A 71790-nucleotide genomic window follows, 5' to 3' on the forward strand; every position below is an offset into this window, starting at 1 on the left:
ATCTGTTTGGTGAAAACGTACTACCATCTGTTTGGTGAAAACGTACTACCATCTGTTTGGTGAAAACGTACTACCATCTGTCTGGTGAAAACGTACTACCATCTGTTTGGTGAAAACGTACTACCATCTGTTTGGTGAAAACGTACTACCATCTGTTTGGTGTAAACGTACTACCATCTGTTTGGTGTAAACGTACTACCATCTGTCTGGTGAAAACGTACTACCATCAGTTTGGTGTAAACGTACTACCATCAGTTTGGTGAAAACGTACTACCATCTGTTTGGTGTAAACGTACTACCATCTGTTTGGTGTAAACGTACTACCATCTGTTTGGTGTAAACGTACTACCATCTGTTTGGTGTAAACGTACTACCATCTGTTTGGTGAAAACGTACTACCATCTGTTTGGTGTAAACGTACTACCATCTGTTTGGTGTAAACGTACTACCATCTGTTTGGTGAAAACGTACTACCATCTGTCTGGTGAAAACGTACTACCATCTGTCTGGTGTAAACGTACTACCATCTGTTTGGTGAAAACGTACTACCATCTGTTTGGTGAAAACGTACTACCATCTGTTTGGTGTAAACGTACTACCATCTGTTTGGTGTAAACGTACTACCATCTGTTTGGTGTAAACGTACTACCATCTGTTTGGTGTAAACGTACTACCATCTGTTTGGTGTAAACGTACTACCATCTGTTTGGTGTAAACGTACTACCATCTGTCTGGTGAAAACGTACTACCATCAGTTTGGTGTAAACGTACTACCATCAGTTTGGTGAAAACGTACTACCATCTGTTTGGTGTAAACGTACTACCATCTGTTTGGTGTAAACGTACTACCATCTGTTTGGTGTAAACGTACTACCATCTGTTTGGTGTAAACGTACTACCATCTGTTTGGTGAAAACGTACTACCATCTGTTTGGTGTAAACGTACTACCATCTGTTTGGTGTAAACGCATCTACCATCTGTTTGGTGTAAACGTGCTACCATCTGTCTGGTGAAAACGTACTACCATCTGTCTGGTGTAAACGTACTACCATCTGTTTGGTGTAAACGTACTACCATCTGTTTGGTGTAAACGTACTACCATCTGTTTGGTGTAAACGTACTACCATCTGTTTGGTGTAAACGTACTACCATCTGTTTGGTGTAAACGTACTACCATCTGTTTGGTGAAAACGTACTACCATCTGTTTGGTGTAAACGTACTTCCATCTGTTTGGTGAAAACGTACTTCCATCTGTTTGGTGTAAACGTACTTCCATCTGTTTGGTGTAAACGTACTACCATCTGTTTGGTGTAAACGTACTTCCGTATCTGGTCATTTTTACACAGAATTATTATTTGGCGATCAGTGCACTTCAAAAGTAAAAATACAATTTTGACCGAGGGCCAATCGTTTCAGCTTATGTACCTCTCGGGTGATTACAGACAGGTGCATTGAAGAAACCACTGTCTGTCCCTCTGTCTGCCTGTCTTCTTACTCAGTGGTAGTAAAAGTCTCTCCTCTCTTTCTCCTCCCAGTAAACTAAGGCACCAGGCTCGGCGAGAGAGGTTTGGATACAAAGCGGTAAGTCACGTCACAACACCACGAAAAAGTCACCTTCCTGAAGTCTGTCTTCTATAAGTCAGTCATGTTCAACACACTGCACGTATAACATAATTACTGCATGACACGTTTGTGTACAAACTCAGGGTGCCTTCCAGGTCACCTTTTTTGCAGTCGTGCTGTCCATATAATCAGAAGCACAGTGCCTGGAGAGTTGTTTAAAATCTCAGGAATACATTACAGAAATATATTGTAACTGCAATGAAGACCGTCCCACATCCATCCTCACAGTGTCTCCGGCCCCCTGGTGTTGAGAGCAAAACCATCAAACCTCACAGTGTCTCCGGGCCCCTAGTGTTGAGAGCAAAACCATCAATCCTCACAGTGTCTCCGGCCCCCTGGTGTTGAGAGCAAAACCATCAAGCCTCACAGTGTCTCCGGCCCCCTGGTGTTGAGAGCAAAACCATCAATCCTCACAGTGTCTCCGGCCCCCTGGTGTTGAGAGCAAAACCATCAAGCCTCACAGTGTCTCCGGCCCCCTAGTGTTGAGAGCAAAACCATCAATCCTCACAGTGTCTCCGGCCCCCTGGTGTTGAGAGCAAAACCATCAAACCTCACAGTGTCTCCGGGCCCCTAGTGTTGAGAGCAAAACCATCAATCCTCACAGTGTCTCCGGCCCCCTGGTGTTGAGAGCAAAACCATCAAGCCTCACAGTGTCTCCGGCCCCCTGGTGTTGAGAGCAAAACCATCAATCCTCACAGTGTCTCCGGCCCCCTGGTGTTGAGAGCAAAACCATCAATCCTCTCAGTGTCTCCGGCCCCCTAGTGTTGAGAGCAAAACCATCAAACCTCACAGTGTCTCCGGCCCCCTGGTGTTGAGAGCAAAACCATCAAACCTCACAGTGTCTCCGGCCCCCTGGTGTTGAGAGCAAAACCATCAAGCCTCACAGTGTCTCCGGCCCCCTAGTGTTGAGAGCAAAACCATCATCCTCACAGTGTCTCCGGCCCCCTAGTGTTGAGAGCAAAACCATCAAACCTCAGTGTCTCCGGCCCCCTAGTGTTGAGAGCAAAACCATCAACCCTCACAGTGTCTCCGGCCCCCTAGTGTTGAGAGCAAAACCATCAAATCTCACAGTGTCTCCGGCCCCCTAGTGTTGAGAGCAAAACCATCAAACCTCAGTGTCTCCGGCCCCCTGGTGTTGAGAGCAAAACCATCATCCTCACAGTGTCTCCGGCCCCCTGGTGTTGAGAGCAAAACCATCAACCCTCACAGTGTCTCCGCCCCCCTAGTGTTGAGAGCAAAACCATCAAACCTCACAGTGTCTCCGGGCCCCCTGGTGTTGAGAGCAAAACAATCAACCCTCACAGTGTCTCCGGCCCCCTGGTGTTGAGAGCAAAACCATTCCAATGATCTTTTAAACACGCCTTCATCTTGTGAATAGAAAACCTGTTTCATTCCATGTTTGTCTCACAACTCTAGCGGTAATCACTGATGCTTTTTCACAGGTGGTATTCAAAGGGGATACAAAGAAACTGAATCTGCACGGGGTAAGCTTGTTATTCTTCTTTCCATTATGCTTCTGTTTAGTGCACTCTGCACTCTGCACTCTGTCTAACCACCTTCTAACCACTCTGCACTCTGCACACTGCACACTGCACACTGCACACTGCACACTGCACTCTGCACTCTGTCTAACCACCTTCTAACCACTCTGCACTCTGCACTCTGCACACTGCACACTGCACACTGCACACTGCACACTGCACTCTGCACACTGTCTAACCACCTTCTCTCTCTCCCATGGTTTCTCTCTCTCGCTCTCTCCCCTGGTTTCTCTCTCTCCCCTGGTTTCTCTCTCTCGCTCTCTCCCCTGGTTTCTCTCTCTTGCTCGTTCTCCCCTGGTTTCTCTTTCTTTCTCTCCCCTGGTTTCTCTCTCTTTCTCTCTCCATTGCTCTTCCTCTACTTCTCTCCATCACAGCAGACATGTGCAGTGTGCTTGGAGGACTTCAGAGTGAAAGATGAGCTAGGAGTGTTGCCATGCCAACATGCCTTTCACCGGAGGCAAGTGTCACCTCACCTCACACCAAGCAGATGGAATTTATGTGCCAGATGTGTGTGTCTGTGTGTGCGTGTGTATCTGTACGTGCATATGTGTGTGTGTGTGTGTGTATATGCGTGCATATATGTGTCACTGAATTGTTGTTTGCTCCTGCAGTTGCCTGGTGAAGTGGCTGGAGGTGCGCTGTGTGTGTCCCATGTGTAACAAGCCCATCACTGGACCACCTGAACATCACCACAGCCTGGGCACACTACTGGATGAACTGGTGTAGCGTGTTGTCATGGCGATACCGTTGGAACGGAGTGGTGTGACGTGTTGATATGACAACACAGTTGGAATAGACTGGTCTAACAGACTATGCGTTGTTAAAGTGAATTTACCGGACAAACTGTTCTTAAGGTCCAGGTAGAAAACTACAACAATGGAGAAAAAAAGATTCAGATTTCAGACCCTCATGTATTGATAATGAGACGGGACACAGAGCATTATGGGTACTGTAGTATATCATACTACACCTTATCAAGTGGAGTCAGTCATTTAATGCCCAAACCTCTACAGTGCTCACTCAACCAGTTTCAGGAATGAGGGCAGGATTCCCAAACCAAACTCTGGGACTAAAATGTCCCCCTCAACCCTCAGTCACTGTCTGGACGAGGGCTTACCTGTTGAGGGAGAACTTCAGGTAACTCATGGGCCACATTGCCGAACGCCCAGATAAAAAAATATGATGTAGAACAGACATGCCTCTCTGAAATGTAGGGTGAGGAATCACGTCAACTCTATTTGTGCCATTTCTATCTGCAACATCCAGTATGTTGCAACCCTGGGGATGATGACATACATTTATTATTACTGTGACACGTTTCCTGCTGACTACACTGTGTGTGTGTGTGTGTGTGTGTGTGTGTGTGTGTGTGTGTGTGTGTGTGTATCCTGCTTATATTAAGTGGGTGTGACACACTCCTGTTTTGACCTGTAGGAGGAACCGACAACGACAATGCATTTATTCCGACCAGTAGTTCCTATAGATTTGCCAAACAAGCTTTTGCAGTTTATTGTATTTAGAATGAAGAGCGATTCAGACTCATTCCCTTCTGAACGGTAAACTGAAGTACTGCCCAATAGCTAAGTCGACATTCCCTACGCGAACAGCGCAAAGATTTTTCTATTGAAATGGAAATCATAAGACAATATCTGCTTTAGTAAATATGAGAAAAGGTCTATGGGTCCGGATTTGTTCTATGTCCTATCATGTTTGTGGTGTGTGAACGAACAGTCCTCTACTGTGTAGAGCCAGGAGGAATAGAAACACACCTCATCTACCTTAAACCCCCTCTCACCTCTGGGTCCTCTCACCTCTGGGTCCTCTCACCTCTGGGTCCTCTCACCTCTGGGTCCTCTCACCTCTGGGTCCTCTCACCTCTGGGTCTGAGATACGACATGGCCCAATACTTCAACCATTCCCCTCCCTCCCTTCCGCAAAGTACTCACTGACTTACTGGATGGGTAGAAGACGTTCCACCACATGGCTTCCGTCAATACAGTCAGGTCAGATGTGTGAATATTTAGTAAAAGAGGTTTTTTTAAGTATTGCAACAGGCCCATGGATTTTATAGTCTTGTTTCAGTTGCCATGTTTGTGCTTCTGTGAATGTTTCAGGGGTCACTTCTCAACACCATCCATCTCTTCATCACAGAGTGTTATTATGGACTGCCCTCATAACAGCAGTTACACCATGAAGCCTGGAAGGGTCACTAGGACTATAGTCACTCGAGGGCCAGTCTGTCTCTGCTTTTACCATACTTGACATTAATATTTCAAAGGAGTTGGCTGAAGCAGGCACCCAAGCTACTAAGTGGCCAGGCTAGATCGAACAAGTGACACTATTTAAATGAGAACTGACAAAACAAATGTGTGCCATCTGTTAGGGGTTAACCCTTCACACTCCGACCCGTATACCGGTTGAAAAGTGAGTATTTGGACACTGATAAACGGCTAAATTGGAACGCAGTGGCTGTACAGTAACTTCCTGTACATGACATCGGAGCTCAGGGTCTCCACTTCACAGCGCTGTACGAGTTTTGACTGACAAGAGGTTTGTCACGTGCTTCGAAAACGTTTACATTTGAGTCTTTAATCCAGAGCGACTTGCAGTAGTGAGTGCATACATGTTCATACAGGTGTAGACTAACAGAGAAATGGTTACTTATGGATTCCAACCATGCGGATTTGAGATAAAGATTTTATGAAATAGTGACATGAGGAATAAATACACACTGAATAACGAATAATGAGTAAAAAAGTAACATGGATTTATCCAGGGAGTACCAGTACCAGTACCAGGTCGATGTGCAGGGGTACAAGGTAATTGAGGTAGCTGTGTACATACACAGAGTGTACAAAGCATTAGGAACACCTGCTCTTCCCATTGACATTGACTGACCAGGTGAATCCAGGTGGAAGCTATGAGCCCTTCTTGATGTCACTTGTTAAATCCACTTCAATCAGTGTAGATGAAGGGGAGGAGACAGGTTAAAGAAGGATTTTTAAGCGTTGAGACATAGATTGTGAAGAAGTGCCATTCAGAGGGTGAATGGGCAAGACACATGATTTTGCCTTTGAACGAGGTATGGTAGTAGGTGCCAGGCACACCGGTTTGAGTGTATCAAGAACTGCAACGCTGCAGGGTTTTTCACCTCAACAGTTTCCACTGTGTATCAAGAATGGTCCACCACCCAAAGGACAGCCAGCCAACTTGACACAGCCGTATATATTATGGATCCCCATTCGCCAACGCAGTAGATGCTCTTCCTGGGGTCCAGCAAAATTGAACTGTGGGAAGCATTGGAGTCAACATGGGCCAGCATCCCTGTGGAACGCCTTCGACACCTTGTAAAGTCCATGCCCTGATGAATTGAGGCTGTTCTGAGGGTCAAAGGGCAACTCAATATTAGGAAGGTGTTCCTAATGTTTGGAACATTCAGTAAAGTGACGAGGCAACAGGATAGATAACACACAGCAGCAGCAGCGTATGTGGTGAGTGTAAATGTGTGTGTGTGCTGTCAGTATTCATGTGTGTGTGTGGTGTCAGTATTCATGTGTGTGTGTGCTGTCAGTATTCATGTGTGTGTATGGGCTTATGTAGCACGTGGGTAGAGTCCAGTGTGTGCAGAGTGCAAGAGTTAGGAGGATCTGAGGGCCCATGACAATTCTTTTCTGCTTCCTGAGGCGGGAAGAGACGCTGATGGGCCATCTTCATGCTAATTCCTATTTCCTTGACACCAAGGAACTTGAAGCTCTCGATCCGCTCCACTACAGCACCATTGATGTGGATGGGGGCGTACTCGCCCCTTTGTTTCCTGTAGTCCACAATCAAGTCCTTTGTCTTGCTGAAGTTGAGGGAGAGGTTGTTGTCCTGGCACCCCTTACCAGATCTCTGACCTCATCCCTATAGGCTTCCAGTCTGTGCGAAACAGTCCTGTTTGAGTTTTTGTTTGGGTACTTCCTGTTTTGAGTTGCCCCCATCCCTCCCACCATTTGGCAATTTAGTTATTTTTTTGTTGTCGGAGTGAGGGAAATGCTGTAAATTATGAGGTCTATGTGTAAATACCGCTTTGATGCCTATGTTTGTTGTATTATGAAGAAAGATTGCCGAGCACCTTGCATCCGAACGCACTCATGATTCCATTCTTTGCGCACAAAAATCATGTTCTGCTTCTTTGAATTGCCTTGTGAAAGCCTAACACTATGTTCATATTTGATCATTTAGCTAGTCATTTTTGCAATAGAACAAGCTTTCAAATTATGCCCAGCTGAACCAGATTTGGATTTATAATGCACCGTTTTTTTGAATTGCATAAACAACAACAGTCGTTGTGTAAAGGTGGGGGCGCAGGGTTGTGTTCCAAACAAAATAACTGCTTGCTCCAGTTCCTCAACGGCACAGCTAGGAAAGAGGGGGAAAAAAGCACCTTACAGTTGAAGAATCTTCTTTGAGTCTTAAAAGTGAATTTGAATGAATTAAGAATATTCTGGAAAGTGCGCACAGTTCCTATGTTACTGAACGTATCCATCGTATTTTCAGGTGTCATTACATTAAAACAGTAAATGCAAAATGACCATAAAAACAACAGTGTAATGTCTGGGTTCAGGCTTGTGTCAGGTGAACTGTCGTGTCCTCACCTTTAGTCTAATCATTTACAGATAATCTCCAACCTGTTCCTTTTAATTGGTTATGGTTATGGGAAGAATATCAAAAGCCTTGTCCCCAGAGCTTATGCTAAATTGAGGGGAGCCATTTCTGGGGACACTCTATGTCCATAGATGATATTAAAGAACATGTGAAGGGAGGCAGAGTGATTGAGGCCAAACGGGTGATCAGTAGGAAAGAGGGTCAAAGAAATGAAAGATTCCACTCCAACACATCATTATTCGTTCCCTTCCTTCACACTCTACACGAGAAGCGCCACTGCTTTCAGTAGCATCATGATCTCTTTTTCCTATTACTTTCCACTACAGACCATTCATGTCCTCCTCGCCCATATCATCAGCACAATCAACCATGTTGATCGCATTCCAGCGCAGCTGCTGCTACTCCAAATCACACTATTCGCCGCCATCACCACCCGCTGCCAGACTTGCACAGGCACAGACGCCCATTTCTAGACACTAAATGCACTCACACTAAATAGTAACTCTATAGTTAAGACGATGCTGACCTCTGCTGGTGAAAGGTGTGAATTGCTACAAAGTTGCACACAAAAAGTAATGTCAATGATGCCCATCTCATCTCGTTCAGCCTATAGATTCTTGTAATGTATTAATCTAGACAACGGTACGTCACCAAGTAAAAACATTTGCATAACTCTGCATCATTGGGAAGGGCTCGTAAAGCAAGCATTTCACAGTAAAGTCAACACAATTTGATTTGCCTGCCTTGATAGCAGTGCATTGAAATGAGTTGTTACATTTGTACTGTATTATTTAGGGATCCCCATTCGCTACTCTTCCTTGGGTCCAAACGCATTAAAGCACACATTTTTTGTAAATAATTGTACATCATATAACATTTCAACAACAAAATGTATTATAAACTGTGTGGTTCGAACCCTGAATGCTGATTGGCTGACAGCTGTGGCATATTGGACCATATACCAAGGGTATGACAAAACACCTGGGGGGGGGGGGGGCTGTGTTATATTGCCAATATACCACAGCTAAGGGCTGCGTCCAGGCACTCCGTGATGCGTCGTGCCTAAGAACAGCCCTTAGACGTGGCATATTGGCCATATACCACACCCCTCGTGTCTCATTGCTTAAATACCACCATACAACAATGTTACAGTGTGTGTATAGAGGGCATGTGCTAGCGTGTCTCTTCAGTGCGCTTTGTTCCATAAGGTTTCGTTTTGTGTTTTCTTTCTGATTATACTGGTTCAACGAGTTGCTTGATGTGAAATAGTTCCACGTAGTCTGTGTAGCACTGTGCGTTTCCCCGAGTGTTGTGGACTGTGAAGAGACCCCTGATGGACTTGGACTGTGAAGAGACCCCTGATGGACTTGGACTGTGAAGAGACCCCTGATGGCATGTCTTGTGGGGTATGCATGGGTGTCGGAGCTGTGTGCACAGACAGCGCAGTGCTTTCAACATGACAATACCTCTCACTAAGACGAGTCATGATGAAGTCACTTTTCCCCAACTTTAAACCAGGACAGATTGACATGCATGCCATTGATGTTAGCTATCTGTGTACATTTAAGGGTCAACTGTAATTTGCCTGTGTCTTTGTGGCACTGCTGCCCAGGCAACAGTCTTTCTATGTTCTTAATATACAAAGTGAACAATAATGGACCCAAAATCAAACCCGAGCAACACCTTTTTGAACCTCAAGAAATTCTGATTTAACCCCATCTATCAAGATGGCCTAAGTTCTGTCGCTAAGATATGACTGGACAGTAGTCCAGGTGCGACAAAACTAAGGACTGTAAAGACTGGTTATGTTGATAGCAATGTCAAGAAAGCCGAGCAGTGCTTTATTACGGACAAATCTCTCCATCATAGCTACCATTGCAGCAATATGTTGACCATGACCGGTTACAATCCAGGGTTATACTAAGCAGTTTAGACTCAACTTGCACATTACAAGATTTAGTTTAAACAATTTGTCCCCAATACAAATGCGGTTCATTTTTGAAATACTTAAATATCTTGCCACCCATTCTAAAACTTACTGCAGCTATTTGTTAAGCATTGCTGTGATTTTAATTGCTGAGGCCCAATCCAGTAGATGCAGGTCACCTAAACATGTGTAGACCACGAGGTAGTAAGAGGACGTCTTTATTGCAGTCCTGCTGTGCATCAGTTACTGAGAAGTGAAATCTTTAACATCTGATCACCCAAAAAACCCAGGTTACCATAGTCAGCCAATGTACCATCAGATAAAGCTCTTGAACTCATGGTTAGAGACAAACCTCTTGGTCACTGGGAGGGTCAAATCATTAATACATGTTCTATTTGGTGGAACCATTTACAAATACTTGGGAGAAGTTCACTGGGGAACCAGGGAAGCATGCAACAGTAACATGCTTTGTCGAGACCTAAGTTGGGTCGTTGAATAACTTCACATTACCAGAACAAAACCCACTGCCCCAGCAGTCACCATTTGTATGCAGTGCCATACTTTACTAGGCAAGTCAGTTAAGAACAAATTATTTTCAATGACGGCCTAGGAACAGTGGGTTAACTGCCTGTTCAGGGGCAGAACAGATTTTTACCTTGTCAGCTCGGGGGTTAGAACTTGCAACCTTCCGGTTACGAGTCCAACACTCTAACCACTAGGCTACCCTGCCATATAGACGGGTTGTTTAAGTTCACATGCAGTGAAATACCTTCCTTGCCCTTCCAACAATGCAGTAATCAATATCAGTAGTACTAACCCCCCACCCCCAAAATATATAAAGGGTCAGTGCCAATAGCATCTTTACAATGTGGAGGGATACTGTTGTGGTAGTTATGTATAGGGGTATGGTGACTAGGCATCAGGGTATATGATAAAGAGTAGCAACAGCTACTATGATGATGGTATCAGTGTGTGTATGCACAAATTAAGTGTGTGTGTAGTGTGCATAGTCAGTGCAAAAAGACAATGTCAAGGAATATAGCATAACGCCATTTTGTTAGCAACTTAGCAGTCTTATGGGTTAGGGATAGCAGCTGTTCAGGGGCCTGTTAGTGGCAGACATGCTCCGGTAGCGTTTGCCATATAAAAAGTCTACGGCTTAGGTGGCCGGAGACCAACAAGTCCAGGCCTTCCATTCACGCCACCTGATAAGAGGTCCTGGATGGCAGGGAAGTGATGTACTAGGCTGTCCTCACCACCCTCTGTAGCGCCAAGCGATTGATGGTGGTGCAGTTGACATACCAAGCAGTGAGGAAGTCAGTCATGAAGAGCTCAATGGTACAGCTGTAGAACTGAGGATTTGAGGGCCCATGCCAAATCTTTAACTCTGAGTGGGAAGAAGCACTGTTGCACATTGTTCACGACTGTTTGCATGTGGACCACTGAGTCCTTAATGATTTGGACACAGGAACTTAAAGCACTTGGCCCACGCCACTGCTACCCTGTCAACGTAGATGTACCCCAACCAAAACCTGGCAGCAAGAAGATATAACTAGCCACCTAAAATTCCCCACATGGCACCTGAATTGTTGCTAACCATCCAGAGTCACAACACAGCCTTCTGCCCTATTGCAGTGTGTGCATCATTTGTGACCTCAGCTCACTGGTCTATACAGGGGAAAAAGGGCACAAAAGACAACACTTAAAGGTACACATTTGATCCACTCTTACTCAATGACACACAGTTAAGGAATCTTTTACCACTTTATTCAGAATTTGCTAAACAAATGTGGTCCTGATGGAACAATCCAAAAAAATAAATTAAAAAAAAGCCAAATGAAAGTAGTTCAGACAGGACAACCCGTTTGGAGAGGGAGAGGAATGGTTAAACAAACAAATCTCACTTAAAGGGAATGTTTCTGATTATGGGGGAGGGGAGAGCTTAAGGGAGGGGGAGAACGAAGGAGAGGTTGATGCTTAGAGCTGTGTGGAGGGAGGGATGGAAATCTGAAAGCTGGGTGAAAGGAGGCAGGGCGGGAAGGAGGGATGAAAGCGGAAAGCGCGAGCGGGAGGCTGCTCAGAGCTCTCCACAGTCAGCGATGACGACCTTGGCGGAGCACTTCCCACTGCTTGAGCCCTTCTTCTCCATGTTAGCGACAACGCTGAGCCCCTCCACGACCTTGCCGAACACAACGTGCTTTCCGTTCAGCCTACAGAGGGAGAGAGCAAGATCAGTGGCTCAGGAGGAGTTCCTAACAGACAGACGTAACCCTGAGGCTTAGGGCAACCAGGAACACAAAAAAATATGTTTGTAGTCACAGGTTGTGACAATCATGGACTTATGGGTAAGGATTATTTGTTAGTCAAATGACGGGCATCGCTATAACCGTTCAAAATACACTTTCTCCTGTCCTTCTGCCTGCCACGAGCAGTCGGCACTGCAGCGGGGCCATTGGGTGAAGTATGCTGAACAAAAATATTTTAAAAAGCAGCATGCAACAATTTCAAAGACATTACTACGTTACAGTTCATAAGGAAATCATTCAATTGAAATCGATAGATGTGGGCCTAAAGTAATCTATTTCACATGACTGGGAATACAGATGCATCTGTTGGACAGATAGCTTAAATAATTAAAAAGTGGTGAGGCTAAGAAAAGCAGTCAGCCTCTGGTGTGACCATTTGCCTCATACAGCCCGACACATCTCCTTCGCATCGAGTTGATCAGGCTGGTGATCGTTGCCTGTGGAATGTTGTCCTACTCCTCTTCAACGGCTGCTGCATGTTGGGTACTGGAACACGACGATCCAGAGCCTCCCAGACATGCACAATGGGTGACATGTCTGGTGAGTAGGCAGGCCATGTACTAACAGGGACATCTACAGCTTCCAGGGATTGCGTACAGATCCTTGCAACATGAGGTGACAGCGACAGATGAAATCCACAACAATGGGTCTCGTCACCATCTTTATCGATGGTAATTGTGCTCATTGTCCGTAGCTTTTGCCTGCCCATAACACAAGCCCACCGCCACTATGGGGCACAACGTTGACAAACTGTTAGCCCACAACGCCATACACGTGGTCTGCAGTTGAGGCGTAAAAACTACGCTGAAGCAGCTTACAGTATATAAATTAACATTAAATTATCTGGCAACAGCTCTGGAGGACATTACTGCAGTTAGCATGCCAATAACATGCTCCCTCAACTGGAGAGCTCTGTGGCATTATGTTAACAAAACTGTACATTTTATAGTGGCCTTTTGTCCCCAGCACAAGGTGCACCTGTGTAACGATCACACGGTTTAAATCCGCTTCTTGATATGCCAAACCCGTCATGTGGATGGATTAGCCTGCAAAGGAGAAATGCTCACTAACATTTTAATGACATTGGAGAGAAGCTTTGTGCATATTGCATTTCTGGGATATTTTATTTCAGCTCACGAGACCAACATTTTACATGTTGCATTTATATTTTACATTTACATTTAAGTCATTTAGCAGACGCTCTTATCCAGAGCGACTTACAAATTTTTGTTCAGAGTATATCTACTTAAAGTAGATTTTTATTTTCTTATCAGTCTTCAGCCATGATCAGCTACACAATTACTGTACCAGACCCACCATTGGTAAGAACAGTCACAGACCAGTGGTGTACTGCCCTGAAGGGCACTACTTTACAGTTGTTGGCCACATCACTAGTGAGGATGAGTCTTAGTTTCCGCAGTTGGTGTGCGCACGTATCAGAGAGAAACCGTTGAAGGGTCTGAGGCGTGTTGGGAAAGGTGGACAGCATCGGTTGTTTTACCACGAGGCAGTGTCGGCACAACCACAAGGTTAGGAAGACCAGATAAATATCACTTGCAGAGTATGCATGTAAATTATTCACTAGATTTCAAATGAACCAGTCTCACCAATTAGTGTCAACTTTGTGTGTGTGTGTGTTCGCCCCTCACCAGTCGGTGTTAGCAGTGCAGATGAAGAACTGGGATCCATTGGTGTTGGGGCCAGCGTTGGCCATGGACAGACAGCCCATGCCTGTGTGCTTCAGGGTAAAGTTCTCGTCAGGAAACTTGTTGCCATAGATGGACTTGCCCCCGGTTCCATTGTGGTTGGTGAAGTCACCACCCTAGGGGAAGGCAAAGCATAAGGGATATCTTTTATTTGGTATAGCTTTCCCCTTTCTCGAACAAGGCGGCGGTGTTCTACAAGAACCCCCAACGTTGAGGCAGGTTGGGGACTGCTTCAGTGTTGTCGCCATTAGCCAGTGTCATCACAACCACAAGGCTCAGAAGACATTGAGAGAAAAACATCACCTTGCGTGTAAATTACTCACTCATTGAATAATATGGCTGGTAGGGGCCCAGCATTGGGCCTGGTTACACCAGTCAGATGGAAATCAGATCAGGGCCCATATTCAGAAAGTCTCAGGGGATAACTGCCAATCTAGGTCCCCCCCCCCCCCCCCATGTAATTCATTATTCTCTAAAAGGCAACAACTGATTCTAAATCAGCACTCCTTGTCTGAGACACTATGAATATCTGTGCAGATTGAGGAGCAGAAGCACTCTGAGTTTAGCACTATTGAGTTGAGTCTGGAAACAGTGACCCAGATTCTGATGCGCGCCCCCCCCCCCCACTCACCTGGCACATGAAACCGGGGATGATGCGATGGAAGCTGGAGCCCTTGTAGCCGAACCCCTTGTCCCCGGTGCACAGGACACGAAAGTTTTCTGGGGGGGGGGGGGGGGCGACACAGGTTATCTTATTATCAGCGATGTGTGCATAGCTGCTTAAAGGGATATTTCCAAAATGTTGCCATTGAGGCCCTTTAGCAACTTCCCCAGAGTCAGATGAACTTGGATACATCTTTATGTTTTTTATATATCTTAGTGTGCACTATGACTAGCATTATGACTAGCATTAGCGCAATGACTGGAAGTCTATAGGTATAAATGCTAGCATGCCGATACCGCGAACTTCCTTCATACTGGACAGAGACAAAACTGGTTCAGCCAACTCTGGGGAAGTAGTTTAAGGGCCTCATTGGGATTTTGGCAAAGTATCCCTTTAAAGGCTGCATGAAGTCAAAATAGTGGTTCTGTGCCTGATCACTGATATCTATCAAGACTGACCAGGGCCACTCAATGCTACTTAATTACAAACAGGAAGCAGCCTTGCATCAGCTGCTGCATTGTATATGATATCTGATCATGCAGCGATGCGTTTGTCATGTAACGTAGATGGATCTAAATGCATGTTGCTGGCCTTTGGGGACCAGGGCTCACAGATAAGGTGCCATTGAAGGGGGTGAGGAGTGTGGCGAAGGTTGGACAGCATCAGTTGCTGCCATTAGTAGGTGTCATTCCAATCACAAGGCTTGGAAGACTAATCGTGAGATAATCACTTGTAGAGAGTTTGTGTTTGTTAATTATTCAGGAATTGTCAATCATTGAAGCTGTCTTACCTGCAGTCTTGGGGACCACATCAGCAAAAAGCTGAAAGACGAGAAGGGTTTTTCATTAATATACTCAATGAAGGGGAAACAGCATGCAGATCAATGGAATTGGAGCTCAAGTTGTCACTAATGAATAACGTGATTATAAAATCAGGGTAATAAAAGACTACCGCTAAGGTACTGACCACAGGACCCAAAGCAGACAGAGTCTAACCCTCTTCGGTTCTAGGTGTCGCTTCTAGACCTGTTCTGTTCCAATCTAGAACAACTCCCATGTGAGAACCCCGAGACAGTAGGCAGGTTTCCATTGACTACGGTTAATTCGACAAACGCAACAAATTGTGACTTGTGTAATGGAATCTAGCAGATGGAAACTCTAACGAGCAACCATTTCTCTGTTCAACAGGGATGGATCTTTTGACCAACATAATTCTGACAAATGAAAGTGTTCTTCCAATAGATGATTGCTATCACGTAACCATAAACTACTTCACATTCATTCTAAATGCCTCCTGCTTGAAAAATCCATCTATAAAAATAGTTATCTGCAGGATGAGGATTGTCCCGACTTTCTCAAGAATGACTGAATTGCTTACTTTTCTGGTAAGCTGGCAAGTTTAAACCATTTATTTCAGCTCTACAGGCGTCACCATAGCACAGACCTTGATTACATTCTATGCTGGCTTTCTCAGGCTACCAGAGGTATGAAACACAGATGGCAGGGCATACAGGCTACCAGAGGTATGAAACACAGATGGCAGGGCATACAGGCTACCAGAGGTATGAAACACAGATGGCAGGGCATACAGGCTACCAGAGGTATGAAACACAGATGGCAGGGCATACAGGCTACCAGAGGTATGAAACACAGATGGCAGGGCATACAGGCTACCAGAGGTATGAAACACAGATGGCAGGGCATACAGGCTACCAGAGGTATAAAACACAGATGGCAGGGCATACAGGCTACCAGAGGTATGAAACACAGATGGCAGGGCATACAGAGGTATGAAACACAGATGGCAGGGCATACAGGCTACCAGAGGTATGAAACAGATGGCAGGGCACACAGGCTACCAGAGGTATGAAACAGATGGCAGGGCATACAGGCTACCACCAATTTATTATGGCACTCTTCCCTTAAGGCACTGATTCAGGATCAGATCACACTTTTAAATGCATTAGGAGGGATGGGATTATGTTAGATCAATGTCTAGAGCCAATTGGGCTATATTCTATTCCTGCCAAGTGTCAACCACCTGTGAAACGTGCATGTTGCCATAGGCCATTTACAACATGCCTTTCCCTCCACCAGGTTCCTGCTGTCACAGCCCCTAGTCTCACTTCCCTCCACCAGGTTCCTGCTGTCACAGCCCCTAGTCTCACTTCCCTCCTCCAGCCTGACACACCCCAGTACTTTTCCACTCCTTAGATGAGGAACAACTTAAGGGAAAAAAAAGTCACCACTGCTGTCATTGGGCCAACGCTGTAGAGGCTGGTCTGAGGTCAGTTTGGAGTCTCTCATGCCCTAATGTGGAAGGTAAAGATTTAGGGAGCATAGACTTCTCCTGGATCTGTGATTTTGCCCAACCTCTGTACTACACTAGGCTGGATAGGCTTACAATGTGTATCTTAGCAAGCAGTACCAGAGCTACTGGCATCATGGCCTGTGGGTCATAAACAATGGAATCTGCACGGCCACGTGCTCCCTCCCACGTGATGACAAAAGGCTTTAAGATCAAATTGTCAAAAAGGAATCAAAAGGAAATGCGACAATAAATCACCAAGTACTACAGTTAATTTTGCTATTTGGAAGCTACTGTGTAATGTTTAATCTTAAAAAAGGGAAAGGCAGATAAGGCCGGCGGGAAATCCAGGATGATCAAACGCTTAAATTATTTTCGTGTGCGCCACAGCACCTAGTCGAACAAAATCTGAGATTAGTACCATTCACAATATCCTTATTATTTAGGAGGGAACGGGCATCCTGGCTCTCTAGTGCCACATGCTGTTTGAATGGAAAACATGATTGCAGCAGTTAACAGCAGCAAGGTTTTACCGCATAGAGAGACATGCCAGGCAGCTGAAAATGTATGACCTTTACAGCATATTTCATAACAATAAACAGTTAGCATAACGTTACACCGCAGTACATTTGGTTTGCAGAGGGACCATGGTCCACATTCTCCCTGGTGCCTTAGAATGCTAATGGAGATGGGTGAATTACCAGATTAATCCATTCATTGATCGAAGCCAATACTTTGATTTGGTGCAATGTGCTTTTGAGGTACATTGGCTCTTGGCCTCCCAACCCCACATCCCTTCTTTCTCAAAATGGCATCTGGCGCGATGGAAAAAAAATATGCTGAAAATGGCGACTGGTTAAAAATGGCATGTCCGGAAGACGTCAGTGAAACAGAAACTAACGTTATCTAGCCATGTTAATATAAACAACGCAATTGACCATTAACGCGCGCATTTTTGGAGTTCCAAGATCGCAGTAATTATCGAAAACTTTGGACAAGACCGTTTTACCTCACGATTTAGATACCGATAAGAAAACAATGCCAAAGTAAAACGTAAGAACAGCAACAAAAAAAAATCAATCATTGTGGAATTTTTTTGCAGATCAACTGAGGTTGGAGCAAAATTGGGGAGCTTTCAATGAAACGAAATATTTCAAGCTCGTTAATCAACATGTCAAAGATGAAAGCACGTGGACCCGAGTCTGACAGCATCCCGGTTTCATGCAACTACCGGGCAGCTAGTTAAAGCTGACCCTAACGACAATTATAAGCAATCATTTTAAAGTTAAAAAATAAAACCACCTTTACTCCCAAACAAGACGAGTTGCTCTACTCCTTACCTCAATTTCAATCCTGCCGGCGGCGGAATCGCCGATAGTGATATCGAAGAAAACTCTGGGGTTAGGCATGATTGGGATTAAAGGTTTTTTTAATTTCGTGACAATACGCGTACAGGCCAAGTTTACTGGACCGTGCCGCAGCTGACTCGGAACAGAAACACTGCTGTGTACACAAAATATATATGCGCACCCCAGGGAAGCTTCAGGAGCCAATGCAAACCAATTAGAAGACTGGGACCACTGAGTGACATGAGTTTAAACCAATTAGATGTCTCGGGGGGAATAAATTAGAACAATGGTCCCTTCCCTGCACACCGGTTTGATCAGCGAGTTTTGGGGACGTACTCGTGATTGGCTCATTATGGTGCATACAAATGACGATAACACATACTGCCCAATGTTCTGCCAGGGAAAGTCTAGGCGTGTACTGTCGCTGGCTGGATTGCACAGGGCGTCTCCCGCGGAATAAAATCGCCACTATGGCTCAAATATAAAACTGAGTTACAAATGGCATCGTATGGCGCAATGTATACGAACTGGCAAGTGTTTGTCTTTCACCACTGGACAAAGCGCTCGTGGAATGTATGCGGCACGATCACGAATTATTGCAGGTTTAATAAAATACACCGCTATTTTGTACTAGCAAGTGTTGTATGTGTGTCTGGGTAAACTACCGTGTGTGTGTGTGTGGTGGGGTGGGGCTAAAATGTTGCGGTTGTAGCGTGTTGGTAATATCTAGATGGGATGCAGTTGATCAAATTTACGCTCAAGTTTTGTTTATTTGCATTTTAGCTAACCTTAACCTGCCGCTTAAATTCTAAACCTGCAGTAGAAATTAAATTATGACAAAAGCTGGATCCTTTCTAGCCATGACCGTTATATTGGCTAGAAGGGTTTTGTTTACTTTTGTGAAACGGATGTCGCTGGCAATTCATGTGTAGTTATTTGTATTTTTTTTTTTTTTTGCTTCATTTATGTTATGCTTGATAAGAACATATATTTGTAGCGATGTCCAGTTTTGTGTTGTAATATATAAAAAAGGGATGCTGCTAATGTCAAAGTAACAGGTTCGAGTCGCGTCAGAGTACATTTTTGCATTTTAGCAAACCCCAAACCGTTTCCTATAGCATCATTTTCCTAACCTGCAACATAAATTCTCATAACCCGCTACGAAGTGTCATTGCTGCATCCTATCTAGACAAAACCTGGTTTCTGCACTCTGGTTCTGCTTGCACATGGGATAAGTAAGGCTGTTCTTTCCTGTAGCCTGCACCTGCTCGCTCGGGGACCAAATACAGTAAAGAACTAGGGAAACATGATCAGAAGTGACATTTTTTACTTATAAAACATAATGGAAATATTTCACATTTTTAGAAAAACTGGTGTGCAGTTAATAGGACAATTTAACAGTGTATTAATTGTATTCACTGACATGGGCCTCTTAAGCATCATCATCTAGACAATAAAACATGAACAATTGTTACCTAGCAGATGCTGGTGTTGCCTCTGAAATCCCTTGTACAGTCTCGTATAGTAACCAGGGCCTGTATTCACAAAGCATCTCAGAATAGGAGCCCCCCCCCCCCCATATAATTATATTAATTATGGTCTGAAAAGGGAAACTGATCCTAGATCAGGACCTTGAGACATTTTGTGAATGCAGGCCCCCATAAGTCGACTGACATCATGAATTTGACATATGACCTCTGCTAGTTTAAACAAATATAGGACAGATGTGCACAGCTTCACCACCTCTGGAGATACCCTAATAACAATATGGTCATGATTATAAAACAATTTATATCGTACAGATTAAAAAATAAAAAAGACATTGCACATCCAACTTCTGGTGCCATGAACAGTAAGGCCTATCATACAAACACTTTACAAACCAATGACAACCTCGGAAAGGAGTGGGGACAGGTAGATAAAAACCAAGAGAGAGGAAGCAGAAAGGTCGTTTAAACCGTGGTATAGTTTCTAATGTGTGTTACGGGGCTGGGAAGAGATGGGCTGGAGAGGAGGAAGAGAGAGAATACACATTCAGGGAAACAACTTCTCCCCCTCTCCATCAACGCACAGGACTTTACTGGGGATCCCTTCTTGAAAGTGTATGTGTGTACAATTGTGCATGTTTAAATGTCTCAGCAGTATAGTTGTTATCTTGAAGGAGGGAGAGAAAGAGAGAAGGGATGATTACCAGAGACAGGGTGTGAATGGAGGTGAGAGTTCCCCATCTGGCTTCGGACTCATCCGACTAACCCTCTCCCCCCTCCTTTCCTTCGCTTTGTGCCCTACCCAGTACAAAAATAACACCTCTCTCTGTATCTCTTGCTCTACAAGTCTAGATCAGTGTAAGTAAGTATAGATACAGGTGTGAGGCTGCCTATCCTAATTTCAGCATTTATAACCTTTAGGATGAACACCACCTTACTTTCTTTATGCCTTTCTTTATGCCATACTTTCTTTATGCCAAGTCATGTCAACAGAGATCCACAATCATAAATACACAATGGAAAGTCAACATTACGCTTTCTTTTTCTCGTTTCTAAAAATATCCTTTAAAAAAAAAGTTAAATCCTTCGGCTTGTGATTTTTTGAGAACATTGAATTACAATTATAGTGGCTGGCCTGTGCAGGCAGTCCCATGTGTCAGACAGTCATTCTCTTTCTCAGAATTTTTAAAAGCGTACTTGATGGATCCAGAGTGCAATGGGACGCTTTACATTAAGTCTAAAAACACTATAGTCTTGACAGAGTTCCCAGACAGAAACAGTCATGTCTCTCTCACTACCTACACCTTCCCTTGGAAAGCCTGTTGGTCCGTTCCACAGAGAGTATACAAACATGGATCCCTCGGTCTGTACCCGCTCTCTTCTTTTTGCCCCCCCTCTCCTCTGCTCTTCCCCCTCTAGAAGGATGAAGCTGTCCCTTAACGAGAAGGGAGTCTTCAGTTGTTTTCGAACAGAGAGAGCAGGTCATCGTTGTTGTTGCTAGGTAGATCTGGAGGACCTAGGTAGGACAACAGCTCATCTGGATTGGTCAGCTCAGGGAGAAGCTGGAAAGGGCAAAGAGAAGAGGGAGAGAACGTGTTATTGTTGTCATTGTTTGCTTTGACATGTTCCTTCGCTTTTCATGCCAATAAAGCCTCTAGAATTGAAATGAATTCATTTTAGAAAAGCAGAGAAAGGGGTAGAGAGGGAGAACAAGAGAGGAAGGTTTGTTTGTGGCACATGGATGTGGCAAAAAACAAGCTCTTTCCAAGAGTGAAGGTAGCTTCAGATAGCTTCAGTTCCACATGCCCAATATCACTCAATCCACATTATCGCTGAACGAGCAGCTAGCTGGCTCTGTGGGGTTGCCTTACAGTTGTCTAACGGTTGTCTTATGGTTGTCTTACGGTTGTCGTAGTAGATTGATCTGTGGAAGTTCCTCCCCTGCACCCGGTTCGCCCCGTCCCCAGTAAAAGAGGGAGGGTGGGGGTTAGTATAAGACCACCCACATGGGCACAGGGCCACAGTCCAATATCCACACTAGTAATATCACTTAGGATGCATGCCCAATATAGGACTTCAGTCTAAGTGATATTGCTAGAGTGGATATTGGAACAGAGCCCACGGCTAAAAATCATAATGGCATCGTATGCATCATATGTACACTCTTAACTCACACCTGCATGAATTATCACCACTTCGTCATTGGTGTTGAATCTTCAAACTGTTTGTGTAAGTTTGCAAAAAAAGTGACTGTTTGCTATCGCGGCTGTTGCCCGAATATCACAAGGAAAAAACGTGGTTGTGCCATATCTGTATTAGCTACCATGGTCAAGAACATATCAGTATCGGACCGCATTTCCATATGAGTGTGTCTAGACAGGGCTGAGGTGGTGACTTACATCCAAGGCGTGATCCGCTCCTTCTCCTCCTCCCGCTACCCCCGTTCCTCCTGGACCCCCCTGGCTGAACGAGCCCTCCGCCTGTAGCCGGGCATTCTGGGTATTGGAGTTCCGCTGCTGCATCTGTCCGCCAACGCTGCTTCCGAGACTCTGGTTACCGTGGACACCCTGCTGGTGCTGCTGTTGTTGTTGCTGCAGGGCATTATGGGAAGGGTCCATACGGCCAGAATGGGACATCTGATGATGAGAGAAAGAGGTAGAGACAGAAGAGCAAGAGAGTGATAGGAAGGGGGAAAAGGAAAGAAAGAGACGATATCGGGTTTCACATTGTATGACGTCACATGGAGGTTAAGTTCACCGCTGAACAGCTGTGAACGCGTTCAAAATGGTGCAACAAAGTGCAATCCTGTTCGACTCCAGTGTGTGTGTGTGAGTGAGTGAGTGAGTGAGTGAGTGAGTGAGTGAGTGAGTGAGTGAGTGAAGAGAGGGAACGGTGGACATTGTGTTCCTCTAAAAAGCTTTCTTGTACAACTGAGCGTCTGTGTGTGTAAGAGGGGTGTGGGTATGAGTGTAAATGCTGTCTCCTCCAGGCCCAGTCAAAAGGCTCTTCACTGTGCATAAGAGCAAGGGCATGACAGTCACTCTTACATAACTAACATAGATGAATACATCACTTTCTATAAAAACAACACAGTAAGTGGCTTCAGGAAAAATGTAATAACATGGTCAATCAGCTGATGCTTTTATTCAAAGTCACTTATGGTGAACAGACACACCATCTTTGCCCTACTCAGAAATCCACCCAACCTGTGTTGCTCTAACCAACTGTGCCACTGGAACCAAATGATCCCAAACGGCACCCTTTTCCCTATATAGTGCACTACTTTTGACCAGAGCCATAGACCTCTGGTTAAAAGTAGTGTACTTTTGGGAATAGGGTGCCATTTGGGACATAAACAATGTGAGTAATTGGAAGCACGAGACGGTAATCTGATATGGGACAGATTCCTAGGAGTAACTCCATTACTAGCGTGTCTACTCTATGTGAAGTGCCACTTTTACTCATTGACTGTTAGGCACTTCAAGATGCCCAATATGTTTATATTTAAAAAAAAAAGTGTACTATGCAAATATAAAGTATAGAGGATTCCTAAGCCCTAACAAGTGTGCATCTGATAAGGGAACAATTCAATTTAGGTTTTGGGTTATGTGCCAGTATCCATGCAAATATATTATTTCATGCGTCTGTATATCTATATGCTTCGGTTAAGTGAATGTATCACTAGGGTTTATTATGCACATGATTTAAAATACCAGGTAAAGAATCAAAATAGTACCGTAAAATGAAGCTGAGGTACCCAAAATAGTGTGGTTTGGCTCACAGTCCCAACACAGGAACAAATGTGTATGTTTTACTTATTTCAGTACAGATAACTTTATTTGCATTTGAAATGTAACTAATTCCATTACCTGGGCAGATCACGATGGAAAAAACATAAAAAGATTTCAAGTGCTTGATCGAGGATGAAAATGTAGCCAATGCTTTCCGAGTACTCCAGAGTCCATTTGCACATGTTCACCATTAAATTTAATTTGTAATTTTTTAAGTGACCTACTTGGAGTCTGTGATTAGGTCTCTTTATAGAGACAAGAGAAGCCCGATGTAAGAACATCAGGTGAGTACTTTTGGCCCTGTATGTGTGCTCATTCCCTCCCTTTCTCTGACTAGAAATGGAAATGACCCCTGAACCAAGTCACTGTATGTGTTTGTGGTGAGCTGACCAACCACATTTCAGCTATTTCTTGTTTTTTGAACAACTAATTGACCAATGTCTGTTCAATTATTTTAATTCCATATAGATTTTTTTTTATGTGAGCTAAAACTGCAGTTTCTCTAGTCATAAATCAGATCAAGCCCCAACTTTGCAATGTAATAGGGAGTTGTATTCTACATAGTTTAGCGCAGAAAGGGTGGTAATTAACTACACTGAACAAAAATAATAATGCAACATGTAAAGTCTTGGTTCTTGTATTTAAACAAAGACACCAGAAATGTTCCAAAAGTGCGAATTTCTCTAATTCTGTAATTCACATCCTTGTTAGTGAGCATTTCTACTTTGCCAAAATAATCCATCCACCTGACATCCACCAAAATTGCCCTCACTAGAAGCCTGTGTTTCAGACATAAGGAAGTGGATGGCTGCAAACTTTCTACTTTTAAACTCAGACAAAACAGAGATGCTTGTTCTAGGTCCCAAAAAACAAAGAGATCTTCTGTTGAATCTGACAATTAATCTTAATGGTTGTACAGTCGTCTCAAATAAAACTGAAGGACCTCTGCGTTACTCTGGACCCTGATCTCTCTTTTGACAAACATATCAAGACTGTTTCAAGGGCAGCTTTTTTCCCCATCTACGTAAAATTGCAAATATCAGAAACTTTCTGTCCAAAAATGCAGAAAAATTAATCCATGCTTTTGTTACTTCTAGGTTAAACTACTGCAATGCTCTACTTTCCGGCTACCCGGATAAAGCACTAAATAAACTTCAGTTAGTGCTAAATACGGCTGCTAGAATCCTGACTAGAACCAAAAAATGTGATCATATTACTCCAGTGCTAGCCTCCCTACACTGGCTTCCTGTCAAGGCAAGGGCTGATTTCAAGGTTTTACTGCTAACCTACAAAGTATTACATGGGTTTGCTCCTACCCATCTCTCTGATTTGGTCTTGCCGTACATACCTACATGTACGCTACGGTCACAAGACGCAGGCCTCCTAATTGTCCCTAGAATTTCTAAGCAAACAGCTGGAGGCAGGGCTTTCTCCTATAGAGGTAAATTTTTATGGAATGGTCTGCCTACCCATGTGAGAGACACAGACTCGGTCTCAACCTTTAAGTCTTTACTGAAGACTCATCTCTTCAGTGGGTCATATAATTGAGTGTAGTCTGGCCCAGGAGTGTGAAGGTGAACGGAAAGGCTCTGACTGGCCGGTTCACCTCTCTCCACTGGGATTCTCTGCCTCTAACCCTATTACAGGGGCTGAGTCACTGGCTTACTGGGGCTCTTTCATACCGTCCCTAGGAGGGGTGCGTCACTTGAGTGGGTTGAGACACTGATGTGATCTTCCTGTCGCAAGGATCTGTACACAATTCCTGAAGCTGAAAATGTCCCAGTTCTTCCATGGCCTGCATAGTCATCCATTAAGCATGTTTAGTACGCTCTGGATAACTGTGTACGACAACGTGTTCTCGTTCCAGCCAATATCCAGCAACTTCGCACAGCCATTGAAGAGGAGTGGGACAACATTCCACAGGCAACAATCAAAAGCCTGATCAAATCTATGTAAAGGAGATGTGTCGCGCTGCATGAGGCAAATGGTGGTCACACCAGATACTGACTGGTTTTCTTATCCACGCCCCTACTTAAAAAAGGGGCCTAATGCATTTATTTAAATTGACTGATTTATTGTCCCCAGCACAAGGTGCACGTGTGTAATTTATTTTATTTAACTAGGCACGTCAGTAAAATCTTTGAAATTGTTGCATGTTGCATTTATATTTTTGTTCAGTGTAGAATGACCATAATCCATTGCCCGCCGACTTGTCCCGTCTGTTTCTTTTACGCCCGCTACGTAAAAGAGAAAAAATTGATGGATATACAGCAGATAGAGATCAGTTGATTCGGGATGCATCTCTACCTGAAAATACACAATCTAAGTGATTGATAGTTGGTATTCAGCAGTCATAAACGAAGGCCGAAGTGATTGTCAGGCATCAGCTCACATGTAACTGAAATATTGTATTAAAGTGAATAAATGATGGTTAACGAGCGGTAATGGGCGGTCACTACCATCATGGGACTTGAATTAATAGTTTTTTTCTGTGTTGTAACAGCATTCAATCCACATAAACATTTTTAAAAAGTGCACTTTTTTTAAATAATCGAACCGACCTCAAAAATCACTAAATCGCTCAGCTCAGCACTACTGCCTGTTTATCGCTGTGAGTGTTTTCCTGTGCATTAGTGTGTGCCTATCTGTGGATGTGTTACCTGGTCCTGTTGGTAGATGTTAGGGGGCCCGGGGGAGGTGAAGTCTCTCAGGGTGGGAGTTCCAGGGGTGTTGGGGAAGTCAGAGAAGCCTGACTGGCTGGAGTATGCTGTGCCTGCTGGATGAACAACACAAATATAAGGACACTTTCATGTGCGTGTGTGCGCACGTGCATCTGTCTGTCTCCTCCCTACCTTGGCTGCTGTAGTCAGGTGTGTTCCTGCCCCCTGGTGGTTGACCCTGGTAGGGTGAGGCTGGTCCCAGGGCAGCGATCATCTCCATGACGCTGGGCATCATCATGTGACTGGGGCTGACCGTCCGGCAGCGTTTTAACACCGGTCCGTCTGCTTCCTCCTTCATGTGGATATCTGGTTTGACGGGCACCGGCCTCCAGCCACACACTGGGTCAATGGTGATCTCCTCATAGTCCGAACTGAGGGAAGAGGTTAAACAAGGAAGAGCAAGATCAGGCAAACTGTAGACCTAATTATGGTTAAAGGCTAAAGAAAAAACTAAATATGAACATAGTAGGGCAGGCAAATTCAGTTGATTTTCATTCTTCCCCTCGACACCAGGTGGTTAATTATCAGGTAGAACAGAAAACCAGCGAGCAGTACTCCGAACCTCCAGGCTCAGATTTAAATACCCATGTAGTAGCGGATTTGCAGACAGACACTTACTTCTGTATGTATATTAGAATGCCCAGCATGTACTGGTCCACTTCTAGGCCCTCCAGTAGAGCCGTCTTACTGCGGTGGAGAGATACACATGGTCAGGATGACTAAAGAAACAACAGGTCTTTGTCTATGGGAACGATAAGGCATGCTAAAAGATGTGTACATTGTTGCGTTAACATACTTGCACACAGGGCATCTCCAGGTCCCTCTCTCACAGTTCAACTGCAGGTATGACTCCAGGTCAAAACACTACAGAGAGAAACAGAGAGAGAGGTTTAGCGTGTGTGTGTGTGAGCACGCGTTTTCACCTGTATTTGTGCGTGTGCCGAGTCTCTCACCTGTATGTGTCTACAGTCGTGTCCGCGCGCAGGCAGCTGGATGCGCCTGAAGGTGATAGGACATTTCAGCGAGACTTTGATGGCCGTCTGTTCCACACCGTCCTCTCCGTTCAGCCCTGGGGTCCCGGGGATGGTCCCGCTACTGAAGTTCCTCTTAACTGAGGAGGGGGAGAGAAAGAGAGAAAGAGAGGGAGACAAGAGAGCAGGGAAGAGAACAGGTGAGAATTGCAGTGAGAAGAAGTCTATATTTTTCTGAGAACCAACCAGCCTGTCAGACGTGTGTGTGTTCCACTCACTCTTAGTGACACAGTGCTCTGCAGGCAGTAGTCTCTTCTTCATTAATCCCTGAAGAACCGAGCGCACTGACGGCCTGTGGACCAGCTGCAACACAAACAGGTGGGACTAGAGAGGGTGAGAGAGAGAGAGAGAGAGAGGGTGAGAGAGGATTACAAACTAGTAAATATGTCCTTTTCATGACAAGATGAAGATATGTGAAAGCGGTGATTAAAGACCAGAACCAGATGAAGATTTCATTATACAACCAACACGCAACCGGACTAGAACTTCATAAAGCATTTTTGCCTGTATGGTTCTACTTACGCAGCAGCAGGCGGTGACAGTGATTTGGATGGTGTTGCGTCCCGGCTGACACACCTGCTTGAGGTAGAGGGGCTTGTGGGACGTCTTGTTGTCGCCCCTCTCGATGGTGAGCGGTGTGGCATTCACACTCACCTGTAAGCAAGGACCAGACACCTACATGACAGACAGGTGAATGGAGGATCGGCTAACACGCTAGTCACAGTCGTCACACTGGGCTCAGAGTAGGAGTTCTGACCTAGGATCAGCCCCCCCCCTCCATATAATCTTATTTGTTATTGTGCTTTTTGAATCATTAATCCTAGATCAGCACTTCTACTTGAGATGCTTTGTGAATACAGGCCCTGGGCCACCTTTAGCATAGGGTGCAATATTGTGGAATGTTCAGATAGAAATATGTTGTGTAGAAAAGACATGCAGAATGGAGATGTAGAGTTTATTTGAACCTTTATTTAACTAGGCAAGTCAGTTAAGAACAAATTCTTATTTTTAATGATGGCCTAGGAACAGTGGGTTAACTGCCTTGTTCAGGGGCAGAACTTGGGGCAGATTTGTACCTTGTCAGCTCGGGGGTTTGAACTTGCAACCTTCCGGTTACTAGTCCAATGCTCTAACCACTAGGCTACCCTGCCACCCTCAGTTCTATTGATGGGATTGATCCTCTGTACAGCACTTTGATATATCAGCTGACGTAAGGGCTATATAAATACATTTGATTTCTACCTAAAACGTTCAGTATGTTGCACCCTCCTGAACGCAACCCTGTCTAGCCAATGAAGTACTCAGCTGGCTAGCCAATCACGTTCATAGTCATCACCTTGCTAACCCAGATATAAGGCTGGCTCTCCACTCCACTAGTTTTAAAGGCTTCATGACTTCACCACCTGTATGGAGGGCTCCACACAGAGATGTCCGTGCATGGTAGAAGAGAGCAGTGAGAGCACTTGGGGGGAGTGTAAACCCAGCCTAACCCATTGTGATAGGGGTGTGTAAATGCACAAAGATCAGGTTGTATGTCCCCCCAAAAAATACATCTAAACACACATCTTGGGAAAGGTCTGTAATATTGTGTTTGGTTTGATGTTGCATTTGCATCTGTGTGTGTGTGTGTATGTATGTGAGTGGGTACCTGTAAGTGTGATTGTACCTGTACGGAGGCGGGCCAGTTCGTGTTCATCTGTCTGTCCTCATGGTGATAACACTTAAACTGCAGCTCCAGGTCAGGCCTAGAGGGCGCACATGCAGTCAACAGATCCACCCAGGCAGACACATGAAAACGCACACAGAAACACACAAACACCAGAATCGTCGATTAATAAATATGTAAAACATCCAAACTATGGTATTAAAACACTGGATCACGTCACAGTAACTGCTGCTTTGATTGGCTGGGCTCGGACCTCATCATGAGGGTCTTGTAGACGGAGTCTCGCAGCTGGAAGGCATGGTTGCTGACCGCCAGGTTATGCTCCAATCGGAACGGCTCAAGCACCACGCCGTCGCGCACCGGGAAGGTCAGCCGCAGGTCGTCGCTAGGGTTACCTGGAAGGGAGGGGAGATGAGAGTATTTAAAGTACGCAGTCGGCCAGGGTCCTCTATGCAACAATTTTTTTTTATTTCTTATTGGACAAGTCCCGTTTCAGTCCTTTTCTCTTCCATTTGCTGTCTGATGAACACGACTCAGGTCCGATCCCTATAGACATTTCCATCAATCCAATGGGTTAGGGCTCTATTCAATCCGTATCGCGGAAGTCCAGCGTGACAGCACCATTGAAATGTTCCCGCGTCAGTGGATACTGCATTCACGGTAAACGCTGCATATGTCATCTCAAGTAGGGGGAAAAAATGACCTTTGCATTTCTCCAACCTGTGACGCTTCAACGATACAGATTGGATAGAACCGTTAATAAAGGAGTGTTGAAGTGGGTCTCACCAGTGGGGGGCTGAAGGGAGTTGATGTTGGGCTTGACGTCGGGGCCTTGGGGGAGGTAGGGGGGCTTGGTGTCTGGTCCTGGCCCACCGGGGGAGAGGTAGGGGGGCATGCTGCCCGGAGTCATGGGAGGGGTGGGGTTACCACCCAGAGGAGAACTGGGGTACCCCGGCATCACCCGGCTACCCTGCTGAAAGAGGGAGAGAGAGAATTTGAAACATAGAAAAACATCATCCTAGGGCCACAAAGACGTACGGACACATGAAATTGTACATGTCAATTGTCGGTTTTTGTCCGTCAAAAGTTCTCCAGTTAACCATTTTCAAACATGTTACATTCGGCATGACGGCAGACAGTTTTGACGGACAATCATCTCCGTCCATTATATGTCAACGGATGTCAACATCTGTATCAATCCGTAATTTGTGGACACAAAACCCCCGTGTGGCCATAGCTTAATTAATAAATGTACTTAATTTGGGTCCACAAATTACAATACATTTGCAAAGGACCCCAAAATTACAAAGGTCATACAGAAGCCTGGTCATTGTCATGGAAACAGAAAGCACCATCTCCTCCCCACTGCCAAGGCACACACACACACCAGGTTGGCTTACCGCATTGACAGCATTGTAGCCTCCTGATGCTCCTAGTGGCATGTTACCCTGCTGCCCGTTATACTGCTGCTCCTGCTGAACACACACACATTAACAGGCAAAACTGATCCGAGATCAGCACTCCAATTCTGAGACGCTTTGTGAACACTGGTCCTGGTCAGATCCTGTCTCTACACTACAAACATGTCAGGGAGAAGTCTCTTTGGAGCCGGGTTCATACTGGCAGTGTGTTAAAAAGGCTATAATCCTTTGAAATACACATTCATAGCTTAACGCTGCAATCAGCAGTAGGAACAATAAAGCATTTTTCGTTAAAAGCTGAGGGCTGGAGAAATATAACCACTCAAATTCACAGACAGCGCTATAGATGCAAGGACTGACCATCCATGACATCAAAATTATAGTTTTAACCAAGTTGAGGATGTATAGTGTTTGTTTTTATAGACATTGGAGTAAAACAAGTTTATTATTTTGAGTTTTGAAGGGGTACAACAGTTGAACTAAGACCGTTGATCATTTAGAAGTCATGTTCTTTCAAGAAACAAATGGGTACATGGCATTAAAAAAAATCAAAACGTTTTTAAAGTATGTAGCAACTGCTGATTTCTTCTTTAACTAGTGTTTGTGGTCTCCCTGCTTACCTTGTAGTACTGTGCAGGATTGGGTGGACCTTGCTGGTACTGCCCCATTGGGGGCATACGCTGGCTGGGGTGGTACGAGGGGGACTGGGGCTGGTGCTGCTGGGGGCCAGGGGGATACTGGAGTGGCTGGCCACTGTGGTACGGAGACATCCCCCCTGAACCATACTGCTGCTGCCCTGGAAAACCCTGGGGGAGGGACCGAGGAGAGATGAAAGGGATGAGTGTGTGGCAACTAGTAAACAATTTATGTTAAGTGTGTTAGTGTGTTTGCAAGCACCCATGTGTTTTCCAGCTTTGTACCTCTGATTGGTAGGGGCGTTTGAGCCCTTGTTGTTGGCCTCCTGGGTAGCCTGGGTGCTGCTGGGGCATCCTCTGGCCCTGAGCCTGGGAGGGGTGCGAAGGGTACACCATGCCCCCCATGGAGGGGTGCTGCCCGGGCCGGGATTGGACCATCCCACTGGAGCTCATGCCCGGGGGGCCGCGGGGGCCACCCTGCTGGGGGCCCTGGTGGGAAAGGAACTGGGTACTGTAGGAGGGGCCACCACCCATCTAAAGAGAGAAAAGAGGAGGAGAACAAGAGGGGAGAGAGGCTAGATGCTATAAAAATGCAGAGCACACACACCCAGTGGCAGAATTGGTGTTCGAATTGAAGTCAGTTAATTCAGGAAGTAAATAGAAATTCCAATTCAAATATAGAAAAAAGTGCATATATTTTCAATTAATTCTCAAACTGAAAAGGAGAAGCTATTTTTTTGAAATGTGTTTGCATTTTTACATGAAAATCATGTGTGACTTGAATTAGAATTGACACCAACCCCGATACACAAAACTGTGTCAGGGAGAGGAAAAGCTGGAAGACTCCTTGTAGGATTTACAGTGTGGTTTCTTCCTAGAGACAGAGTGTAGACGTGTAAACAGTCTGCTAGAAAATACTTATGTTCTCTCTCTAATCAAAGCCATGTCTCTGGAGTCTGAAGTGTGTGTGTGTGTGTGTGTGTGTGTGGCAGAGCTAGTGAATGATATCAGCAAAATGTTGTGGTCGTGTCGATAATTTGGGGTTTATCGTCCCAACTATAAACATGCATGCGCACACACAAGGCGGCTTAGCCACATACCTGGCCATAGTTCAGTTCCTGGTTCTGCTTCTCCTGGATGGCAGCAACAGTAGCCGTAGCAGTGGCGGTCGCCGTGGCAGCGGCAGCAGCAACCGCGGCGGCAGCAGCTTGGGTGAAGTCAGAGGGAGGGCGTTGGCCCATACCTCCTCCGCCACCACCATTATTAGAGTAACTAAGATACACAGACAGAGAGATTATTTGGAACTCACTCCCAAAGTCAAGCACTATAAACAATGGCATTTCCTTGATTCCTTGAGTCCTCTCTCCTTGCCTCCTTTTCCAAACCCATTGGATGAGAAGGTCAGAAGGGAAAGACCTCAGCTTCTCAACGAATGGTTTTGGAAAAGGATGCAAATTGAGAGAATGTAAGGAATGAATTAAATGCAATTGACATTATCCCCATGTGCTGACTGTGGAGGTGGTGTTGAATGGAGCCCTGGGTTGTTTTCATTCAGGCAATGAAAATGAACAACTTTAGCAAAATTGTTTGCAAACAAAAATTTGCATTTCTTATAGACAGTTGAAGTAGGAAGTTTACATACGCTTAGGTTGGAGTTTTTCAACCACTCCACAAATTTCTGGTTAACAAACTATAGTTTCGGTAAGTCGTTTAGGACATCTACTTTGTGCATGAAACAAGTCCCTTTTCCAAAAATTGTTTAGACAGATTATTTCACTTATAATTCACTGTATCACAATTCCAGTGGGTCAGAAGTTTACATACACTAGGTTGACTGTGCCTTTAAACAGCTTGGAAAATTGCAGAAAATTATGTCATGGCTTTAGAAGCTTCTGATTGACTCAAATGATGTCAATTAGCCTATCGGAGGTGTACCTGTGGATGTATTTCAAGGCCAATCTCTTTGCTTGACATCATGGGAAAATCAAAAGAAATCAGCCAAGACCTCAGAAAAATAGTTGTAGACCTCCACAAATCTGGTTCATCGTTTGGAGCAATCTCCAAATGCCTGAAGGTACCACGTTCATCTGTACCAACAATAGTATGCAAGTATAAACACCATGGGACCACGCAGCCGTCATACCGCTCAGGAAGGAGACGCGTTCTGTCACCTAGAGATGAACGCACTTTGGTGTGAAAAGTGCAAATCAATCCCAGAACAACAGCAAAGGAAACAGGTACAAAAGTATCTATATCCACAGTAAAACGAGTCCTAGCTCGACATAACCTGAAAGGCCACTCAACAAGGAAGAAGCCACTGCTCCAAAACCGCCAAAAGGGGGAGGTTTGCAAGCCGAAAAACACCACCACAACCGTGAAGCACGTGGGTGGCAGCATCATGTTGTGGGGGTGCTTTGCTGCAGGAGGGACTGGTGCACTTCACAAAATAAATGGTAGGACAATTGTGTGGATATATTGAAGCAACGTCATTGTCCAGCATCTTCTGGACAATGACCCCAAGCATACTTCCAAAGTTGTGGCTTAAGGACAACAAAGTCAAGGTAATGGAGTGGCCATCACAAAGCCCTGACCTCAATCCTATAGAACATTTGTTGGCAGAACTGAAAATGCGTGTGCGAACAAGGAGGCCTACAAACCTGACTCAGTTACACCAGCTCTGTCAGGAGGAATAGGCCAAAATTCACCCAACTTATTGTGGGAAGCTTGTGGAAGGCTACCCAAAATGTTTGACCCAAGTTAAACTATTTAAAGCAATGCTACCAAATACTAATTGAGTGTAGTATGCAAATTTTTGACCCACTGGGCATTTGATAAAAGAAAGAAAAGCTGAAATAAATCACTACTATTATTCTGACATTTAACATTCTTAAAATAAAGTGGTGATCCTATCTGACCTAAGACAGGGGATTTTTACTCTGATTAAATGTCAGGAAATGTGGAAAACCGACTTTAAATGTATTTGGCTAAGGTGTATGTAAACTTCTGACTTCAACTGTATGTTCAAGTAGTCTGACCCTCTTTCAGTCCATTTTCTACCATTTCGTGCCTCGTGAACACTTCCCAGGTAGTCTACATTTCACTCTGTTTGGTGCCCAATAAACAAGCCCCTGTTGAACATATACCACAAAAACAAGTCAAAAGATGTTTACCTCTGTCCATATGGCGGTGCTTGGTTATAGGCGGTGTTGGGGCGGCCGTAAAGGCCTGGTTGTCCGTAGCCCTTATCACCGTAGCTCTGGTACTGGTGGCTCATACCGGGACTCATCCCCCCACCTCCACTGCTGCTCTGCATCATGTGACCTCCGGAGTTCCCGCCCGGACCCATGGGCGCTCCAAACACCTAGACAGGGAAACACAGAAAGTGAGGTAGTGGAAACAGTAAAGTGTTAGAGAAGAAGAAAAAGGCCATGTGACATCCCAGACTGTCTGCTTTACATATTGAACAATTAATGAATGTCATGTCATATATTGCAATACCATTGATGCGGATTCTGATCGTTATACTCTTCATTCAGGCCTTGTGAGTTTTGGTGCACAGCTGCTATGTAGGCAAACGATATTTGCTCTCCTTGACAAATTAAGGTTAAATAAATAGATGGACTGGTTGAAAGGAGGGGATGATAGAATGATGGATTAGAGACAGTTATGAAGGATGGGTGAGAGAAAGGAAGGATGAGAGCCATGATTGACTGGTTGTTACCTGGCTGTGCGAGGGATTGGTCACGCCCCAGACAGTAGTTACCACGGAGAGTGCTCCTGGCTGTTGATTGGTGCCTTGTTGCCAGGAGGCAGAGTCATACAGGAAGTTACCGTCACTAAGGAAGATAGAGCCATGAAGCAAAGGCATTATGGGATGGATTCATGTACAGCAGTAGGGTGCATCTCAATAGTGAATGTGGCTTCCTTTCCATCTGCACTCATCGTGAAAGATGTGATTGGGGGGGTGGCTGATTCTAGATCAGCACTCAATACTCTGAGACGCTTGATACATACAGACACTGGACAGGGGGAAGCAAATACCTGGTAGGTGGAAGTATACATACCATAGTACTCTCACCTATACAGTTATTTTCAGATTAGTGCAGATAGTCCAGATTTCAACTTTCTCCTGAAAGTGGTTTTAGTAGAAAAACTAGTATAATCCCCATCGTGTTAGTCAGACCTTAGTTATTTATAACTTGTCCAAATCAACTAGCCCATGTCAGTTAACGTTTTTTTTAGCCCATATATTTTGCTGTAATATTAGTCACTCAACACATGAATACACATTAGACAATGCAAAATATATAGAATTGCAAGAAAATTTGCTTTAAATCTGCAACATTTTATCTGCACCTCCTGACAAAATGTGTCTTGCAGGAAGTAAGCTTAAACACATGCAAAAAGTTCTCTCCACCAACAAGATGGGTGTGAACAGTTTGTGCCATGAACAGTGCTGGAAGGGAGGCCTGAGTGAAAAACTTTAGGAACCGCTGCATTAGAATATTTGTTTGTTGACGAGGAAAACTAGTGGGAGTCTTTATAAGTGTTGAATGACTTGTGCCACAGCACATCCTCAAGAGACACACAACACTTCCATAACAACAACAAAGTAGTCACATAGAAACTGGTAAGGGTAGTCCTGCCGACGAGAGGAGGCAACTGAGTGTGTACGTGTGTGTGTGGGGGGGGGGGGGGCTGAGGTTACCCAAAGTAGTCATGTAGAAACTGGTAAGGGTAGTCCTGCTGACAAGAGGAGGCCCCTGAGTGTGTGTGTGGGGGGGGGGGGGGCTGAGGTTACCCTCCTCTCCCTCAACTGAAATCACAGGACGTAATCTCGCTGGTACAGGAAACCAGCGCTCCAGCTCCAGCAGCAGCCATTGAGTCCCAGAGCCCAGATAATAGCGGGAGAGGTGAAAGCCAACCAGAAGACAACTAACGATTTGTCTGAGGACAATGCACTCAGCACTTCCTCTCGGAGTCATTCAGAGTGTGTGTGTGTACCTGTGCGGAGTGGGAGGCAGACCGGGTTTCATGGAGTTGAGGGGGTTCATCGGAGGAACGGGGGGGATCAACGAGACTCTGACAGGCAGCCTGAGAGAGAGAGAAGTATTGAAACGGTATGTTGTGTTATTATTTGAATCGTGCAATTATTCATTATGCCATGTATTATTGTGTTATGTTATCAGCAATATCATGTAAATAAAGCTGATCGAATCGACTCATCACATCGAACTGAAGCAGTGACTTCACCATCATAGCCACACACACGCTTACCTTCCTCTCCCCTTTAGCTTCTGCTCTGTGTGTATCTCGGTCTGTCTGTTGGTCTGTGTGTGAGAGAGCGAAAGAGTTAGCCTGTTACTGCCTGGCATAATGGTTCTCATAGAAGGGAGGGGCAAGCAGCAGGGTCTAAATTTAGCTCTTTGATTTCTACAGGAATTCAAGAGAACTGCAAATGAAGCGGCTGCCTACACCCCGTAATAGCCTGCTTTTGGGCCAAATAAAATTGCCACCGCCAATTGCCAGGGAGAAGAAAATTAATCCCATTGCAAAAAATTGATTTTTGCCTATTAATTGATTGAAATACCAGTCGATGTAGCGCGAGAGCTGCTGCTACGGTTTTTGTTTACTGCTGGAGAATGAAACGTGCTTTTATTAGCCCCTTCATTGCGCAACAACTCTAAATGCAATCGTGTGTTAAAAACACTGATGGCCATGATTGAAGAGAGCTACTAGTTTTATTTCTCAACTGGTAATTGAAGCTCGCTTCCCATTTGCCAGTCAAGTGCTTAGTCAAAGGTAGGCAGGCTTCAGCTCATCACACAACACGTTGCAATGAGCTGGAGGAAGTATGCATTTTCAAAGCATACTTGTTTGAAACCTGAGCGTTTTACTACATGTTATGAGGCATGGCTTACCTTGCTTCAAAGTAGCCTCGACAAAATACAACCGAACGTGAAGGAAATTATTTTATAGGCTGGAGAATGCTATTGAAACCAGTGTAGCCTATTTCTCTCATGTTCTATTGGTTTTCAAATCAACTTCCATTGTCCAGTAGCCAAAGGCACAATCCTAGTCATATTAGAAACCCATGCTAGTTGTCGCACCTGTAGAGCTCCCCTTTATCCAAATTTCTAAACAGATATTTTAATCTCAGTCTCATGAAACAGCTCGCATGGTGCCGTGCGCTTTTGACAAAGTTTCCCCGCTAATTGCATTATGGAACTAACATTTATGCGTAGCCAATTTACTGCCTTGTGCCAACACTTGTGCACACCACTGCGCTTATAATGTGAATAAATAATAGTTTATCAACATTTTAAGCTATTTGTTCTGATCTGTTGCATGAGCCTCATTGCTTCTTACGTTTTTGTTTTGTTTTACTAAACTCACTGGTTGTATGAATATGGGCTCTATCGTCCCACAACTGTCCAGAGTTTGTTTGAATAGGTTATTTCTTCCTCGCACAGAACAGCAAGCTAACCAATAGAATATATACACACGTTCCTACTATGGGGGGTGGTAGACAGACATTGACATCGGCTAGTGATTTAGCTGTTCCTTACTCTTGTTGGCTGAGGAAAAGTAAACGTGGACAGATATTCTAATCTCTAAAATTGCGCAACAGAATTCGTTGAATGCACACGTTGCGTGTGTCTGGCGCAACATTTAACTCATAGAAACCCTGACACACATACAGCTCGTTAACTGCCGAGAGATCACAGGCTTTCAATACAATTTCCTCTCAATCACCCTCTCTGTTTCGCAGTAAATTACGCTTCATCTCAGAGTAAACTCCTACGAGGGAAAAGTCCATAGTTGTTTTTTTACGACACTCCGCTAATTGACAGGCTAAAGTGGCGGCAGGTTGAGCATTGGGACAGTAACGTGGAATAAGGCAGCACCTCAGATTCAGCGGGGCTGGGTTAAATGCGGAAGACATTTCGGTTGAATGCATTCAGTTATTCTCTTTCCCCTGAATTAAAATTATACGAATCTAAAAGTAACTTCTATTGCCAACTATGTCAAATAGCCTACAAATCAAACAAAGACATTGCAGCCTGCAGGTAGAAAATATCCTGATAAAAATAAAAATCACATTGGCTTCGCATGGCCTGTCTGCAAAGAAAATGAAACGATCAATTTGGTCCAGCCAGTTTATGCTAACAAACTTGCAACATTGTATAAAATATTCTGGACCCTCCGTTTTCTGCACCACTGTGCTCCATACAGACACAGCTGTATTTGAGCGTGGGATGAGAGGCGCTATTTTATGACATTTTCCCCCCGTTTCAAATGGAGTGGTTATTGAAAGGGAGAGAGCTCTAAAAATATGTTTCTAATAGGCTACACTGAGGAACTATTGTCATTCAATGGATGTAAAAACAGAGTTAATTTACTTGCTATTTGGAGGTGAAGAAAACATTATTCTGGAGAAACCACACGGCTCATTTTCGGTGGTGAGTCAAGAAAAATCAGAAATACAATCAGAAATACAATGCTATCAGATCCCCATCAAACGGGCACATTTATAAAAGCCTACATTTGCGTGCAGGCCAGGTAGCCTCCTTAATCAACATCGACAGCTCAAAACAAAACAAATAAATTGACAATTTGTAAATGGAATGAAATAAACCAAAACTTGTTTCTCTGCAAACAATGTGTCCACTGCGAAAAAGACCAATAACGCCCGAACCCCCCACATTCTGATTTCGTATTTTTGTCCCCCCAGTTATCACACATTGAATGTGATACAAAACGAGGCAACAGTGTGCTTTGCGACCATGTGGTCAGGGAGGTTGTGTGGAGTGTTTATCCGACTGGATCAAAAAAAAATATCTATACACACAAAAGTTGACACATTCAAGTTTTTTTTTTTTTTTTACTATTTTAGTGAAGACATCAATACTATGAGCGTTTGAGCCAATCAGTTGTTGTGACAAGGTAGGGTTGGTATAGGGATATTGAAGGTTACATGTGAGCTATTTGGATCACTCCAATAAACTCATCAAAGAAAATGTCCTCACTGTCAACTGCGTTTATTTTCAGCAAATTTAATGTGTGTAAATATTTGTATGAACATAAGATTCAACAACGGAGACAAACTGAACAAGTTCCACAGACATGTGACTAACAGATATGGAGTAATGTGTCCCTGAACAAGGGGGGGTTAACATCAAAAGTATCTGGTGTGGCCACCAGCTGCATGAAGTACTGCAGTGAATCTCCTCCTCGTGGACTGCACCAGATTTGACAGTTCTTGCTAGGAGAGGTTACCCCACTCTTTCACCAAGGCACCTGCAAGTTCCCGGACATTTCTGGAGGGGAATGGCCCTAGCCTTCACCCTCCAATCCAACAGGTCCCAGATGTGCTCAATGGGATTGAGATCTGGGCTCTTCGCTGGCCATGGCAGAACACTGACATTCCCGTCTTGCAGGAAATCACGCACAGAATGAGCAGTATGGCATTGTCATGCTGGAAGGTCATGTCAGGATGAGCCTGCAGGAAGGGTACCACATGAGGGAGGAGGATGTCTTCCCTGTAACGCACAGCGTTGAAATTGCCTGCAATGACAACAAGCTCAGTCCGATGATGCTGTGACACCGACCCAGACCATGATGGACCCTCCAACACCAAATCGATCCCGCTCCAGAGTACAGGCCTCAGTGTAACGCTAATGTCTTCAACGATAAACACGAATCCGACCATCACCCCTGGTGAGACAAAACCACAACTCGTCAGTGAAGAGCACTTTTTGCCAGTCCTGTCTGGTTCAGCGACAAGGGGTTTGTGCCCATAGGCGACATTGTTGCCAGAGATGTCTGGTGAGGGTTAGGGTCCAGCCACGCTCAGCCTATTGCGGACAGTCTGAGCACTGATGGAGGGATTGTGTGTTCCTGGTGTAACTCGGGCAGTTGTTATTGCCATCCTGTACCTGTCCGCAGGTGTGATGTTCAGATGTACTGATCCTGTGCAGGTGTTGTTACACGTGGTCTACTACTGCGAGGATGATCAGCTGTCCGTCCTGTCTCCCTGTACCGCTGTCTTCGGCGTCTCACAGTATGGACATTGCAATTTATTGCCCTGGCCACATCTGCAGTCCTCATGCCTCCTTGCAGCATGCCTAAGGCACGTTCACGCAGATGAGCAGGGACCCTGGGCATCTTTCTTTTGGTGTTTTTCAGAGTCAGTAGAAAGCCCTCTTTAGTGTCCTAAGTTTTTAGTGTCCTAAGTTTTCAAAATTGACCTTAATTTCCTACCATCTGTAAGCTGTTAGTGTCTTAACAACCGTTCCACATGTGCATGTTCATTAATTGTTTATGGTTAATTGAACAAGCATGGGAAACAGTGTTTAACTTCTTATGGCTGGGGGGCAGTATTGAGTAGCTTGGATTAAGAGCGTGCCAAGAGTAAACTGCCTGCTACTCAGGCCCAGAAGCATATAATTAGTAGATTTGGATAGAAAACACTCTGAATGATGTCTGTGTGTATAACAGAATTTATTTCGCCAAAACCTGAGAAAAAAATCCAAACAGGAAGTGGGAAATCTGAGGTGTCGTTTTTTAACTCAGCCCCTATCGAATTCACAGTGGGATATGGGTTATTTACCACTTCCTAAGGCTTCCACTAGATGTCAACAGTCTTTAGAACGTTTCAGGCTTCGACAGTGAAGGGGGGCCGGATGAGAGCTGTTTGACTAAGGGGACTGGCAGCAACCTCGTTCTCAGTCACGCGCGTTATGAGAGGTCTCTCTCGTTACATTGCTTTTCTACTGACAATGGAATTCTCCGGTTGGAACATTATTGAACATTTATGATAAAAACATCCTAAAGATTCATTCTATACTTAGTTTGACAAGTTTCTTCGACCTCTAATATAACTTTTTGAATGGATATTTCTTTTGGCTGGTTTGGGCTCTGAGCGCCATACTCAGATTATGTTTTTTCAGTAAAGTTTTTTTGAAATCTGACACAGCGGTTACGTCAAGGAGAAGTGCATCTAAAGTTCCATGCATAACACTGAAATGTTCATCAACATTTATAATGATACCCAATATTTTCCTTGCCAAAAAAAGCTACCGATAACCGATATTTAACATTTTTGCGGCCTTTTAAGCATTCAAGTACAATTGAATAGTTAACGCACACACACGGGCGCAGTGGTCTATGCACTGCATCTCAGTGCAAGAGGTGTCATTACAGTCCCTGGTTCGAATCCAGGCTGTATCACATCCGGAAGTGATTGGGAGTCCTATAGGGCGGCGCACAATTGGCCCAGCGTTGTCGGGGACTTCATTGTAAATAAGAATTTGTTCATAACCGACTTATGAACAAATTATGAACACACGCTACCAGTAAAACATAATCAAAACCTATTGCTTTCACTAACTTGCGCTGCTGTTTCGTTGTTCATTTGTTCAGTCGATTCATTCTCAACCAGGATTTCTTTGGAACGCCGTTTGGGTCTTTGCATGTAAACAAAGAAACACATTAAATAACACAATGTGACGTGTCAAATAAGTTTCTTGACCAATCGGGACCCGAATATGACTGCAAGTCACATAATACCAGTAAAACATACTGTTAGGCTTCAGTGTGGCTTTGACATTATTGATCATAGTCTGCTGCTGGAAAAACTTGTGGCTTTACACCCCCTGTGGATAAAGAGTTACATGTCTAACCAGCAGCATACCACCCTGCATATCACTGCTGGCTTGCTTCTGACGCTAAGCAGGGTTGGTCCTGGTCAGTTCCTGGATGGGAGACCAGATGCTGCTGGAAGTGGTGTTGGAGGACCAGTAGGAGGCACTCTTTTCTCTGGTCTAAAAAAATATATCCCCCAATTCCCCAGGGCAGTGATTGGGGACACTGCCCTGTGTAGGGTGCCGTCTTTCGGCTGGGACGTTAAACGGGTGTCTTGACTCTCTGAGGTCATTAAAGATCCCATGGTACTTATCGTAAGAGTAAGGGTGTTAACCCTCGGTGTCATGGCTAAATTCCCAATCTGGCCCTCAAACCATCACGGTCACCTAATAATCCCCAGTTTACAATTGGCTCATTCATCCCCCTCCTCTCCCCTGTAACTATTCCCCAGGTCGCTGATGCAAATGAGAGCGTGTTCTCAGTCAACTTTCCTGGTAAAATAACAGATAAAAAAATAACCTAACACAGAGAGTGTTCTTTAATGGAAGTCTATCAAATATAATCCAGTTAGAATCAGGCATTCCCCAGGGTAGTTGTTTAGACCCCTTGCTTTTTACTAACAACATGCCACTGCCTGAGTAAAGCCAGAGTGTCTATGTATGTGGATGACTCAACACTATAACACGTCAGCTACCACAGTGACTGCAACACTCAACAAAGAGCTGCAGTTAGTGGGTGGCAAGGAACAAGTCAGCCATAAATATTCCTAAAACTAAATGCAATGTATTTGTAACAAAACACTCTCTAAACCCTAAACCTCAACTAAATATTGTAATAAATCATGTTGAAATGACTAAACTGCTTGGAGTAACACTAGATTGTAAACTGTCACGGTCAAAACATATTGATGCTGTAGTAGCGAAGATGGGGAGAAGTCTGTCTGTAATAAAGCAATGCTCTGCCTTAACACTTTCAACAAGGCAGGTCCTAGTTGTCGCACCTTGACTACTGTTCAGTCGTGTGGTCAGGTGCCACAAAAAAAAGAACTTAGGAAAATTGCAATTGGCTCAGAACGGCAGCACAGCTGACGTACACAGAGAGCTAATATTAATAATATGCATGTCAATCTCTCCTGGCGGAAAGTGGAGGAGAGATTGACTTCATCACTACTTTTATGAGAGGTATTGACATGTTGAATGTACCGAGCGGTCTGGCTAAACTACTGGCACACAGCTCGGACACCCATGCATACCCTTACAAGACAGGCCACAAGAGGTCTCTTCACAGTCCCCAAGTCCAGAACAGACTATGGGAGGCACACAGTACTACATAGAGCCATGACTACATGGAACTCTATTCAACATCAAATAATTTATGCAAGCAGTAAAATTAGATTTAAAAAAAAAAACAGAAGAAAAACCCACACCTTATGGAATAGCACTGACTGTGAAGCAACACAAACATTGGCACAGACATGCGCGCACACACACACACGAATTTAGTACTGTAGATATGTGTTAGTGGTGGAGTAGGGGCCTGAGGGCAGTGTTGTGAAATCTGTGAATGTAGGCAGCAGCTAATGGGGATCTATAATAAATAAAAATAGTTTAATGCGATTCTAACATTTTTTTAACGTAGTTATTACACAGTAACTCATATTTCATATGTCACAGCGATTCATCGATACGTATGCTATGATGCTGGTAAAGTTGTCTCGCGCACCTACAGTGCTGGTCATTAAAAAAAAAGCTAGCTAGCTCATGGATGCAAACAATGTTCTTCCCAAAAACATAGAAAAACAACCATCTGTTTCAGTAGCAATAGTTACCTAGCTAACTACATAGCTTGGTGTCATTTAAAATAACCCTAATTTATAAGACAGTTCTTAGTTGATTAATGGTGGTCGGACCCATCTATATGAAGCTTGCCACAAGTATTAGCTACAATAGTGGACTTTGCAGTTAGCCTTCAAAATAAAAGTATGGCATAATTCTACTATTTGCATTAATTTGAGTCATTGTCAATTACATACTTTTATTTTGAAGGCAAACCGCAAATTCCACTGTTGTGTCTAATCCTTATAGTGGCTAGCAACACAATACATAACCCGGTCCGGTCGAGCCTCACTAGCCAGAAGAAGCAAGCTGGCTGCTTATAACATTAGCTTTGTGCAACGGGGGTTAAGTAGCTGGCTAGCTGTTCAATTTCAATAGGCTAACAACAAGTAGAAACCTAGCTAATACTTACTCACAAGGATTCCAAAATCATTGCTAAGAATATTGAAAATGACTGCAGTTTCTACTGGTCATTGTTTTCAGGCTGGTTGTATTGGTGCTAGCTAGGTACCAGGCTAAAGCTAGCTAGGTACCAGGCTAAAGCTAGCTAGGTACCAGGCTAAAGCTAGCTAGGTACCAGGCTAAAGCTAGCTAGGTACCGAGCTAAAGCTAGCTAGGTACCGAGCTAAAGCTAGCTAGGTACCGAGCTAAAGCTAGCTAGGTACCGAGCTAAAGCTAGCTAGGTACCGAGCTAAAGCTAGCTAGGTACCGAGCTAAAGCTAGCTAGGTACCGAGCTAAAGCTAGCTACCCCAGAAGTTGCAGTCGAACAAATAATGCTTTATTACCAACGCGGTATTGTAAAGACATCGTTCATGGCCGGTGTTTGATTGTTTGCAGACATTTCCGTACAGCGTTGAAAGTGCTACTGTTTTTGACACGCAAAGACCCAACCGGCGTTCCATAGTATGTATGTCGTGAAGCTAATAGCAGTGACGCTATTACTGTAACTTTGGTAGGGCAACATCTGAAAAATAGCACACTTGGTAGTGTATACCGGTGCTCGATCAGTCGGCGAAAGACGTCGTCACCCACGACAGAGTACGGTTGATTGTCAAGGTGGACTTCGCCTTTTGAGTTGTCTCGCTGAAATGTTCTTACTCTTTGAAGTGACTGCTCAACTTGTTGACTGCTCGATTTGGACATCTACAATTGGTTCAGATTTGGTCTGGACCAACCAAATTGGGTCTTGTTTGGGGGCAGTTTGTAGTATAACACCCAAATATACCAAGGAAGATATTGCATATTTCTACCTTGTGTATATATTTAGGATACATTACCATGAAGATAATTATTCATATTAATAATTATGTATTTGTGTGTGGTACAGATCAGGGACCCATCATGAAATTCCATTACCACAAATTCCATTACTGTAGTTCAATAATGAAGAGAGATCAAGAGAGAGTCAATGTGTCATGTCACAGCCAACACCCCATTCTTTCTGCAGACATCATTGAAACCTAACCGTTAAATATCTGCTACGAATTATTAAAAGGTGTTACGTTTATTACGTGGACACTAAATGTATTTGACCAAAATTCCAGCAAATATTTAACGTTTTCAATTTAAAAAATTGATAAGTGTACTTCTGCATAGAGTTGTACGTTTGATAAACTTTTAAATCAATGTATGTTTGGCACACATTTTAAGTAAAAAGAGTCGGAGTCTCAGAGCAATTCCGTTACCATGGAGTTGCCCCCCCCCCCCCCCCCCGTCAACCTTGTGTCAGTGTGCGCTTGTGAGGGAATAGTAGCTCAGATTGTTCCAGCACTGTGATGAACAGAACACACTGTTCACTCTCCTTCCCCCTCTCCTCACACTACCATCTCTCCCAGACCAAAACACCACCTGACTGTCCAACCACTGCCTCTTGTTTTCCCTCTTACGTAGACAACGTGTGTGCCTCCATCAGCCGTGTCACTCTTTCTGAGGGGGTTTTGCATGGAGACAGAACAGCTACGTGTCAGAGAGGGAGTCCCACCCACATTTCTGACTCACTGACCGAGCCGCACACACACACTGGTTTGAATATTTATAATATCCTGTCTATGTCACTCAGTGTGAGTAGAGCTACTAGCAGCAGTAAGTCCTCAATACACAATTCATTCACTCGTGGGGAGAATTTAAATTGGGTATCTTAATGTCATTACGTATCTAAGGGTATGCAGCTGGTGGAAGGGCTATCAGAAATGACCTCAGAACACTGATACACACAATGTCAGGAACCTGGTTAGCGAGATTTACCGCCCAAAACCACTCCCTTCCCAGGATAAATAACTGAGAAATCAGTAAATTCAAATAAATTATGTGAACAGCATGAGGTCAAATGGAATGGAACTGTTATTGTAAGCAATGTTTAAACGTAGCTTTTCTTCTGCTTTCTCTCTAAGTGATGAAGCATCAAAGCTCAGGGTGGGGACAGACAGCCCATCTCAGTATGGAGCGCAGTTCACAATACATGTAGACCCATCATCTCATCATGGTAACTTTGTGACAGTTAGGCCTATGCTACTGACATGACGTGGCCCTCTTTGGATGTAGCAAGCAGCAACTCTCTCTCTCCCCCCTACACCCAGGCTCTGTTATCTCAGGTCGTAAATTCATGGAGGAGAATCTCTTCCCGCATGAGAGACAACACAGCCACATTACCATAACTTTGTTTATACAAGAGTCTCCGTTATGAGATTTGCATCTAATTATTGTATAAAATGAATGAGTAAAGATGAAACTATGTGAAATTGTGTAATGTGATTTTAAACTGTTTAACCTCTTGAAGCTAGGGGGCACTATTTTTATTTTAAGAAAAATAACGTTCCCAAAGTAAAATGGCCTATTTCTCAGGACCACATGCTAGAATATGCAAATAATTGACATATTTGGATAGAAAACTCTAAAGTTTCCAAAACTGTAAAAATATTGTCTGTGAGTATAACAGAACTGATATTGCAGGCGAAAGCCTGAGAAAAATCCAAATCAGGAAGTGACTCTTAGTTTCAAGCCTTTAGTTTGAAGAATGAGCGTGAATGACCACATTACGTAAGTGGTCAGGTGGGGGCTCTGAGTGAGAGAGAGGCGGCCATTGTTCCTCCCGGTCCTAGTGAAAAGCCAACTGTCCAGGTTGATATTATTGAATAGATATTTGAAAAACACCTTGAGAATTGATTATAAAAAACTTTTGCCATGTTTCGGTCGACATTATGGATATAATTTGGAATTTTGTCTGCCTTGTTGTGACCGCTATTTCCGGTGGATTCCTGGGCATAACGCACCAAACTAACGGAGGTATTTGGATATAAAAAATATCTTTATGGAACAAAAGGAACATTTGCTGTCTAACTGGGAGTCTCGTGAGTGAAAACATCCGAAGATCAAAGGTAAAAGGGTTCATTTGATTGCTTTTCTGATTCGTGACCAAGCTTCCTGATGCTAAGTGTACATAATGCTATGCTATCGATAAACTTACACAAACACTTGCATTGCTTTCACTGTAAAGCATAATGTCAAAATCTGAGACAGGGTAAACAAAAGGCAAAGCTGTGTTTCGCTATATTTCACTTGTGATTCCATGAATATGAATATTTTCTAGTAATATTTTTTGACTGTTGAGCTATGCTATTCAGCGTTGCTGATGACAAATATACCGGATCCGGGATGGGTAGTTCCACTGTCAGGACTAAGTTGCTTGGGCCGCAGAGAGGGGAGAGGTCAAGGTGTCATCATGTGTAAACATATGTTTTGCTCCACTGTGTCTGTGTGCCAGTCACTCCCTAATTTTCCCATCGGGGAGAGGAGGATGGCAGTGTCTGGAATCATTCTATGCTCCCTCTTTTGTTGCACCTATCTTAACCTATAGCCTCACTCTCCTCTCCGTGAGCTTGTCCAGGATTGGTTGTATTTAGAATTGGTTGTATCTAAATGACAATTTGTTATATATCATAGGGTGGGGGTAATGTCTTGGTACCATTTTGTACCAAGGACGAAATAAGAGCTTTGTTTAGGAGACCAAACTGAACGATAATTTATAGCCAACTGTCTGGCTAGGGGATACTCCTCTCTGAAGTAAAGTCTTTCTTTGTGTAAGTTCCTAGGACCTGTGGTTTGTCATATCGTCTAGGGGGGGTGGATCTTTGCTATAAAGGATCCCATTTGCCATTATGTTGGGACTCTCAACTTTTCATTAGAGATACTGAACTGTTGAAAGTCAAAATGCTATTGCAAAAGCTTAATTATTATTAAAGTTGAAGATTAAGCATAACTCTGACTGGCGTGTGATTTGCTCTCATGATTTGGTAAATAGAGGAAATTTCCACGACAAGTACTAGCCTTATATTTAGCCAATGAATTCTGGGTTATAAATAAGCCTCTGTCTCTTGCGCAACACAGATGCAACTGTGCTCTGCTTGCCTCTCCTTTGCTCTTGGAGTCTCATACAGGAAAAGCTACACGAGAATACCTTGCTGGACATTATTTTCTTTGCTTTTCTTATACCAAGACTATTTGAAGAGGGACACAAGCCCTTGATTTGCTAAATACAGCAGCCAACAGAACTCACGGGTCGTCTGAAAGAAGAGCAAACGCGCGATGGTGGTAGGCTTTGGCAGTTATTTATTCAGACCCAAAACCATTCAATCTTCATGAAGTGAAAGCCTTCTGCATCTAATTCAAGTCCTATATTATTCAAGCATGTCATGAGATTATCTTCACCAATGTTGAAAGCGAGGAAGGAATGAAGCAAAACGAGAGAGCGAAAGTGGTAGGCTAATAACATTAGGGGGAAATATGGAGGAAAAAAACAAAACAATACCAGTCAAAAGTTTTAGAACACCTACTCAACACTACCGTTTCCAAAACTGTAAAGATATTGTCTGTGAGTATAACATAACTGATGTTGCAGGCGAAAGCCTGAGAACAATCCAATCCGGAAGTGCCCCATATTTTGAAAGCGCTGCGTTCCAATGAGTCCCTATTGAGCTGTGAATGGCCTATCAACGAGCTTACGCTTTCTACGTATTCCCCAAGGTGTCTACAGCATTGTGATGTAGTTTTACGCATTTATGTTGAAGAGGCGGCTACATTGCGTAAGTGGTCACATGATGGCTCCCAGGGTGACTCGCGTAAAATACAGAGGTAGCCATTACTCCAATCGGTCCGACTGAAAAACGAATTGTCCCGACGGATATATTATCGAATAGATATTAGAAAAACACCTTGAGGTTTGATTATAAACTACGTTTGCCATGTTTCTGTCGATATTATGGAGCTAATTTGGAATATTTTTCAACGTTATCGTGACTGCAATTTCCGGACGATTTCTCAGCCAAACGTGAAGAACAAACGGAGCTATTTCTCCTACAAAAATAATCTTTTGGGAAAAAATTTGGCTATCTACCTGGGAGTCTCGTGAGTGAAAACATCCGAAGTTCAAAGGTAAACAATTTAATTTGATTGCTTTTCGTGACAAGGTTGCCTGCTGCTAGCAAGGCATAATGCTATGCTAGTCTATGATCAACTTACACAAATGCTTGTCTAGCTTTGGCTGTAAAGCATATTTTGAAAATCTGAGATGACAGGGTGATTTAAAAAAAAGGCTAAGCTGTGTTCCAATATATTTCACTTGTGATTTTCATGAATAGGAAGATTTTCTAGAAAGATTTATGTCTGTTGCGTTATGCTAATTAGTGTCAGGTGATGATTACGCTCCCGGACCCGGGTTTGAGAGTCACAAGAAGTTTTAAATCACACATCTAATACTCAATTAAAGCTACACTCGTTGTGAATCCAGCCAACATGTCAGATTTTAAAAATGCTTTTCGGCGAAAGCATAAGAAGTTTTATCTGATAGCCGGCACCATCTGCACTAGCAGTAAACTAAGGGGTTATCATATTTCAACCCTGCAGGCGCTACACAAAAAGCTGAAATAAAATATAAAACATGCATTACCTTTGACGAGCATCTTTTGTTGCCACTCCAATATGTCCCATAAACATCACAATTGGTCATTTTGTTCGATTAATTCCATCCATATACTTCCAAAATGTCCATTTATAAAGTGCGTTTGATCCAGAAAAAAACAGCTTACAAAAAGACGCAACGTCACTACAAAATATTTCAAAAGTTGCCTATAAACTTTGCCAAAATATTTCAAACTACTTTTGTAATACAACTTTAGGTATTTTTAAACGTTAATAATCGATCAAATTGTAGACGGGTCTTTCTGTGTTCAATAAAGGAATGAAAACAAACCAGCGATACTTTTACGTCTTGCGCAACTCTCAACAGTGTACCCAGTTCCTAGTTGGCCTACTTCTTCATTGCACAAATGAATAACCTCAACCAAATTCCAAAGACTGGTGACATCCAGTGGAAGCGGTAGGAACTGAAAAGAGGTCCCTAAGAAATATCCCTCGGCATTGACAACTCAGGGAAATGAGACAGGGAAAAAAAACTCTGAACAGTTAGTCCTCTGGGTTTTGCCTGCTATATAAGTTCTGTTATACTCACAGACATGATTCCAATAGTTGTAGAAACTTCAGAGTGTTTTCTATCCAAATCTATGAATAACATGCATATCTTATATTCTTGGCATGAGTAGCAGGAAGTTGAAATTGGGCACGCTATTTATCATAAAAGGGAAAATTCTGCCCCCTAGCCCCAAGAGGTTTTAACCTCTAGTGACTCCCCATCCCGCATGCGGGAGCGTAATCATCGACTGACACTAATTAGCATAACGCAACAGACATAAATATTCTTAGAAAATATTCCTGTTCATGAAAATCACAAATTAAATATATTGAGACACAGCATAGCCTTTTGTTAATCACCCTGTCATCTCAGATTTTCAAAATATGCTTTACAGCCAAAGCTAGACAAGCATTTGTGTAAGTTTATCGATAGCCTAGCATAGCATTTTGTCCAGCTAGCAGCAGGTAACTTGGTCACGGAAATCAGAAAAGCAATCAAATTAAATGGTTTACCTTTGATGAGCTTCGGATGTTTTCACTCACTAGACTCCCCAGTTAGATGGCAAATGTTCCTTTTTTCCAAAAAATATTATTTTTGTAGGCGAAATAGCTCCATTTGGCTGAGAAATCGCCTGGAAATTACAGTCACGAAAACGCCAAAAAATATTCCAAATTAGCTCCATAATATCAACAGAAACATGGCAAACGTTGTTTATAATCAATCCTCAAGGTGTTTTTCAAATATCTATTTGATAATATATCCACTGGGACAATTAGTTTTTTTGTAGGACCGATTGGAATAATGGCTACCTCTGTATTTTACGCGAGAGTCACTCTGGGAGCCATCAGGTGACCACTTGCGCAATGTAGCCGCTTACGGGTATTCTTCAACATAAATGCGTAAAACTACATCACAATGCTGTAGACACCTTCGGGAATACGAGAAAGAGTAATCTGGTTGATAGGCCATTCACAGCTCAATAGGGACTCATTGGAACGCAGCACTTTCAAAACATGAGGCACTTCCGGATTGGATTTTTCCTCAGGCTTTCGCCTGCAACATCAGTTCTGTTATACTCACAGACAATATTTTTACAGTTTTGGAAACTTGAGTGTTTTCTATCCTAAGCCGTCAATTATATGCATATTCTAGCATCTTGTCCTGACAAAATATCCTATTTACTATGGGAACATCATTTTTCCAAAAATGAAAATACTGCCCCCTAGTCACAAAAGGTTTTAAGGTCTGAAAGGCACTTGCCCATTTTTGGTTGTATAATATTACCTCATAGATATTCTGGAGTTCCTGCACCTAAATATAAACAGTGTCAGCACCCATGAGCATGCACTTATTTCAGTCCAAGTCTAGCATTGAGCAGAAAGGTATACAGTATAATTCAGCACAGACCTACAGATTACAAAATCATTGTATCATATTGACGTGGTTCCTGAGTTCAACACTTATGCAGGCATTGTAAAGATCTGATATTCCGCACAGCCCTGTACAGAATGTGTATATGGAATATGCCTAATCACATCCACCTCCGGGTTGAACTCCATCTAGCAGGTCAGCTGATAGGCACCCATGCCATCTGTTGTCACCTAGTCTCACCTTTAACCTCTGATAGCCAGCTGCCTCACCTAGCTGCAGCTGGACCCCAAATCACTTGGAGCAGCATCCCTCAACCCCTCAGACTCTGAACCAGCACTGGTCCCTGGGATGGTGCTGACCGGTCATTCAGATGGTTGTCTTGTCTGACTCACTCCAATTTAGTCTGTTTTCAACTCTTAGTCTAGTTTGGTCCCCAGGACACAACTGATTTTAAACAATTTCACGAGTGTTGTTATTGGTGTATCGTTATACTTGTAGGTCTGGGTATAAGTGTGCAAACACCACCATTTACATATCATTGAGGAATTTGTATATTATTTGACTGCGTTAAAAACATTTTTTTAAATTAGCTAAATTACTACTATTCTCATGATGGGTGAAGCTTTTTGGCGCTAGGCTACTTAGCATCTCAGATCTCATCATGACAAGAGATGGATCACAAGATACACACTGACAGTTTATTTGTTGTAGCCTAATACGAAAACATTCAACCTAAATCCACACACAGCTGAAAAACATCGACCTCGCCTACTGTGGTTACACTTTGCACAGATACAACGTAGTTAATGCACAGACATGTTTCTATTGAAAGCGAACGTCGCTTAACGTCACAGATGTCAGAGAATTCCAAGGCAGTCAGTGCTACATTGTAGCCACCATGTTAAACGTGCTGCTCGGCTTGAAGTAACAATGGGAGACATTTTGTTTCACCTTGCAATTCCTTTATCAGGAGGCTGCCCAGAGGTGTTGCAACACGGTTCGCTTAGGCCTTACAAACAGCCTCTATCTTCCTGTCATTTATTTCCCCGTGCGATAAACGGACTCAACAGCGGAATTAGGCTAGCTACTTTGTAGCTAAATTAGCGTATGCCTTGTTAGCCGAGGAACGTTCAACTCTGTTCTCATAACGAGGCGGAGTTGAGTTTTGATAATTGCTCGCAAGATTTATTTGCAGCAACATTGGGTCACCATTCAGTCGATACTTTTGAAAAATGACATTTTTATTACGCTTACCTGTACCTATCTTTGTCATGTACAACAGCGGTCCTTCCGTGGGGTGCTGAAATTCATACTTTTAATACAAACTTAGCGAATAAACCACCGACTTTTTCCTAACTTGTGTTGCTCAACTTGAATAATGAACGGTAGGTAACGTTAGGTAACAAGGCATTACTAAACAATTTATAGTTAGATGTGTAACGTGTACTGAGCGCTTGTAAAAACCAACCAAAATTCACACTGCTCTAACATTATACAACATTTTGACTGCATATTTAGGCTGGGATATATTAGCAAATAGCTTAAGCTAGTGGCTAAATTAGCCTATTCAACAATGCTAGCCTAGCCATCTGGTTTTATGCTGGGTGCTTACCTTTGACTCTACCCGTGGTTAGAATTGTGTACTTGATTCCGTATTATTCAGCTGCTAGATAGCTCCAATAAAATGTCGGTGGTTAACAAGAAAACTAGGCTAGGTTTGTTATTTTTCCTTGTATCCGCAACAGTTTGCCTAGTCTATCTTCAAGTTGTAGCGCCCATGTCTGCAATTATGGCGAATCGTTTCCCTTTCAAAACTGTAGCTGGCAGCGTATTCCAATGCAACTCAAAAAAAGATTCGTATCACTCACTACTTGATCCGCCTAGAACCGATCGTCACTACTCGGAATGTAACCATGCACAAAACTGAGACGAATCGCTGTGTTGTTAGTCCTTGCTCTGAGTGGCCGTGTTCGCCTAGAAACTGGATTGCATACCTCCCTGACTATTGCACAATGGCCAACCAGCTATAATAAATTCAAGAGATCACGGGTCTGGTTTCTCTGACGGGAGAAAGGCATTTTTCACACACCCTCCACAAGGCTCGCTCCCGGCTGACTTCTCGCCCCTAGACCAGAGTAGCAGATCATTACAGGAGTCATCGACAGAGACGTCACCCCTGCCTCCCCGGTGACTTCGGTTCTGTAACGATCGTCAATCAGATTCCCACTGGCGATTACGTTTTGTTTAGGCCTATAGTATATTATACCTATTTAAGAATAATCTAATGGTAATGCTTTTTATAGAGAGAAATAGTAATGGTCTTTTTGAAGGCACTACCTCCGCCATAGTTCGTTGACAAAGAATATGGGGGAAATGAATGGCGTTTTTGAAGGGTTTTGAATAAACTCTAAAAATAAGGTCTGTGGTAAACACATGTTTGAGATTTTATACGATTTGTTCTATGAGATAATCTTCATCAGCTAATGTTTTTTTTTTTTTTTGTGAATTCTCATAATATTCATCAATGCCATGTTAACTGACTGATTATATCATAGAACAAAACGTATAAATCCCTGCTCTATTGAATATAGCCCTATAAAGATAGATTTTATTTATTTAACTAGGCAAGTCAGTGAAGAACAAATTCTTATTTACAATGACAGCCTACCAGAAGGCAAAAGGCCTCCTGCAGGGACAGGGGCTATGATTAAAAATAAACAATTAAATAAAAATATAGGACAAAACACACACCAGGACAAGAGAGACACCTAACGACAACATAGTATGGCAGCAACACATGAAAACACAGCATGGTAGCAGCACAAAACATGGTACAAACATTATTGGGCACAGACAACAGCACAAGGGGCATGAAGGTAGAGGCAACAATACATCACACGAAGTAGCCACAACTGTCAGTAAGTGTGTCCATGATTGAGTCTTTAAATGAAGAGATGGAGATAAAACAGTTTTTTTGCAACTTGTTTCAGTTGCTAGCTGCAGCGAACTGAAAAGAGGAGCAATTCAGGAATGTGTCTGCTTTGGGGACCTTTAACTTAACAGAATGTGACTGGCAGAACCAGTCACATTCTGTACCATCCTCAACCATTTGCGGCAAAGCTTTAACTTCCTGATTGATGTCTTGAGATGTTGCTTCAATATATCCACATAATTTTCCTACCTCATGATGCCATCTATTTTGTGAAGTGCACCAGTCCCTCCTGCAGCAAAGCACCCCCAAAACATGATGCTGCTTCACGGTTGGGATGGTGTTCTTCGGCTTGCAAGCCACCCCCTTTTTCCTCCAAACATAACTATGGTCATTATGGCCAAACAGTTCTATTTTTGTTTCATCAGACCAGAGGACATTTCTCTAAAAGGTACGGTCTTTGTCCCCATGTGCAGCTGCAAACCGTAGTCTGGCTTTTTTATGGTGGTTTTTGAGCGGTGGCTTCTTCCTTGCTGAGCGGCCTTTCAGGTTATGTCGATATGGGACTATTGTTGGTACAGATGAACGTGGTACCTTCAGGTGTTTGGAAATTTCTCCCAAGGAAGAACCAGACTCTACAATTTTTTTCTGAGGTCTTGGCTGATTTCTTCTGATTTTCCCATGATGTCAAGCAAAGAGGCACTGAGTTTGAAGGTAGGCCTAGAAATACATCCACAGAAGCACCTCCAATTGACTCAAATGATGTCAATTAGCCTATCAAAAGCTTCTAAACCCATTACATAATTTTCTGGATTTCTACAAGCTGTTTAAAGGCACAGTCAATTTAGTATATGTAAACAGTGAAATAATCTGTCTGTAAACAATTGTTGTAAAAATGACTTGTGTCATGCACAAAGTAGATGTCCTAACAGACTTGCCAAAACTATAGTTTGTCAACAAGACATTTGTGGAGTGGTTGAAAAACGAGTTTTAATGACTGCAACCTAAGCGTATGTAAACTTCCGACTTCAACTATGTATCATTGTTTCTCAACAAACATGTTCTCAGGAACCACAAACCCATAACTGTTTAATTCCATAGCCTGATTCAGTGAATGAGCTAATCAGCGAGCCCTAAATTAGCTGAATCAGGTGCTAGTGGTGGAAGTTAACAGTTACATATGTGAAACGACTGGGAGTTCCTGACGATAACTTTGAGAAACACTGCTGTAGTAGAGAACACAGGCTTTAAAATGTGTCAAGATGGAAACAAAACGTCTTTCCTTCCTTTCTGTCCCTTCCCTCTTCCTTTGGTCTAGTGCGGTTGGTATGTTCCATCAGTTCCACCCTAAGGCAATCACATATCAGGAGAGAGAGGGGGGAGGAGCGTTGTAGCGGGAGAGAGAGGGCAGAGGGGTGTAGAAAGAGAGGTGATGGAGAGAGAAGGGGGGTGGATAGGGTGGGAGGGAGAAAGTGCGGTGGACAGGAAATGACAGAGAGGGGGGTCGTGAGGGAACGACAGGAAGAGGAGTGGATAATAGAGACAGAGGGCGGTGAGGACTGAGGAGAACAATAGATGAGAGGTGCTGTTAAACATAGCTGACCTCATGATGTCAGGTCAGAGCAATACACATTTGTTTATGTTATTTATTTATTTTTATCTAGGGCACACTAAGTCAGTTAAGAACAAATTCTTATATACAATGACAGCCAACCCCGGCCAAACTTGGAAGATGCTGGGCCAATTATGCACCGCCCTATGGGACTCCGAATCAAAGCAAGATGTGATACAGCCTGGAATCGAACCAGGGACTGTAGTGATGCCTCTTGCACTGAAATGCAGTGCCTTAGACCGCTGAGGCCTCTCGGACGCCCAAAAATACAAGGAAACGTGTGTGTGTGTGTGTGAGAGAGAGAGAGAGAGAGGTGAGCTCATGGGCTCCTTAGTTCTTCTGCAAAAAATATAAATATAGAGTTGAATAAATGTAGGTAAACTTGCATTTTTTGCAAGTAAATATACAGGACACTAACCTCAATATTATTTAACTTCTTATGGCGTAGATCCCGCTCCCAGGATCTATATGACAACAGCCAGTGAAAGTGCAGGGCACCAAATTCAAACAACAGAAATCTCATAATTAAAATTTCTCAAACATGCAAGTATTTTACACGATTTTAAAGATAAATTTGTTGTTAATCCCACCACAGTGTCCGATTTCAAAAGGGCTTTACGACGAAAGCACACCAAACGATTATGTTAGGTCAGTACCTAGTCACAGAAAACACAGCCATTTTTCCAGCCAAAGAGAGGAGTCACAAAAAGCAGAAATAGAGATAAAATTAATCACTAACCTTTGATGATCTTCATCAGATGACACTCATAGGACTTCATGTTACACAATACATGTATGTTTTGTTCGATAAAGTTCATATTTATATCCAAAAATCTCAGTTTATATTGGCGAATTACGTTCAGTAATGTTTTGCTTCCAAAACATCCAGTGATTTTGCAGAGAGCCACATCAATTTACAGAAATACTCAACATAAATGTTGATGAAAATACAAGTGTTATGCATGGCATTTTAGATAAACTTCTCCTTAACCTCTTGAAACTCTAGGGGCGCAATTTCATTTTTGGATGAAGAACGTTCCCGTTTTAAACAAGATATTTTGTCACAAAAAGATGCTCGACTATGCATATAATTGATAGCTTTGGAAAGAAAACACTCTGAATTTTCCAGAACTGCAAAGATATTGTCTGTGGGTGCCCTAGAACGGGAGCTACAGGCAAAACCAAGATGAAACGGCAACCAGGAAACCAGCAGGATTTTTGAGGCTCCGTTTTCCATTGTCTCCTTATATGGCTGTGAATGCGAGAGGAATGAGCCTGCCCTTTCTGTCGTTTCCCCAAGGTGTCTGCAGCATTGTGACGTATTTGTAGGCATATCATTGGAAGATTGACCATAAGAGACTACATTTTCCAGGTGTCTGCCCGGTGTCCTCCGTTGAAATTGGTGCGTCTTTTTCAGCTGCTGGTATTTTTCCATGCGATTCTGAGGGGAAAGCAGGCTTCCACAAACTGCATATCAATGAAGAGATATGTGAAAAAACACCTTGAGGATTGATTCTAAACAACATTTGCCATGTTTCGGTCGATATTATGGAGTTAATTCGGAAAAAGTTTGACGTTTTGGTGACTGAATTTTCGGTTAGATTCGGTTTTTGTGAAAATGTTGCGTGCTAAATGCTACTCAAAATGCTAAGCTAGCTTAGCATACTCTTACACAAATTAGTGATTTGCTATGGTTCAAAAGCATATTTTGAAAATCTGAGATGACAGTGTTGTTAAGAAAAGGCTAAGCTTGAGAGCAGGTGCATTATTTTCATTTTATTTGCGATTTTCAGAAATCGTTAACGTTGCGCAATGCTAATGAGCCTGAGGCTTTATACGCAATCCCGGATCCGGGGTGGGGAGTATCAAGAGGTTAATGCAACCGCTTTGTCAGATTTCAAAAAAGCTTTACGGAAAAAGCACACCATGCAATAATCTGAGTACGGCACTCAGACACATAACATGCCATACAGATATCCAACATATAGTGGAGTCAGTAAAAGTCAGAAATAGCGTTGTAAATATTCACTTACCTTTGATGATCTTCATCAGAATGCACTCCCAGGAATCCCAGTTCCACAATAAATGTTTGATTTGTTCGATAAAGTCCATCATTTATGTCCAAATACCTCCTTTTTGTTCACGCCTTGAGTTCACAAATTCAAGACGCGCAGGTCAGACGAAAAGTTAAAAAATTCCATTACAGTTTGTAGAAACATGTCAAATGAAGAATAGAATCAATATTTTGGATGTTTTTAACATAATTCATCAATAACGTTTCAACTGGAGAATTCCTTTGTCTTTAGAAATGCAATGGAATGCAGCTACCTATCACATGAGTGCGCCTGAATGAGCTCATGGCACTCTGCCAGACACCTGACTCAATCAGCTCTCATTCCCCCCTCCTTCACAATAGAAGCCTCAAACAAGGTTCTAAAGACTGTTGACATCTAGTGGAAGCCTTATGAAGTGCAACCGGACCAAATTTAGACTGTATCTTGGATAGGCAAAGAGTTGAAAAACTACAAACCTCAGATTTTCCACTTCCTGGTTGGAATTTTTCTCGGGTTTTTGCCTGCCATATGAGTTCTTGTCACGCCCTGACCTTAGAGAGCCGTTGTATTTCTCTATTTGGTAATGTCAGGGTGTGATGTGGGCATTCTATGTTTTGTGTTCTATGTTTCTTTATTTCTATGTTTTGGCCGGGTATGGTTCTCAATCAGGGACAGCTCTCTATCGTTGTCGCTGATTGGGAATCATACATACAGTGGGGCAAAAAAGTATTTAGTCAGCCACCAATTGTGCAAGTTCTCCTACTTAAAAAGATGAGAGAGGCCTGTCATGTTCATCATAGGTACACTTCAAATATGACAGACAAAATTAGAAGAAAAAAATCCAGAGAATCACATTGTAGGATTTTTTATGAATTTATTTGCAAATTATGGTGGAAAATAAGTATTTGGTCACCTACAAACAAGCAAGATTTCTGGCTCTCACAGACCTGAAACATCTTCTTTAAGAGGCTCCTCTGTCCTCCACTCGTTACCTGTATTAATGGCACCTGTTTGAACTTGTTATCAGTATAAAAGACACCTGTCCACAACCTCAAACAGTCACACTCCAAACTCCACTAAGGCCAAGACCAAAGAGCTGTCAAAGGACACCAGAAACAAAATTGTAGACCTGCACCAGGCTGGGAAGACTGAATCTGCAATAGGTAAGCAGCTTGGTTTGAAGAAATCAACTGTGGGAGCAATTATTAGGAAATAAAGACATACAAGACCACTGATAATCTCCCTCGATCTGGGGCTCCACGCAAGATCTCACCCCGTGGGGTCAAAATGATCACAAGAACGGTGAGCAAAAATCCCCGAACCACACGGGGGGCCTAGTGATTGACCTGCAGAGAGCTGGGACCAAAGTAGCAAAGCCTACCATCAGTAACACACTTCGCAGCCAGGGACTCAAATCCTGCAGTGCCAGATGTGTCCCCCTGCTTAAGTACATGTCCAGGCCCGTCTGAAGTTTGCTAGAGAGCATTTGGATGATCCAGAAGAAGATTGGGAGAATGTCATATGGTCAGATGAAACTAAAATAGAAAAACTCAACTCGTCATTCTTTGTCATTTGGAGGACAAAGAATGCTGAGTTGCATCCAAAGAACACCATACCTACTGTGAAGCAGGGGGGTGGAAACATCATGCTTTGGGGCTGTTTGTCTGCAAAGGGACCAGGACGACTGATCTGTGTAAAGGAAAGAATGAATGGGGCCATGTATCGTGAGATTTTGAGTGAAAACCTCCTTCCACCAGCAAGGGCATTGAAGATGAAACGTGGCTGGGTCTTTCAGCAAGACAATGATCCCAAACACACCGCTCGGGCAATGAAGGAGTGGTTTCGTAAGAAGCATTTCAAGGTCCTGGAGTGGCCGAGCCAGTCTCCAGATCTCAACCCCATAGAAAATCTTTGGAGGGAGTTGAAAGTCTGTGTTGTCCAGCAATATCCCCAAAACATCACTGCTCTAGAGGAGATCTGCATGGAGGAATGGGCCAAAATACCAGCAACAGTGTGTGAAAACTCACAGAAAACATTTGACCTCTGTCATTGCCAACAAAGGGTATATAACAAAGTATTGAGATAAACTTTTGTTATTGACCAAATACTTATGTCAAAACCGGGAGGACGAGTAAAAGAGAATAGAAAAGGCAGGAACACGGAAAAAACACGCTGGTTGACATGGAACATACAAAACGAACTGGCACAGAGAGACATGAAACACAGGGATATATACACCAGGGATAACAAGCGACACCTGGTGGGGGTGGAGACAATAACAAGGACTGGTGAAACTGATCAGGGTGTGACAGGTACATTCTGTTTGAGTTTCTGCCTATTAGACGGTATGAGCAAGATGGTGTCATGTCGGATTTGCCGAAGGGAGGGCAGGGGTGGGCTTTGTATGCATCGCAGAAGTTAGAGTAGCAGTGGTCGAGTGTATTACCCCCACGCATAATGCAATTAATATGCTGACGTGCTGAATTTAGATAGCCTTGTTCTCAAATTTGCTTTGTTAAAATCCCCAGCTACAATAAATGCAGTCTCAGGATATATGGTTTCCAGATTACATAGAGTCAAGTGAAGTTCCTTAAGAGCCATCTTGGTGTCCGCTTGAGAGGGAAGGTACACAGCTGTGACCATAACTGACGAGAATTCTCTTGGAAGGTAATATGGCCGGCATTTGATTGTGAGGAATTCTAGGTCGGGTGAGCAGAAGAACTTCCTGTTCCTGTGTGTTGTTATGATTACACCATGAGTCATTAATCAAGCCCTTCCTCTCCCCAGAGAGGTATTTATCTCTGTTGGCGCGATGCATGGAGAAGCCCGATGGCTGAACAGATTCCGACAACATATCCCGAGAGAGCCATGTTTCCGTGAAACAGAGAATGTTACATTCTCTGATGCCCCTCTGGAAGGCAACCCTTGCCTCGAAATTTGTCTACCTTGTTGTCAAGAGACTGGACATTGGTGAGTAGTATACGCGGGAGTGGTGGGCGAAGTGCACGTCTATGGAGCCTGACCAGGAGGCCGCTCCATCTACCCCTTCTGTGGTGCCGTTGTCTTGGGTCGGCTTCTGGGATTAGATTTCCTGGGGTAACGATGTAAGAAATAATACACTAAATAATTATTGCAGAGTTTCCTAAGGACTCGAAGCGAGGCGAACATCTCTGTCAGCGCCATCTTGCTATCAAGAGGATAAACTTTTTCCCAAACACAAAGTGGATTAACTCTGATACCCAAACACTAGGCATGCCCTGGGGCTGTTGTCAGAGGACAGACTAAGGTCCCCTAGCCACATCATAATACACACAGGCGCAAATGACCTGAGGACCCAGCAGGAAATTGTGGCAACAGCACTCAAGGGAGTGATTGAAAAAGCTTCTTCCACTTTCACCCACCACTCGACACTGGGCTTGAACAGCCTTTACCACCAGGTCCACTTCTACAAGGCAACAATCACAACTTTTGCCAGAACCCAGAAGGACGTCACCCTCAACCGTAGCCCCAAGCACCTCACACAGGAACAACAGAGCAACGGACACCCCGCCCAGACCAGAGAGACTCTCTCCGAGACCTGCAAGGCCACCTCCCAAACAACATGCACAGAGAGAGAATCCATGCCAAGAGGACCTACTCCCATACCACAGCATCACTAGCCACAGCCCAACTAGCTAAGACCCCCCAATCAAAACCTTGCCACACCCTATATAGCCCCCCCCCCATATCAGACCTATGCCCCTTCTGCCCACCCCCTGCGACAAGGACCTCAACATGACAGCAGGACATTTGCCCAGGCCATGAGCAGAGCAACAGGCCCAACCCCCACTATTGCACCCGCCAAAGGTCCCTTCTGTGACCTAAGAGGTATGTATCAGATGCTCAACATGCTCTGCTCACACCTACTGTTATGGTCCGGGCCTAAACTACACAAAGACAACACTAGACACTATGGAACACAATGCTTTTACTCTCTTATCATGGAATATACAAGGTCTGAGGTTATCATTCCTAGATGGCATAGCAGTCAGACGTCCTTTGTCCTCGTCTTGTTGTGTCCCGTGTATATACAGTGGGGAGAACAAGTTTTTGATACAAAAAACCTGCCGATTTTTCAGGTTTTCCTACTTACAAAGCATGTAGAGGTCTGTAAGGTCTGTTTTTATCATAGGTACACTTCAACTGTGAGAGACGGAAAAAAATCCAGAAAATCACATTGTATGATTTTTAAGTAATTAATTTGCATTATATTGCATGACATAAGTATTTGATCACCTACCAACCATTAAGAATTCCGTCTCTTTCAGACCTTTTAGTTTTTCTTTAAGAAGCCCTCCTGTTCTCCACTCATTACCTGTATTAACTGCACCTGTTTGAACTCGTGACCTGTATAAAAGACACCTGTCCACACACTCAATCAAACAGACTCCAACCTCTCCACAATGGCCAAGATCAGAGAGCTGTGTAAGGACATCAGCGATAAAATTGTAGACCTGTACAAGGCTGGGATGGGCTACAGGACAATAGGCAGCTTGGAGAGAAGGCAACAACTGTTGGCGCAATTATTAGAAAATGGAAGAAGGTCAAGATGACGGTCAATCACCCTCGATCTGGGGCTTTTAGCCGTACCCTTATCCTACTCCTCCTCAGTTCCTCTGGTGATGTAGAGGTGAATCCAGGCCCTGCAGTGCCTAGCTCCACTCCTATTCTCAAGGCGCTCTCTTTTGATGACTTCTGTAACCGTAATAGCCTTGGTTTCATGCAAGCCTCCTCCCTAAGTTTGTTTTATTCACTGCTTTAGTACACTCTGCCAACCCGGATGTCCTAGCCGTGTCTGAATCCTGGCTTAGGAAGACCAACAAAACCTCTGAAATCTCCATCCCTAACTACAACATTTTCAGTCAAGATAGAACGACCAAAGGGGGCAGTGTTGCAAATCTACTGCAGAGATAGCCTGCAGAGTTCTGTTCTACTATCCAGGTCTGTACCCAAACAATTTGAACTTCTACTTTTAAAAATCCACCTCTCTAAAAACAAGTCTCTCACCGTTGCCGCAAGCTATAGACCACCCTCTGTCCCCAGCTGTGCTCTGGCCACCATATGTGAACTGATAGCCCCCCTATCTATCTTCAGAGCTCATGCTGCTAGGTGATCTAAACTGGGACATGCTTAACACCCCAGCCATCCTACAATCTAAGCTTGATGCCCTCAATCTCACACAAATTATCAATGAACCTATCATGTACCACCCAAAAGTCGTAAACACGGGCACTCTCATAGATATCATCCTAACCAACTTGCCCTCTAAATACACCTCTGCTGTCTTCAACCAGGATCTCAGCAATCACTGCCTCATTGCCTGCATCCGTAATGGGTCAGCGGTCAAACGACCTCCACTCATCACTGTCAAACACTCCCTGAAACACTTCAGCGAGCAGGCCTTTCTAATCGACCTGGCCCGGGTATCCTGGAAGGATATTGACCTCTCGTTCCAGTGCTTTTCTTCAGACATAGGAAGTCTCTGGGTGTTTTATGTTAAAAACATCCTAAAGATTGATTCCATACATTGTTTGAATTGTTTCTACGACCTGTAATGGAACTTTTCGAGATTTTGTCTGGACGAAGTGCTCGCGCCTCATAAAGATGGATTACTGGGCTGAACACCCTAACAACAAGTGGCTATTTGGACATAAATGATCTGCCTTTGGCCTAAAGAGCAGGAACCCAACCTTAAAATAAATTGGAAATACAGACATTATCATCCTGCAAGAAACATGGTCTAAAGGAGACAGACCCACTGGTTGCCCACAAGGTTACAGAGAGCTGGTAGTCCCATCCACCAATCTACCAGGTGTGAAACAGGGAAGAGATTCAGGGGGTATGCTAATTTGGTACAGCGCAGATGTAACCCACACTATTAAATTAGACAAAACAGGAATATTTTACATCTGGCTATACAATAATAAGGAAATTATCTCAGAGAAAAATATCCTCATGTGTGCTACCTATATCCCTCAATATAATCCCAATACTTTAACGATGATAGCTTCTCCATCCTAGAGGGGGAGATCAAACATTTCCAGGCTCAGGGACATGTACTAGTCTGTAGCGACCTAAATGCCAGAACTGGACAAGAACCTGACACCCTCAGCACACAGGGGGACAAACACCTACCTGGAGGAGACAATCTTCCCTCCCCCATATGCCCCCTAGACACAACTACGATAACATAACCAACAAAAACAGGACACAACTCCTGCAGCTCTGTCGGATGCTGGGTATGTACATAATCAATGGTAGGCTTCGAGGGGACTCCCATGGTAGGTACACCTATAGCTCATCTCTTGGCAGTAGTACTGTAGATGACTTTATCACTGACCTCAACCCAGAGTCTTTAAGAGCGTTCATTGTCAGTTCACGGGCACTGCTATCAGATCACAGGAAAATCACACTCTACTTGAACAGAACTGAGGCATCAAAGCCAAAGGAACTCAGTAACATTAAGAAATGAATGTAAAATAGTGTGGAAATCTACATAAAAACAATTAGGCAGCAACAAATTCAATCCCTTCTTGACAATTTCCTGAACAAAAGGTTTCACTGTAATAGTGAAGGTGTAAACTTGGCAGTAGAAAATCTAAACAGTATATTTGACCTCTCAGCTTCCCTATCAAATATATATTTTTCAAGCAGACAACCTAAGAAAATTAACAACAATGACAAATGGTTATAAGGGCACAGGGCGAGACCCAGATGCAGACACGGGAGGCAGATGGTTTGAGTCTCTGATATTTATTATAATCCAAGGGGCATGCAAGAGAATGGTCATGGACAGACAAAAGATCAGGTCAGAGCCCAGGAGGTACAGGGTGGCAGGCAGACTTGGTCAGGACAGGCAGTATGGTCAGGCAGATGGGTTCAGAGTAGACACAGGCAAGGGTCAAAACCTGGAGGACTAGCAAAAACAGAGAAAAGGAAAAAACAGGAGCACGGAAAAACCACGCTGTTTGACTTGACAAGACGAACTGGCAACAGACAAACAGGAAGCACAGGAATAAGTACCCAGGGACAATTGAGGAAAACAGGAAGTGGGTGGAGACAACCACAAGAACAGGTGAAAACAGATTGGGGCGTGACAATGGTTTGATGAAGAATGCAAAAACCGAAGAGAAAAATGGAGAAACCTATCCAACCAAAAACATAGAGACCCAGAAAACCTGAGCCTATACCTTCACTATGGTGAATCACTAAAACAATACGGAAATACACTACGGAAAAAAAGGAGCAGCATGTCAGAAATCAGCTCAACGTATTTAAAGAGTCCATAGAATCTAACCACTTCAGGAAAAATTAGAAAACTCGAAACAAACTTCAACACGAAGAGTTATTTATCCAAAACGTAGATGTATGGATAAACCACGTCTCCAATCTTTTTGGCAAAGAACAAATAACAAAAATATATACACGATCAAATACAAATCATAGAATCAGCTATAAAAGACTACCAGAACCCACTGGCATCACAACTCAGGATAAGACCCAGATGCAGACAGTTCAAATAACAGCCGTTTATTATAAAACAGTGGGCAGGCAAACGATAGGTCAAGAGCAGGCAAACGACAGGCAGATGTCGATATTCCAGGGCAGAGTCCATCAAGGTACAGAGTCGCAGGCAGGCTCAAGGTCAGGGCAGGCAGAGGTCAGTAATCCAGTCCAGAGGCAAAAGGTACAGAAAGGTCAGGCAGGGTCAGGGCAGGCAAATGATCAAAACCGGGATAACTAGAAAACAGTGGCTCAAGAAAATAGGAGTATGAAAAAAACGCTGGTAGGCTTAACGAGGACAAGACGAACTGGCAACAGACAATCAGAGAACACGGGTATAAATGCACAGGGGATGATAAAGGGCTGTGAGATATAGGTTTAACTTCTCTAGGGTAGAGGGGGCAGCATTTGGAAGATATGCATATAATTAGTGGATTTGGATAGAAAACACTCTGAAGTTTCCAAAACTGTTAAAATAATGTATGTGAGTATAACAGAACTGATTTGGCAGGCGAAAACCTGAGAAATTAGTTTTTTTGTTGTTGTAGTTTTCTATTCAATGCCATTACAGTATCCATTGGCTTAGGACTCAAATTGCAGTTCCTATGCCTTCCACTAAATGTCAACAGTCATTAGGAATTGTTTCAGGCTTGTATTCTGAAAAATGAAGCAGTAAGAGCACCCGGAATAAGTGGACCCTGCCGTGTCACAGAGCGTTTTCATGCGCGCGACTAGAGAGAGTGCCTTTCTTATTTAACTTTTATATTGACGACGTTATGACTTTGAATCGTGGAGATGTGGAAAGGGACGATAAAACGGGTGGAAAGTTTGCTGGACTCCACCCGGAGGGGTTGATCCCGAGTGGACAACCATTCCCTCTGCCCGAGACAATAGCGGTGGTCTTGAGAAGAGCCGAACGAGCTCTCTTCCAGGTACGGCGACAGAGGAGGACAAACATCTGGGCGGAGGGTATGCTTACCTCAACCTCTTGCTCCGGTAGAGCGGGGGCTGATATTCCAGGGAATACTCAAAATGCCAGAGACCAGTGGTTGAGCAGGGAAGTGTGTGGCGGGCGTACTCTATCCACATGAGTTGCTGATTCCAGGTGGTGGTGTTGCCAGAGACAAGGCAATCCAATGAACGTGCAGAACGCCTTCCAGAATCAGGACGAGAACTGAGGACCCCAGTCGGAGACCATGTCCATTGGAAGTCCAGTCAGTTGTCTTGTATGTCTTCCATTTCCTAATAATTGCTCCTAATAATTGCTCCCACAGTTGATTTCTTCAAACCAAGCTGCTTTCCTATTGCAGATTCAGTCTTCCCAGCCTGGTGCAGGTCTACAATTTTGTTTCTGGTGTCCTTTGACAGCTCTTTGGTCTTGGCCATAGTGAAGTTTGGAGTGTGACTGTTTGAGGTTGTGGACAGGTGTCTTTTATACTGATAACAAGTTCAAACAGGTGCCATTAATACAGGTAACGAGTGGAGGACAGAGGTTCCTCTTAAAGAAGATGTTTCAGGTATGTGAGAGCCAGAAATCTTGCTTGTTTGTAGGTGACCAAATACTTATTTTCCACCATAATTTGCAAATGAATTCATTAAAAATCCTACAATGTGATTTTCTGGATTTTTTTCCTTCTCATTTTGTCTGTCATAGTTGAAGTGTACCTATGATGAAAATTACAGGCCTCTCTCATCTTTTTAAGTGGGAGAACTTGCACAATTGGTGGCTGACTAAATACTTTTTTTGCCCCACTGTATGTGACCATGGACGGTGAGGGACAGGAAGTAGTTGGAGGCCAGCCGGATCTTGCCAAGGAGTCTTATTCTGATAATGCAGGGGGTGACGAACGGGGAGACATCGGGGTTCATGGTGAGCCATCAAAGCGTTGTTGCACCAAGGTCAGGGTCCGACGGGAACCCAGGTGGCAGGCAAGTCTGGAGGATTAAGCCCACTCCAGGACTGAGGGGCGGACAGCGTCTGGAACAAACATCTGGTTATCTGGGCCCCCACCGGGGTTCGTCTGCGCCTCATGGACCTGGTTCTCTATTCCGCCGCCAGACACAAGTTAGGAAGGATGGTCTCGGGGTCCGAGAATGTAGCAGGGCTATATCGGTTTGAAAGCGCATCCAGCTTGACATTCTTGGACCCTAGGCGGTAGGAGAGGAAGAAGTTGAACATGTGAAAAGCAGGGCCCACCGAGCTTGCCTGGAATTGAGACGCTTGGCGGTGCAGAGATATTCCAGGTTCTTGTGATCCATCCACACAGTGAAAGGATGTTCTGCCCCCTTCAACCAGTACCTTCATTCCGCCAACACCTTCTTTACTGTGAGAAGCTCACGATTTACCACATCGTAATTCCTCTCTGTGGCATTAAGACGATGGGAGATGAAGGCGCAGGGATGCAGCTTAAGGTACAGGGCAGAACGCTAGGACAGGACAGCCTCCATTTGGTCGGACCGAATGGAAATGGAACACAGCTGGAGAGTCATCCGAAGCTGAGCTGAGTTTCAGGAGAAGGTTCTTTGTTTCTGGCCATTTTGAGCCTGTAGTTAAATCCACAAATGCTGATGCTCCAGATACTCAACACGTCCAAAGAAGGACAGTTTTATTGCTTCTTTAATCAGAACAACAGTTTCAGCTGCGCTAACATAATTTAAAAAGGGTTTTCTAATGATCAGTTAGCTTTTTAGAATGATCAACTTGGAATAGCTAACACAACGTGCCATTGGAACACAGGAGTGATGGTTGCTGATGATGGGCCTCTGTACGCCTATGTAGATATTCCATTAAAAATCTGCCATTTCCAGCAACAATAGTAATTTACAACATTAACAATGTCTACACTGTATTTCAGATCAATTTGATGTCATTTTAATGGACAAAAAATGTGCTTGTCTTTCAAAAACAAGGACATTTCAAAGTGACCCCAAACTTTTGAACGGTGGTGTATATCAATGAGTTGGCGAGGGCACTAGAACAGTCTGCAGCACCCGGACTCACCCTACTAAAATCTCAAGTCAAATGTCTACTGTTTGCAGATGATCTGGTGCTTCTGTCCCCAACCAAGGAGGGCCTACAACATCACCTAGATCTCCTGCAAAAGATTCTGTCAGACCTGGGCCCTGACAGTAAAATCTCACTAAGACAAAAATAATGGTGTTCCAAAAAAGGTCCAGTTGCCAGGACCACGAATACACTGTTGCCCTAGAGCACACACAAAACTATACATACCTCGGCCTCAACATCAGTGGTACGGGTAACTTCCAGAAAGCTTTGCACGATCTGAGAGACAAGGCAAGAAAGGCCTTCTATGTCATCAAAAGGAACATAAAATTCGACATACCAATTAGGATTTGGCAAAAAATACTTGAATCAATTCTAGAACCCATTGGGAAAGGGAAACCCAGTCAGTTGTACAACTGAATGCATTCAACTGAAATTTGTCTTCCGCATTTAACACAACCCCTCTGAAACAGAGAGGTGCGGAGGCTGCCATAATGGACATCCATGTCTTCGGCACCTGGGAAACAGTGGGTTAACTGCCTTGCTGCCAAAGCAGCAGCTACTCTACCTGGGGTCCAGCAAAATTAAGGCAGTTTATACATTTTAAAACATTACAATACATTCACAGATTTCACAACACACTGTGTGCCCTCAGGCACCTACTCCACCACTACCACATATATACAGTACTAAATCCATGTGCATGTGTAGTGCATATGTTATCGTATGTGTGTGTGTGTGTGTATGCATGTGTCTGTGCCAATGTTTGTGTTGCTTCACAGTCCCCACTGTTCCATAAGGTGTTTTTTAATCTGTTTTTTAAATCAAATTTTACAGTTACGTGAAATGGAATAGAGTTCCATGTAGTCATGGCTCTATGTGGTGCTGTGTGCTTTCCATAGTCTGTTCTGGACTTGGGGACTGTGAAGAGACCACTTGTGGCATGTCTTGTGGGGTATGCATGGGTGTCCGTGCTGGGTGCCAGCCGTTTAGACCGGCAGCTCAGTGTATTCAACATGTCAATACCTCTCATAGACAAAAGGAGTGATGAAGTCGTCCGCTATTCTCCTCAGTCATTTTCCATCTAGATTGTCAGAGCCCGGTGGCTTGTCATTGTTGATAGACAACAATAATGTTTTCACCTCTTCAATTCAAAAGCACAATTACGATATACTTGGATGTGTAGTGTCAGCGTTTGTTGCTGGCATGTCATCCCTAAGTTTGCTTATCTTGCCAATGAATAAGTCATTAAAGTAGTTTGCAATATCAGTGGGCTTTGTGATGAATGAGCCATCTGATTCAATAAATGAAACCTTGAGGCACCTTAAATGGCTTTTTTCACTTAAAGTGCCCCAAGGCTTTTTACTATCATTCTTTATATAATTTATCTTTGTTTCATAGTGTAGTTTCTTTTTCTTTTATTTAGTTTAGTCACATGATTTCTTAATTTGCAGTACGTTAGCCAATCAGTTGGCTTAATTGCCATACCTTTTGCCTTATTCGCCTATCACAATTTTTCAGTTCCTCATCAATCCAAGTAAATTCAACAGTTTTTACAGTCATTTTCTTAATGGGTGCATGTTTATTAGTAACTGGAATGTTTCATAAATGTGGTCACTGGCCCAACGCTCTAACCACTAGCCTACCTGCTGGTTAGTGGCCCAACGCTCTAACCACTAGGCTACCTGCCTCTAACCACTAGGCTACCTGCCTCTAACCACTAGGCCTCCTGCCTCTAACCACTAGGCTACCTGCCTCTAACCACTAGGCTACCTGCCTCTAACCACTAGGCCTCCTGCCTCTAACCACTAGGCCACCTGCCTCTAACAACTAGGCTACCTGCTTCTAACCACTAGGCTACCTGCCTCTAACCACTAGGCTACCTGCCTCTAACCACTAGGCTACCTGCCTCTAACCACTAGGCTACCTGCCTCTAACCACTAGGCCACCTGCCTCTAACCACTAGGCTACCTGCCTCTAACCACTAGGCTACCTGCCTCTAACCACTAGGCCACCTGCCTCTAACCACTAGGCCACCTGCCTCTAACCACTAGGCTACCTGCTTCTAACCACTAGGCTACCTGCCTCTAACCACTAGGCTACCTGCCTCTAACCACTAGGCTACCTGCCTCTAACCACTAGGCTACCTGCTGGTTACTGGCCCATCGCTCTAACCACTAGGCTACCTGCTGGTTACTGGCCCATCGCTCTAACCACTAGGCTAACTGCTGGTTACTGGCCCATCACTCTAACCACTAGGCTACCTGCTGGTTACTGGCCCATCGCTCTAACCACTAGGCTACCTGCTGGTTACTGGCCCAACGCTCTAACCACTAGGCTACCTGCTGGTTACTGGCCCAACGCTCTAACCACTAGGCTACCTGCTGGTTACTGGCCCAATGCTCTAGCCACTAGGCTACCTGCTGGTTACTGGCCCAACGCTCTAACCACTAGGCTACCTGCTGGTTACTGGCCCAATGCTCTAACCACTAGGCTACCTGCTGGTTACTGGCCCATCGCTCTAACCACTAGGCTACCTGCTGGTTACTGGCCCAACGCTCTAGCCACTAGGCTACCTGCTGGTTACTGGCCCATCGCTCTAACCACTAGGCTACCTGCTGGTTACTGGCCCAACGCTCTAACCACTAGGCTACCTGCTGGTTACTGGCCCAACGCTCTAACTACTAGGCTACCTGCTGGTTACTGGCCCAACGCTCTAAACACTAGGCTACCTGCTGGTTACTGGCCCAACGCTCTAACCACTAGGCTACCTGCTGGTTACTGGCCCAACGCTCTAACCACTAGGCTACCTGCTGGTTACTGGCCCAACGCTCTAACCACTAGGCTACCTGCCTCTAACCACTAGACTACCTGCCTCTAACCACTAGGCTACCTTGCCTCTAACCACTAGGCTACCTGCCTCTAACCACTAGGCTACCTGCCTCTAATCACTAGACTACCTGCCCTTTATGGTTGTGAGGTCTGGGGTATGCTCACCAACCAAGAATTCACTAAATGGGGAAAACACCAAATTGAGACTTTGCATGCAGAATTCTGCACAAATAACCTCTGTGTACAACGCAAACACCAATTAATGCATGCAAAGCAGAATAAGGCCGATACCAGCTAATTATCCAAATCCAGAAAAGAGACATTAAATTGTACAACCACCTAAATGGAAGCGATTCCCAAACTGTCCAAAACAAAACCATCCTCTACAGAGAAATTAACCTGGAGAAAAGCCTCCTAAGCAAGCTGGTCCTGAGGCTTCGTTCACAAACACAATCAGACCCTACAGAGCTCCAGGACCAACACAATCAGACCCTACAGAGCTCCAGGACCAACACAATCAGACCCTACAGAGCTCCAGGACCAACACAATCAGACCCTACAGAGCTCCAGGACCAACACAATCAGACCCAACCAAATAATGAAAAAAAAAGATAATTCCTTGACACATTGGAAACAGAGCAAATTAGAATGCTTTTTGGCCCTAAACAGAGAGTACA

General features: G+C 43.9%; 3 protein-coding genes across 21 annotated transcripts in view; 1 reads left to right on the forward strand and 2 right to left on the reverse strand.

Annotated features, from left to right (window-relative positions):
• Positions 1-4842, forward strand: part of LOC135544698 (RING finger protein 122-like) — a 12626-nt gene extending 7784 nt beyond the window's left edge. For 4 of the 5 annotated variants that reach the window (XM_064972527.1, XM_064972525.1, XM_064972528.1 and 1 more), the window contains exons 4-7: positions 1538-1583; positions 3068-3109; positions 3541-3623; positions 3778-4842. In XM_064972527.1, the coding sequence (XP_064828599.1) occupies positions 1538-1583; positions 3068-3109; positions 3541-3623; positions 3778-3892 (286 nt within the window). In that variant the 3' untranslated portion in view covers positions 3893-4842. The remainder of the gene's footprint in view (positions 1-1537; positions 1584-3067; positions 3110-3540; positions 3624-3777) is intronic. The other variant, XM_064972529.1, reaches the window with a different exon arrangement.
• A 6648-nt stretch (positions 4843-11490) lies between these two features.
• On the reverse strand, positions 11491-18233 carry LOC135544697 (peptidyl-prolyl cis-trans isomerase A-like). The gene is made up of 5 exons (XM_064972524.1): positions 18064-18233; positions 15207-15237; positions 14384-14472; positions 13696-13868; positions 11491-11950 (listed from the first exon to the last, which is right to left on the reverse strand). Exons 1-5 carry the CDS (start codon positions 18130-18132, stop codon positions 11818-11820), a joined length of 495 nt encoding a protein of 164 aa, XP_064828596.1. The 5' UTR covers positions 18133-18233; the 3' UTR covers positions 11491-11817.
• Positions 18234-19382: 1149 nt separating this feature from the next.
• Positions 19383-53255, reverse strand: LOC135544695 (zinc finger MIZ domain-containing protein 2-like). 15 transcript variants are annotated; one of them, XM_064972517.1, is made up of 22 exons: positions 52753-53255; positions 36101-36153; positions 35828-35917; positions 34545-34659; positions 33994-34184; positions 31924-32095; positions 31109-31357; positions 30809-30994; positions 30168-30242; positions 29554-29740; positions 29021-29162; positions 28750-28846; positions 27624-27776; positions 27320-27425; positions 27024-27181; positions 26867-26934; positions 26689-26757; positions 26203-26441; positions 26011-26126; positions 21959-22195; positions 21431-21500; positions 21029-21121 (listed from the first exon to the last, which is right to left on the reverse strand). In XM_064972517.1, the coding sequence occupies exons 3-22, from the start codon at positions 35875-35877 to the stop codon at positions 21111-21113; spliced, it is 2691 nt and encodes an 896-aa protein (XP_064828589.1). In that variant the 5' UTR covers positions 35878-35917; positions 36101-36153; positions 52753-53255; the 3' UTR covers positions 21029-21110. The 15 variants fall into 15 exon arrangements, with proteins under 15 accessions (XP_064828585.1, XP_064828583.1, XP_064828591.1 ...); XM_064972520.1 differs by having other exon boundaries at positions 21464-21500; positions 52753-53254; XM_064972513.1 differs by lacking the exon at positions 21431-21500 and having other exon boundaries at positions 19383-21121; positions 29554-29737; positions 30168-30239; positions 52753-53254.
• Positions 53256-71790: the final 18535 nt, after the last annotated feature.

Source organism: Oncorhynchus masou, chromosome 8 (genome assembly GCF_036934945.1).
Source record: "Oncorhynchus masou masou isolate Uvic2021 chromosome 8, UVic_Omas_1.1, whole genome shotgun sequence".
NCBI classification, from domain to species: Eukaryota; Metazoa; Chordata; class Actinopteri; order Salmoniformes; family Salmonidae; genus Oncorhynchus; species Oncorhynchus masou.

What these genes read in the sequence shown, in the direction of transcription:
- LOC135544697 (XM_064972524.1), bottom strand. Translation starts at nt 18,132, where the DNA reads ATGCCTAACCCCAGAGTTTTCTTCGATATCACTATCGGCGATTCCGCC. An exon ending in CCGGCAGGATTGAAATTGAG is followed by an intron (nt 15,238 to 18,063) that starts GTAAGGAGTAGA and finishes CTCGTCTTTCAG; the next exon opens with CTTTTTGCTGATGTGGTCCC. An exon ending in TGCACTGCTAACACCGACTG is followed by an intron (nt 11,951 to 13,695) that starts GTGAGGGGCGAA and finishes CTCCCTCTGTAG; the next exon opens with GCTGAACGGAAAGCACGTTG.
- LOC135544695 (XM_064972509.1), bottom strand. Translation starts at nt 35,877, where the DNA reads ATGAACCCCCTCAACTCCATGAAACCCGGTCTGCCTCCCACTCCGCAC. An exon ending in AACGCCCCTACCAATCAGAG is followed by an intron (nt 30,995 to 31,108) that starts GTACAAAGCTGG and finishes TCCCTCCCCCAG; the next exon opens with GGTTTTCCAGGGCAGCAGCA. An exon ending in AGGTACAATCACACTTACAG is followed by an intron (nt 27,777 to 28,749) that starts GTACCCACTCAC and finishes TCTGTCATGTAG; the next exon opens with GTGTCTGGTCCTTGCTTACA.